General features: G+C 37.9%; 2 protein-coding genes across 2 annotated transcripts; one reads left to right on the forward strand and one right to left on the reverse strand.

Moving 5' to 3' along the window:
• Positions 1–7,653: 7,653 nt before the first annotated feature.
• Positions 7,654–11,045, reverse strand: LOC114651937 (uncharacterized). Its single transcript, XM_028802043.2, has 2 exons — positions 10,649–11,045; positions 7,654–9,402 (listed from the first exon to the last, which is right to left on the reverse strand). Exons 1-2 carry the CDS (start codon positions 10,899–10,901, stop codon positions 9,035–9,037), a joined length of 621 nt encoding a protein of 206 aa, XP_028657876.1. The 5' UTR covers positions 10,902–11,045; the 3' UTR covers positions 7,654–9,034.
• Positions 11,046–63,256: 52,211 nt separating this feature from the next.
• On the forward strand, positions 63,257–66,749 carry LOC114651944 (uncharacterized). The gene is made up of 2 exons (XM_028802056.2): positions 63,257–63,646; positions 64,906–66,749. Exons 1-2 carry the CDS (start codon positions 63,394–63,396, stop codon positions 65,271–65,273), a joined length of 621 nt encoding a protein of 206 aa, XP_028657889.2. The 5' UTR covers positions 63,257–63,393; the 3' UTR covers positions 65,274–66,749.
• Positions 66,750–72,089: the final 5,340 nt, after the last annotated feature.

Here is a 72,089-nt window from a genome sequence, read left to right on the forward strand (position 1 = left end):
TAGAAGAAACTGAATATGAGAAAAGTATTTCTCTCAACGGCCAGATTGGTGCTGTCTCTGCTGAGGAATTCGGTCAAGGCAATGCTCCCTCTTAGCTACTCATCCTCTTTGAGATGACAGCAGTGGCAGAACTCAAAATTGAAGTCTTTGAATTACAGAGTAGCCTTCTCAGACACTGTACAAAGGGGGTTCTCTTTTAGCACAACTTACTAAGATGGCTGCTCTGAGTGTAACACGAGGGATGAGGAGAGCAGGCTGAGACAGAGAGAAAGAGATAATAACAGAGCCTCTCCGTTTGATAATGTAAACTGAAAGGGGCAGAACATTGACTGGTATATAACAAGTGACATTTGGAAGCTCATCTAGGGACCTTTGGGGTGGGGCAAGTGAGATGGGACAGTGTGGATGATTGACAGAAACAGGGAGAGAGGAGTCGTCTGCTACTGTGTAAAGTGACACCCTTGCAGTAGCAGTTTAGAAGTTAAGCGCCTACTTAGTGCCCAGTCACATTACAAGAGTTTTCCAATGATTTTCATTCACAGACTCATTAACATTATTTTAGCAAGACAGAGGCAGTCACTGTGAGCTCCTGTGACCGACAGTCATGTAGGCTGACATTTCCACTGACTTCACTCCAGTGAGTCCAAACAGTCTCAGTCCAACTCATCCCTTAACTCAGTGGAATGGGCTCTGTGAGTGCAACAGTTAAAACCAATGAGCGCTCAGCTGAAAGTACAAAACATATAATGCAGCTACGAGAAGTAAGGAATGTGGGTATTTGGGTGTGGACCTTGAAAACAGAAAAGAGACTTGTATTTCTGAGGTCCTGTGTCTTACTCAGAATATGCAGCCTGCTCTGTTTCTGGACAATGATTGCCTGATCTAGTCAACTATGGTGTGTTATGGGTAAACATTTAACTGGGAAAATAGAAAGAAAATGATATTACAACTTTGATTGTTAATCTCTTATGTAAAGACCACCCTCTGAGAATTAGCCATGCTCAGTGTACTTTGCTTGAAATGATTGTGGCACGCGGCTGGGGGTGGTGCCCAGCTGGGACGCCCAGGAGGACAGGAGGAGGGCTCATTCCTCCTCCGGACCACGAGGGGGCGGCCGCCCTGGTTCCTTTGAGGGCCACGGGTGCAGGGCTTGGAAGCCCAACCCTGTAGGGGCCCATGGTCTCCGCCATGGGGCGCCCCCATGCCTGAAGGACCCGGAACCCCAATACTTCCGCCACACCAGGAAGTACTGGGGGGGAAGAAGATTGGGAACACCCGGAGGGCTTCCGGGAACACAGCCGGCACTTCCGCCACACAGGGGAGTGTCTAGGGAGTGTCGGGGATCACCTGGAGCCCATCCGGGCCCTTATAAAAGGGGCCGCCTCCCTGCAGAGAAGGACTGGAGTCGGGTGAGGAGTGGGCAAGGTTTTGGAGGCAGGAGAGAGGAGGCGGCCTGACGAGCAGGCAGAGAGAGTGTGAGAGCCTGGACTTTGGGGGAGATTGGTGCTTTGGCACTGGGTTGGTGCACTGTGACTGTAAATATAATGTACAATAAACGTGTGGTGGACTTGAATATGGTGTCCGTCTGTCTGTGTCCGGGCAGCTTATCACATGATCCTGCTATGTTTACTATATCTTTGATTTGTTCTGATCTTATACAATAAACTAAATCATCATTCCCCAAAAACATTTCTGTCCAGCAAAAGATGTAAGGGATTATATTGTCCATAATACTCAGGTTTACAGGGCGAGACACAAATCACAAAACAATTAACACTTACTTGCTCTTTTCTGGCTTGCCTCAGTAGATGTCACTGTCTGTCTATTTCCCATTCAGAAGATATGTCCACTTGCCCACATCCAGGTAGAGCCCCCCCACACCTCCATCTTGTTTCTCATTTCTGTTGCGGGGTCAGTAAGCACTCTCTTGCATAAGGCAGGTATAATCTAAAGCTATCAGTCACCTCCAAATAAACCCTAGAATCATCTTCTTCTTCATCAGGAAAGTCAAAGAGTATTAAAGTTCCTTCTAGCAGCTCTTGGTTTTGCTTTTCCCAGCTTTGCTATAACTGAGTTACCTGTATTTTTTAACCAGATCCTACCAGATCTTGGTTGTGCCCACCCACTTGTTCTACTCTAGTACCATGGAAGAACTCCACAAGCACATGATGATGGCCTTGGACATTTTATCATAGCAATAACACATGTAATTTCCTGGTTTTGGCCCGAATAAGCAAGTGAGCCTGCATTTTACTATACTTGAGTGTTTCACCAGCAATATTCCTACAATCAGGTCAGCTTCCAATGGTCCAGTTTTAGACCCTCCACTTTAATGTTTTACTAATATATTAGTTTTATCTTATCTAAATCCATATTTAACCCCTATAAGAAAACTACCAACACTCTGTGAAAAGTCATATTCATATGTAAGTTCAATTGCCCACGTTCTTACCTGAATGCTAAGACATTGCAGTAAAGGACAGGAGATCCTCATCAAAACCAAGAGATAGATAGAACAACATGGTGAAGGTCTAGTAGACATGTATCAAGCATTTTTGGCATATATTGTGAAATACACAGAACAGAAAACAGCAGTAATGATTAATAGTAAACATGCATTGAAAACGGGCGGCACGGTGGCGCAGTGGTAGCGCTGCTGCCTCGCAGTTAGGAGACCCGGGTTCGCTTCCTGGGTCCACCCTGCGTGGAGTTTGCATGTTCTCCCTGTGTCTGTGTGGGTTTCCTCCGGGCGCTCCGGTTTCCTCCCACAGTCCAAAGACATGCAGGTTAGGTGGATTGGCAATCCTAAATTGGCCCTAGTGCGTGCTTGGTGTGTTTGTGTGTGTCCTGCGGTGGGTTGGCACCCTGCCCGGGATTGGTTCCCTGCCTTGTGCCCTGTGTTGGCTGGAATTGGCTCCTGCAGACCCCCGTGACCCTGTGTTCGGATTCAGCGGGTTGGAAAATGGATGGATGGATGGATGCATTGAAAACAGCATAACAATGTCCTAATTAAAAAACATTTCTATGACAAACTATATGTCCTGGGGACCACCTTTCAGGATCTGAGGATGTAAGGAGTACCATCTCGGGATTAGGAGGGGTGATTATACGAGACTTTAACTGTATCTTTTCCTTTCTCTGCAGCATTGAACAGACACCTAAGCGGGATGTCTAGCCATGACCACAAAGCCCAGAGAAGGCCCCACCCCATCCAGCATTGGCAATATTCAGCTGTTTCTGAAAGTTAGAGTCGCATTCTGAGTAGATGAACAAGAAGGACAGAGCTCCAACACTATTTCTTACTACAGCAAAAAGCTGCCTATTTACATTTGTTACTTGGGCCATAAAGGCCATCTTCTTGATTTAACTAAATGGGGTGACCAGTTGGTACCTCAGCTATTTCCCAGAGTGTGCATGTCTACTTCCAGGCCATGGTATACGGTTTACAATACAGTAAAGAAGAATAACACATTTGATATAATTAAAGTGTGATGAAGTTATTGATGAACACACTGGCCTTTTGCTCTTTCTCATACTTAAAATGTGTGGGACTGGTAGTACATAAAATACCACAACTAATTCAGAGCTATACTGTTATGTTAAATGTAGAATGTAATAGTATAATTCAATTTCTCTCAGCTTACACCCAAAAACACTTTATAAGGAATTTAATCTTCCTTTTGAATATTTAAATGTAATTTCAGTGCACTTTGTTGCTGCTGCTACTTTCCAAATTTCTCTATAGATGTTATGTCAAGTTTTTTAAAGATTAATTTAGATAGCTTAGTTAAAAACATGTTTCAATGTGCATTCATTTGAATAATGTAGTTATAAGAAAGAAGTTTAGATACAGGAAATAGGATTAAAATACAAAACTGATTCACACGTCATTAAGAAAGGACTAACAGTCTAGATTATGTTAAGAAGGTACTGAACGATGAATGGACATAATTAGAGTTAAGCCTTTCCGGTTTTCGTTTTCAGCCTTGCTCCTTTTCTATGAGAAGTTCTTGTTGCTAGGAAACAACTCTCCTGGAACATTTTGAGCACCTGTAGCTGGAAACTACATTGCTAATTGTTCATTTAAGCAATCTATTTTTAGTCATCCTTTGCTGGATTTCCGTGCCGTTTATAATTTGCCAGGCACTTGAATGTTCTTCATTGTTATTTCTTTTACCTTAAGTGTTTGCAACCTTTGTGGTTGCCTCTCTTTAATGAAAATTTCATTCTAATTTTTGTACTGAAGCCAGCTTATTCAGAAAATATATGGTTGTTCTTAGATTGATTGCTTGTTTTTAATTTTGAGTTCAGACAGAAAGCAGTGCTTTCAATTAAATTCACTAATTCAGTAGTTCACTTAGTACCTCAGGATCAGTTGAGGACAAGACTCAAGGATATTTGATCAAAGAACATGTCTACGGAAGTGATCAACATTAGATTTTTGTATTTTTTTCCAATAATCCCATTAACATGCCTTCCAATGAGGAAGCAGAGCCTGGGGACTCAGAGGTGGGCTCCCCCATCTCTGGGACTGAGGTCACCGAGGTGGTCAAAAAACTCCTTGGTGGCAGGGACCCGGGGGTGGATGAGATATGCCCAGAGTTCCTCAAGGCTCTGGATGTTGTAGGACTGTCTTGGTTGACACGCCTCTGCAACATCGCATGGACATCAGGGACAGTGCCTCTGGATTGGCAGACCGGGGTGGTAGTCCCCCTCTTTAAGAAGGGGGATCGGAGGGTGTGTTCCAACTACAGAGGGATCACACTCCTCAGCCTCCCTGAAAAAGTCTATTCAGGGGTCCTGGAGAGGAGGGTCCGTCGGATAGTCGAGCCTCGGATTCGGGAGGAACAGTGTGGTTTTCGTCCTGGTCGCGGAACAGTGGACCAGCTCTATACCCTTAGCAGGGTCCTGGAGGGTGCATGGGAGTTTGGTCAACCAATCTACATGTGTTTTGTGGACTTGAAAAAGGCATTCGACCGTGTCCCTCGGGGAATCCTGTGGGGGGTACTCCGAGAGTATGGGGTACCGGCCCCCCTGATAAGGGCTGTTCAGTCCCTGTACGATCGGTGCCAGAGCTTGGTCCGCATTGCCGGCAGTAAGTCGAACCCGTTTCCAGTGAGAGTTGGACTCCGCCAGGGCTGCCCTTTGTCACCGATTCTGTTCATAATTTTTATGGACAGAATTTCTAGGCGCAGCCAGGGCGTTGAGGGGGTCCGGTTTGGTGGGCTCAGGATTGGGTCACTGCTTTTTGCAGATGATGTTGTCCTGTTTGCCTCATTCAGGCCATGATCTTCAGCTCTCTCTGGATCGGTTCGCAGCTGAGTGTGAAGCGGCTGAGATGAGAATCAGCACCTCCAAATCCGAGACCATGGTCCTCAGCCGGAAAAGGGTAGAGTGCCCTCTCAGGGTTGGTAGCGAGATCCTGCCCCAAGTGGAGGAGTTCAAGTATCTCGGGGTCTTGTTCACGAGTGAGGGAAGAATGGAGCGTGAGATCGACAGGCGGATCGGTGCTGCATCCGCTTTAATGCGGGCGCTGCATCGGTCTGTCGTGGTGAAAAAGGAGCTGAGCCGCAAGGCGAAGCTCTCAATTTACCAGTCGATCTATGTTCGCGAATACAAGCGGCTGAAATGAGTTTCCTCCGCAGGGTGTCTGGGCTTTCCCTTAAAGATAGGGTGAGAAGCTCAGTCATCCGGGAGGGGCTCAGAGTAGAGCCGCTGCTCCTCCGCATCGAGAGGAGTCAGATGAGGTGACTCGGGCATCTGATCAGGATGCCTCCTGGACGCCTCCCTGGTGAGGTGTTCCGGGCACGTCTAACCGGGAGGAGGCCCCGGGGAAGACCCAGGACACGTTGGAGGGACTATGTCTCTCGACTGGCCTGGGAACGCCTTGGGATTCTCCCCGAAGAGCTAGAAGAAGTGGCCGGGGAGAGGGAAGTCTGGGCCTCTCTGCTCAAGCTGCTGCCCCCGCGACCCGACCTCGGATAAGCAGGAGAGAATGGATGGATGGATGGATTTTTTTCCAATATCCGAATGACTATAAACGAACACTGTATCAAGTGATGTATTACATTTACACTCATACCTACCATTTTAGCTGTTCAAAGCAGTTGACTGTACATAAAACCTAATGAAAATGTTATATTTGGAAAGTATTCTGTAAAATTAATGTGCTAGTATATAATTATCTGCTTTATTTTTATATTTTCCTATTATATCATCTAGAACTGGGCAATGGAAAGGTATAAGAATCAATGCTGTTGCCTAAGCAGTTTCAGCATCCTAGTTTCAAATCATTGCCTAGTCTCCGGGAGTGAATGTGTTTGTATGAGACTTTTCTTGTCATATCTCAAAGACATGAAGATTAACTTAGATGGCCACTTGAAAGTAGCCTTGTATCAGTGAGTATGGGTGTGTGTATAAGTGTGCTCTGTGACAGAGTGGCACTTCCTCCATGATTAGTTCCTGCCTTGTGGCCAGTGCTCCCTATATATGCTCTGATACCCTGTAAGGCAAAACTGCAGAAGTGGGTTCAGAAAATGAATGACTGATCACTCAGAACACATAAGGAGATCTTAAAGAAATGTATAAAATATACCTAGTTGATGATCAATTACCCTTTCTGGTAATGCAAAATCACAGAACTTTACCCATTTTGACCTTTTCTTCATTCACTGTAAAAGAAACAAGCTAAGTTACACTAATGAACACTTGCCTTTTTTGCCAGTTAAATTTATGTTATAATATTTTTTTTATATTTTTTTATTATTTTTTTTGACTACAGTAATGTTATATCAACCATATGGCACCCAGAAACTGCTTTGGTTCTACTACTATGTTTATTAGAGTCCACTTAAAATGGACTTTCTACCTCAAACCACATTTATTAAAATTTCATTCCCACATTGGTAATTTTCTACTTTATCTTCCAACATGTTTAATTAACTACCTACTTAAAGAAGTGTTCTTATCAAAAATAAAAATTAAGTTCAGAACATAAAGATATTAAAATAATTTATGTATGCAGGCATACATCAATTAAAAGCCTTTCTATGTCAAATCTACACACTGTTTTCTATGAACATAGTGCTTTGACTTTCACCTAAAAATTGAAGAGCACCTTCACATCTACTTGACAAGGTCACAAAAATTAAACACAGAAAAACAAAGGAAGAAGACTTTCTAAAATCTGTGAGATGACATATTTACTGCTGATACTAATGCCATCATGAATTCATTTTTATCACTTTGTGTTTTTAGAACTTTGTTTAAATCCATATTGAATTCTCAGCATCAATAGGTTTCTTGACAGATTCTGTAAGTTTAATCATTGCTTTATGTAAAACATTTCAATATAATTTCAGATTTTTTTTTTGCTAGTTTATGATTTTTCAGTTAGCAAGAAGTTAAATTCTAATTTCTATAATCACAATCTCTCAATAGACATTGATAATGTAACCTGGCAAATAGTTAGAAAAGATGGCATGAAAAAAGACAAGGATAGAAGACAAAATTAATTTTATTATAATTGGCACTTCATTGATTATAAAAACAATGCATTAGTTATCACACATTTACAATGTCTTTATGTTTAAATAATCACTATTATAACTGTACATGTATAAAATGTCATTTTGTATAAAAACTATATTTAACATTTCTTAAAATATGCTTTCTATCAATCAGTGCTCTTATTTTACTCTCAGGTATAGACATCTTGATGAAGGTTAATGCTCTTATAACTCGTAGATTTTTAAACATGCATAAATCTTTACAAACTAGAAAGTACCTAAGTTATTACTCAGATTGAAATAATCTATCCAGTTTACCCTTTAAAGTGTAAGATCTGTGTAACTGATTTATCATTTAATGTCCATGTATTCAGGATTTGTAAGTTTGTGTTTCTATATTCATGTTCACCAGTTCACAGTGAGCAGAGTCTGCATTTTAAAATTTAATATTGCTTCAGAGCAAAAGTTAATTTAAAATGTTCTTTATTATATAATTATTTGCTTTGGAATTGAGAAGATATACTATACAATGATAAATACAACATATAATAAACATACTTATTTTTTTAGATAGTGTTTTAGATTTGTTTCAGAATAACTGATTTTAGCAGACAGTTATCTTTAAAATTACACTTTGTTTTGAGAAGAGCAAAGAAAGAAAACAATCATGCAAACTAACATATAAAGATAAAATTACATTCAATGCAGCTCACTGTTTCGATCTTTTTGAAGGAAAAATTGTTAAACCTACATATTTTCCTGAGTTGCACATATGTCCAAATTTTGTATAAAATCTTTACAACTACTTTGACAATGTCTCCATTCTTATTTGAAAATGCATGTAAATGTGCATAATTTACTGGCCATCACTCAACTGGCATAATGGTAATGAGCTTATTTTGAGGATCACTCTTTATATTGAGTGTTATCATCCATTCCTTTATACATTACTGTGAAGGCAAAGAAAATAAACCAGCATGGATTACGATAAATGGTTAATGTGTTACCTTCCCTGTAATCTATTTTTAACCTTGGTATTAGGATGTGTGTGTGAATCTGTTGAACAGGCTCAATGGCTTGCTATGGCTCCCTGATGAAAACATTACAGAAAGTGGATCAATCTGTGGATGGAGTTTGCCATGTTAAACCATGCAATTACATTTCTGCTTCCTATAGTTAATTCAAAACAGCTCATGTTTGTACAGCAGATAGGTAAGCTAATACACGAAAAAAAATGTATGGGGACAACTGAAGATTTTGAAAAATATAATAACAATTGTATTTTTATAAATAGAGGAACATAAATAAAACATTAAACATGTTGCTTTAATCCTTGATACCATTCATTACCCATTCACAAATAAAGCAAAAGAAAATGAATATGCAGTAAATGAAAATGTAAGAAAGTATATTATGAAAACGCAGTCTAAACATACATACATATATACATACATACATACATATAACTCTAAAGGTTGCAGTGCATTTCTATATTTGTCTGCTGTGGCATGAAATATAAGAGGCATTTATTGAATGGAATGATGTTGTTTTTTCCAAATTGTACCAAGAAATGGTTGGCATTTGAGACCATCCATTACTGAACTAAAAGCTGGATGTCCATTCAGCAGTGGCTCCACACATATCTCAACCATATTCTCTGTGACCATTATGAACTGAGTCATATCAAAGCGGAGACCACATTCACTACCAAAAATTGACTGGCTCTGTTCTGATTCCAATAGGCTTTTTCTGGAAGACCCCAAAGTCTGTAGGTGGACAACGGAATCTGGCTGCAGTTTTCCCTTTTGCAAAGGTAGAAGAACATAAGCTTTGTGGAGACGTTTTCCTTTCACACACAGCAGGTGTCGAAGCCAACAGAATCTGTCATCTTTCCCTGTAGAGTAAGAAGCATTTCTAGTTCATATAGTGTAAAATCAAGAATATTATGGGAAAAGGGTTCCCCTATGACTAAAACAAACCCAGATAATGAAGTCTGCAAAGTAGAAGACTTTCAAAGTAGTCAAGAGACATGGAAACTTAGAAGTACTGTGCAATATAGAAATCTATCCTGGTATTAACTACTCCAGTAATTTCACATTCTGATGTATAAAACAATTATTGAGAAAAATCATTTTCAACTAAATTTTTGTATTCAAAAATGATTGCAAAAACTCAGTGTTGTGGATCAGGCAAAGGTCAAAATGACCTTTCAATAAACAGAAATGTAACATTAAATGGTTAAAAATTATTCAAAGGTCTCTTGCAGTTACAGTTGGCCACATTGATAAAGACAGACAATTAGACAGACAAACAGACAACACACTTAAGAAGTATTCTTATAGGAGGTTGTCATCATAGCAGTGAATTAAATACTTAAAGAATTACATTTTGATACAAGAAAACTTTATAAATAATAGTCTAATCCCTTCACAAAGCATTCATTTATGAAAGCTGGCAACAATCTCAAGTTCTCAGACTCCAAGTGAATTTGCCTCAAATTGTTTTATATATACCAAAAATGCCTCAAACATTTCTCCAGTCAGTTTAGACAAAATTGAAACTAGTTGGCTTAAAGTATATTAAGCACACGATTTGTTGTTTTATATTCACCTGAATTATAAATATACATCTTACATTGTGAAAATACCAAATGATTTCCTTTAAATTAAGTAACATATAATGCACTGCTCTGCAAAATTATTGATTTTATGGTATTCTCCTTAATTTAGATTTTTTTCTATTGTAAGGTTTCGTGTTCTACATTATGCAAGAACCTATACATATGAAAACAATAAAATAATTAACATTGCTCAAAATGAACTCTGTTTGAATGTTAACTATTATATTAATTATATAATGCCCTTTACTTCATTATCAAAATTATTAAAATCATTTAATCAAATATTTTATTAAATGGAATGTACAAACTGCTGGCACATGAAATTATTTCCTTGCAAAAGATACAGTTTTCTCTAGGGAAGTTCAACTACACAATCAGACGGACCAGCCAACGCACTTGTCCATGCTTTTATTTTGTTAAAACTTTGCAGGTCATTGATTTGGGAAGTATAATTTAGCTGTGACAAACTGTCAGAAAGCTGTTTTTTTCACTCTTGAACAGTAAAAAGACATTAACTCACCTGGAGCAGTCGCATGGAGGAGCAAAGTCATCGTTCGGTTTCCACTAGTCAGTGACATCCATGCCTGCATTGTACAGCTCAACATGCATCTGTTAGATTTATCAAGAGTTTTCGGGAACTCGGACAGCAGTTTTTCTGTATTCTGACACAGCTTGTCATTGCCTAATGTCAATAAAACTCTATGGAAGTTGAAGAGCAAAACCAAAAGAAGACAAGTAAACATCCGAGAAAGCAAGTGATCCAACATCCTCATGCAATGAGAAAATTCAAAAGAAAGATCTGTTTAGCTAATCACTCATGTATTCATTAACATCCATTTTCTTGAAGAAAATATGACCACATAAAGGCATCAGCCTCCTGCTGAGTAGCAGGCGTAGCTAAAATATGCTTGGGTGCTCATTGCCAACAGTGATCTAAGCATAGCTATTTAGCTCTCAGGTTACAATGAGTTTTAAGATTAAGCCTCTTTTCCAAGTATTTATCTGCTTAGAAATCCGGATATTATTTCAGAAACAGAGGAAGATTCAGGACAAATTGAGATTAGCTTGAATGGTTATAGACAGATGAACATGTAATATAAAATGTTTTAACAGAAGCCCATACTCATATTGTTTGCAAGAGAAAACAATCATTTGACATAACACTAGGTTAACGGATGCTCAATTATCACTTGCAGTGAACAGAAAAAGGCAACTGAACTGCATGCTATAAAATTCTATATGAACAAGTTACCATAGCTTTGTGTATAGATTTTTTTTTCTTTTTCTTGGGGAAGGAAAGAATACCACTAAGGAAAAAGTGCATACTATTGGGCATGTATGAAAATAGTTTAAGATATCTACAGAGTACTGGTGGCCACTAGGCGGTGGACTAAGTATAATTTTTATTTTACTGAGTCAAAGTCTATACTTTCATCATGCAAACACAATGACAGCAAAGTTATGTTAAAGATGATTTTGCAATGCATCTTCACTTTACCGGACAGAAATAACCAAGATTAGCATGACATCTTATCTTATTTCCCAGGGTGGGAACACTAACTTCAACAACTCCAATAGTCAAGTTGAAAAAAGCAGTCAAGCAAAAAAACGTGTATTCCATCAAAACAAAACAGAAATGCCGAAATCGTAGTCAACAGCCAGAAAAAATACATAGGTCGTAAAAGCTGATTTATGTGAGAAACTATTGCTCTGCATTCTCTTTAGAAAACAGAGTTTTTTGGAAAAAGTATTCAGCGCTCAGAGAAAAGGCAAAAAAGAAATCAGCCCGAAAAGTGTTAAAGGCAGAAAATTCTAAGTGGCGTGTCATGATTGAAGATGCTGGCTCGTCCAGGTTTTTGAGGTTGTACAGAAGGCTCTCTAAACTGTCTATGCTGATGCTTTACATTCTTTCTTCTGTCAAAAAGATAAAATATCTTGTAAATAGTAATAAATCTTTTGTTATTAGTATTATTTCATATAGTGTCATGTGTTTGGGAGGGGGTGGTGTCAGGGTCCTTCAAGGTTTGATTTCATTCTGCACATGGCTAATTACGCATGCAGAGGGCACGCACCTCCTTCTCTTATATTGACGTGGAACTTGAAGATCGACCAGCACATTTAGCAACAACCAGAGATAACTCGTTATTTATGCTGAATGTGTTTCATAAAAAGACAATTTGAGAACCTGCATTATTTACTTATCTGTTAAGCTCCTTAAATTGAGTTCACCTACTATACACAGTATTAGTGTACCTTTATGGCATAATATTTTATAGCATTAATTTTTATGGAAAATGTAAAAATCTGGTATGAGTACTGATGATATAGCAGTTCAACAACTGTCTTGACACCTTTGGTTTGCATGAAGTCTGCATGTTCTGTTTAAATGTGCATCAGTTTTCTCTGCTAACCCCGAGTTTCTCCCAGTGTTCAAATCTGCAGTGTGTCAGCCAGTAGACTAGTGATTCTAACTGTGAATGCAATGGTGTGCTCTTCATAGTTAAAACAACTGCACAACCATGCCTCCATGAGATCGAAGAAGAAAGAATGTAGTGAGAGATGCACAGGCTTTGTAACCAGTCTGTAATGCAAATGATCAGCATTATATACCAGAGAGGCGGTTTCATCCAATGTTGGCTGTTACAGCTCCAGGGAATGTCGTGGTAGCCTCACAAAGCATTATGGGACTCTGAACAAAAAATGATGAACAAGGGTGAACGTGAACACAGCAAATTCACTGCAAATAATGCTTTGGTGAAATTCGCTGACCAATACTACTGATTAATTAGAATACAAAGCAAACAAAACTATGGGAAGCACAATGTTTCCGTTGTTGTTTAAAGAGTGTCAATTCTTCATTAACTTATTGCTTCACTAATGGAGTCCTGCCCATTGAGTATCAGTCATACCAGGATTTTTAGTACAAAAAAGTTATTGGAGCTACCTCCTTTATTTACGCAATCATTGCACAACTGACTTGTTACCATTTGTGTAATTTGTTAAGGTACTGTGCTTTCAGAAAGTACCCAGACCCATTCACTTTCTGCACACTTTACTGTGCTGTAGATTTAATTTTTAATAGTTAATTTGACAATTTTTGCTCATCAATGTACACTCAATTACTCATAGTGATAAAGCAAGAACACATTTCCAGAATTGTTTGCAAATTTATTAAAAACCTGAAATCTTTCATTCATGTAGGCATTCAGACCCTGAATTCAGTACTTTGTAGATTCCCCTTTGCCATTAATTACGGCTTTGAGTCTTCTTTGAAAAGACGTGTCTATGAGCTTTGCACACCATGATTTGGACACTTTTTCTCATTCTTCTTGGCAGCTTCTCTCAAGCAGTGTTAGGTTGTATAGGAAGCACCTGTAAACTGAAATCTTCACGTCTCTTCACACATGTTTTATTTAGTTTTAGTTTGGGCTTTGGCTGGGCCAGTCAAGTGTAGTCAAAGATATGTACCAAAGCCACTCAATAATCTTCTTGGCTGTATGCTTCTGGTCATTGTTGAGATGAAAGACGAACTGTCACCTCATTTAGACATTGCATGCACTCTGGAGTAGTTTTTTTGTTTTTCAAGGATTTCTCTGTTTTTGGCTGTACTGCATTCATCCTTCCCACAATTATGCCCATTCTTGCTGTCACTTATAAGCAGTTCCATAGCATGATGTTACCACCACCATACTTTACCAAAGGGATGATATTAGGCAGGTGATGAATAGTGCTTCAGCTTTGTCAGAAATAGTGCTTGGAGTTCTGTACAATGTCCCATTGGACCAGAGAATCTTTTTCCTCATGTCCTTGGAATCCTTTAAATGCCTTTTCTCAAGAGTGATTCCTATCTAGCATCCTTCTGACAGTACCTCCAATCTTAGTACAGGACGTCTGAGGCTCTGTTAAAGTGACCATTGAGTTCTTGGTCACCTCCCCGATCCAAGGCCCTTGTTGCCCAGTTTGGCTGAGGGGCCAACTCTAGGAAGAGTCTTGGTGGTTCCAAACTTCTTCCATTTCAATTATTGAGGCCACAGTGCTCCTGGGAACATGTAAAGCTTTAGAACTTTAGAAATGGTTTTATATCCTTGCCCTGATCTATACATCGCCACAATTTTATTACAGAGGACTACAAAGAGTTCTTTGGACATCATGCCCTGGTTTTTGTCTTGACATGGAGTGCGAATTGTAAGACCTTATATATAAAGGAGTGAGCCTTTCTAAATAACGCCCAATCAATTCAGTTTGCCACAGGTGGACTCCGATCAAGTTCTAGACTTATCTGAATAATCATTAAATGAAACAGGATGCACCTGACTACAATTTATATAAATCCATCCATCCATTTTCTAACCCGTTGAATCCGAACACAGGGTCACGGGGTACTGCTGGAGCTAATCCCAGCCAACACAGGGCACAAGGCAGGAACCAATCCTGGGCAGGGTGCCAACCCACCGCAGGACACACACAAACACACCCACACACCAAGCACACACTAGGGACAATTTAGAAGGAAACCGGAGTGCCCGGAGGAAACCCACGCAGACACGGGGAGAACATGCAAACTGCACGCAGGGAGGACCCGGGAAGCGAACCCAGGTCCCCAGGTCTCCCAACTGCGAGGCAGCAGCACTACCCACTGCGCCACTGTGCCGCCCTAATTTATATAAATGAACGATTTAAATTTTTTTGAATTTTAATAATTTGCAAACTTTTCTGAAAACATGTTCTCACTTTGTCATTATGGCTTATTGAGTGTACATTGATGGGCAAAAATTGTAAATTTAACCATTTAAAATTAAATCTACAACATAGTAAAGTGTGCCAAGAGTGAAGGGGTCTAAATACTTTCTGAATCCACTGTCTATGCTTTATACATGAATTGAAAGCAACAGAAGTGTTTATTATTTTTTGTGTGCAGCTGGAAAGCACATGTAAGAAGACAGATCTTTTATTTAATCTAACCTGGAAACTGAAGACTTTTATTGCAAACAAAACAGAGGTCAAGAAACAGGAGGGATCAAAATCAGAAAAGAAGCAGAAAAATCAATCATTAAAGTTTAAAACATCAAGCAGAAATAAAGAGTCTGGAGATACAAGCACATTTCTGGCTACTTAAAAATCCTTTGTCTGGATCACTATCACTAATGGAGATTTGCTTATCTTCAATCCAAAATTTGGATGCTGGCATCTCTGTACACCTATTATGTGAAAGAAACAGCCACCGCAAATCTCATTCTTGGAATAAAGTACTATGAGAATGTAGTGAATTAAAAAATGGTACCTTGATGACTGCACCAAAAAATTAATAAAAAATAATAATTTTTCAACTTAAGCAAAAATCAAACTAAAAAAAGTATTCCTTAAAAACAAAAAACTCTGAAATCATGACAGACTTCATGTGCTGACAGCGGGTATAATTAATAATTAGAATCAGAAGAAGGTCAAAAAGTAAGCTAATGTCAAAACTGAGTAGCCAGGGAGCTGGGTAACAAAGTCCAGGATGTGTAAAAGAACAAAGCAAAAGGGTCAAAAGTCAGATTACTACACATAACTCAAGCCATAATGAAAGATGTAAATCATAATCAGGGACAGAAGAGAGTTCATAACAAAACAGCTTTTAAATAAATCACACAAATAGAGCATTAAGTAAAACAAAGACAACAAAATGGTGGCACTCATAACAAAAATTGCACCATGAGAAAATTATATTTGTTTTTAAAATGCTGAAAAATACATCTATTCCAAAGATAAATGTAATGGCTAGATTCCCTAACTTCTCAAAATACAAATAGTGTTTCAAATATTGATAGAGGTAAAAGAAATACTATAAAAATGAAAAATAAAAGCCACAGCATGCCACTTCAATAGACTTTCCAGTAGACATACTAGTGCAGACGTTTTCTTTGTAGAAAAATAAGACACCATGTAGACCATATTGAATGTCAGGAAGTAAATACATTTCCAGTTAAAAATAACAATCTCTTCCCCTGATCTTCTTCTTTTGGCTGCTCCCATTAGGGGTCGCCACAGCGCATCATCTTCTTCCATATCTTTCTGTCCTCTGCATCTTGTTCTGTTACACCCATCACCTGCATGTCTCCTCTCACCACATCCATAAATCTTCTGTTAGGCCTTCCTCTTTTTATTTTGCCTGGCAGCTCTATCCTTAGCATCCTTCTCCTAATATACCCAGCATCTCTCCTATGCACATGTCCAAACCAACACAATCTCGCCTCTCTGACCTTGTCACCCAACCGTCCAACATTGAGCTGACCCTCTAACGTACTCATTTCTAATCCTATCCATCCTTGTCACACCCAATGAAAATCTTAGCATCTTTAACTCTGCTACCTCCAGCTCTGTCTCCTGCTTTCTGGTCAGTGCCACCATCTCCAACCCATATAACATAGCTGGTCTCACTACCGTCCTGTAGACCTTCCCTTTCACTACTGCTGATATCCGTCTGTCACAAATCATTCCTGACACTCTTCTCCACTCATTCCACCCTGCCTGCACTCTCTTTTTCACCTCTCTTCCACAATCCCCATTACTCTGTACTGTTGATCCCAACCAAGTATTTAAACTCATCCACCTTTGCCAATACTACTCCTTACATCCTCACAATTCCACTGACCTCCCTCTCATTTACACACATGTATTCTGTCTTGTTCCTACTGACCTTCATTCCTCTCCTCTTTAGAACATATCTCCACCTCTCCAGGGTCTCCTCAACCTGCTCCCTACTATCGCTACAGATCACAATGTCATCAGCAAACATCATAGTCCACGGGGACTCCTGTCTAATCTCGTCTGTCAACCTGTCCATCACCATTGGTGGATGATGGGGGGGGGGGGGGGCAGATTATACCGTGAACAAGTCCCATGTGCTCTTGACACAGACACAAAACAAACAAAAGACTGCAAATGCAACAGATGATGGGAGAAGGTGGATGAATTGCAACACAAAAACCACTAACTATTGTATCAAAATGTAATGTGTCTTTAATAATAAATAATAATACATTTTATTTATATTGCGTCTTATGGTGCTTTGGTAAACAGAAATTTTAAAAGTAAAGGCTTAAATGAATGTATGTAAAAAAAATATGTACATAGTTTTCAATTGTTTACTTGTTGCTTCAGAGTGATACATAGTGTTTGCATTTGTGTGTACTGTATATAGAAACCTGTATATTGTTTTTTTAAAAAATAAAATAAAAATACAATTGCAAATCTAAAACATGTTTTGATAGACTGTTTAGGTGAGAGAGACTAAATGTTTCCAAAATGCGATACCAAAAATGTCCAAAGAGGAGAATACTTTGTGCCACACAATATAACGTTACAGTGCTATGGGATGTGACATCTAAACTTGGTACAATAATAGCTGACAGGCTCAGGGCTGCGAAGAAAATTGATTCCAGGGTTGTTCATCATAAAATGTCTTAGTTATGTACAGTAAAATACAAATTTTTGGAGAGACGTCTCTAAAGCACCAATTTTTTAATGATTTATTTAGTTGATATTAGTGTGTAACAAAAGTTTTTATCCATATAAATACTTTCTTTTTAAAATCTGGAGTGTTATACTCACTGCTTTACAGCCATTTGCAGTTCCTTTATTACATAAGCAGAATAATAGCTCTTCATTTTTGCATATATAATAATAATAATTCAAATACCTTAGGACAGAAGGGGTTAATGAAACCCTAACCCGCCTGGTACCAGGCCAACAAGGGTTCAAAAAAATGTTTAAAAACATCTTTCACTGCATCATACAGCCAAATTATGCCACATACAGGCACGGGTATCTACTACACACTCATACTGTAGTGATCACATTGTTACAGTATGTACTGTTCACTTTTAATATGGCATGAAATCATACGTCATCAAAAAAAATTTAAACCAGCCTCATAGTTTTTCTGTTCAAGGAATACCGTACAAGTGGTATACATCAATTGAATGGTCTCAAGCAGTAGATTTCAACTGATGCATTGAACCACGTCTACGACCAAGCAAACAGTAACCGCATTCCAAAAGCTGGAAAAACCATCACACCTCATGCCTATATTTTTGTGTTGTCTCATATATAACTCAACAAAGCAACAGCAAAAATATACAAGTAACATATCAACACTTATGGCTGGTTCTCCTAAGTAAACCGAGCCCTCACACATCTGTGTACAATGAAAGAGTCTAGAGAAAAACAACATATTGTATAAACACAGCTGCCACTATGGGCTTGAACCACCTGACTGTGTGGCTGTTGCTCACTGATTCTTACCATCACAAAACAAGACTATTGAATAGCTAAGACTGTGTTATTTCCTGGGATACCAAAAATGGCCATGTTTGAAAAATGGGCTTGCCCTGACTTTGCATAATGGCGCACTGAGCTCAAAGTATGAGCATGAATTTTTGTGTATTGTCGCTTTTAACTTCAGAAAGCAAAAGCAAATATACACGTTATATATCAAACTTCACAGCAGCTTCTGCTGAATAAAAGTATCCCAAGCGATAGCAAGATATTCACCATTAAAAAGCAGGTGGGTATTCCAGGCTGGCACCAGCATTCTGGTGGTTCCGGTCAGGTGGCTCTGGCTCAGGGGGTCATGCCATTGCAAAATTTATACCCTTTTATAATTGAGACTGATATGTTTCCAACAATAAATAACATGCTCACGTCTGAGAAAAGGATAGTACCAACAATAAGAAAAACAAAATGAGTTTTTTCCTTTTGGGTTTGTGTGTGCGCATAATCAGAAAATTACAGTAATGTGTCATTTATATTAATAAGACTTAGAGATATTTCTATTTTCACCATAGCTTGAAACTCCTAACTCTCTTTTGTCATTTTCTTTTTTTTTTTTTATTAATTTTATTGTAATCATTCCTTACAAATAGATCAATTTTTACAAAAAATAGGATTGAAAAACAAATCAAACCCCACCCCTGAGAAGGACAGCATGGACAAAGGAGTAATACTTAAGGCTTGCAAACATATCTAAATTGTTGAGTTTAATAGGGCAAAAAAGATAAATGGAGAAGGAAAGGAAATGTGGAAATAATTATTTCTTCTTATTCTAAAATATTATTGATTAGATCCTGCCAGGTTTTGAAAAAATTCTGTACTGATCCTCTAACTAAGATTTGATTTTTTCCAATTTCAAATAATATAAAACATCGATTTCCCACTGACTTATAAGAGGAGAGTTAGGATTCTTCCAATTTAACAAAATAAGTCTCCGTGCCAAAAGTGTAGTGAATGCAATCACCGTTTGCTTGTCCTTCTCCACTTCAAATCCATCTGAAAGAACACCAAACACAGCTATTAATGGGTTAGGAGGGATTGTGACACCAAGGCTGTCTGAAGGGCACTTAAAAATTTTGGTCCAAAATGATGTTAATTTGGTGCATGCCCAAAACATGTGACCCAATGAGGCAGGAGCTTGGTTGCAGCGTTCGCAGGTTGGATCCTGCCCTGGAAACATTTTGGACAGTTTTAAGCGAGACAGATGACCTCGATATATAATTTTGAGCTGAATAATTCTATGCTTTGCGCATATGGAGCTCGAGTGAATTCTCTGCATTGCTACCTTCCACTCCTTTTCTGATATATTAAGAGATCTTTTTCCCATTGTCCTCTTGGAAGGGATTCTAATAAAATTTTATATATTGCAGAAATGGTGTCTAAGTCCTCGAAATTGAGCAGTATCCTTTCCAGCATGGTGGAGGGTACGAGATGAGGAAAATCGGGCAGGTTCTGTTTAACAAAGTTTCTAATTTGAAGATAGTGAAAGAAATGTGTAGCTGGAAGGTTAAATTTGGAATGTAATTGTTCAAAGGAAACAAAGATATTGTCTATATAAAGATCTCTGAGTAATTTAATCCCAAATCTTTTCCAGATATTAAAAACTAGATATGTTTTTGCGAGGGTTGAAAGAGGTGGTTCTCCCGCAGAGGTGCCACAGATAAAAGATTTTCCATCTTAAATTGCTTTCTAAATTGGTTCCATGTTCTGAGTGAGTGAAGCACAATTGGGTTATTAGTATATTTGCGATAACTTGCATTTATTGGAGCGCAGAGCAGGGAATATAAAGAAGTACTGCAGGACTTTACTTCTATTGCGGACCAAGCCTGTGTATGTTCATTTATTTGTGTCCAGGTTTTTATGGCTTGTATGTTTGCTGCCCAGTAATAAAACTGAAAATTAGGTAGAGCCATGCCAGCTTCTGCCTGAGGTCTTTGTAGGGTCGCTGTTCGGAAACATGAATGTTTTGAGTTCCAAAATAAATGAGGTTATGGTTGAATCTAATTGCTTAAAAAATGATTTATTGATATATATTGGAATGTTTTGAAATAAAATAGAAGCTTAGGAAGGATATTCATCTTAACAACGTTAATTCTTCCGGCTAGAGTGAGATAAAGGGTTGACCATCTATGCAAGTCTTGCTTAATTTTTTTCCATACAGACGGCGAAATGTTTACTTGTGATATTTACCCCTAGGTATTTAAACTGATCTGCTATGGTAAAAGGTAGGGTGTCCAATCTAATATTATATGCTTGTGAATTCACTGGAAAGAGTATACTTTTATTCAGATTAATTCTGAGACCAGATATCTTTTGAAATTCTGTAAGTGCTTTTAAAACTGCAGGCACAGTGTTTTCTGGGTCTGATATATATAAAACCATATCTTCTGCATATAGAGAAATTTTCTGTTCCAGTCCTTCTCTGATAATCCCCTTTATCTGATAAGAATTTCAACAGTGAACTGCCAGTGGTTCAATTGTGATTGCGAACAGCAGTGGTGACAAGGGGCATCCTTGTCTGGTGTCACGTTCTAGTTTAAAGTAGTCTGAACAAATGTTGTTAATACGAACTGAAGCTTCTGGATTGGTATACAGTAGTTTGATCCATGCATAAATATTTCGGTCAAACCCAAATTTCTCCAATGCAGTAAAAAGGTAGTTCCATTCAATCATATCAAATGCTTTTTCTGCATCCAATGATAATATCATCTCTGGGGTGTTTGACTTTGCTGGTGAATATATTACATTAAACAGGCGTCGAAGAATTGAAGATGTATCGGCCTTTAATAAATCCAGTTTGATCCTGTGATATTACCGAAGGCAGCACTTTCTCCATCCTTCTAGCTATAATTTTTGAGAGTATCTTAACATCATTATTCAGAAGTGAAATTGGTCTGTATGATGCACATTGTAACAAGTCCTTATTTTGTTTAGGAAAGATGGTGATTAATGCTTGACGAAAGGTTTGAGGTAGAATTTGATTGTCTCTAGCTTCTGTAAATGTTGCCAATAAGAGTGGAGCTAGCTGAGTGGAGAATTTCTTATAAAATTCTACAGGGTAGCCATCAGGGCCTGCTGATTTCCCGCCTTGAAGTGACTTTATAGCATCTAGTAATTCTGATAGGGTCAGAGGTTTATCCAGTTCCTCAGCACTAAAAGTATCTATTTGTGGTATCTGTAATGAATCCAGAAATGCATTAGATTGTGTGTTGTCTTCTTTAAACTCAGTAGAATATAAGGTTTTATAGTAGTCTCTAAATGTGTGCATTATATTTTTATGGTCAATGATTTCATCTCCATTCGTGTTGGTGATTACTGGGATTGCATTGCGAACTTCTTGCTTGTGGATTTGTTGAGCTAAAAGCTTATTAGCTTTCTCTCCGTGTTCATAGTAATGATGTCTTGATTTATAAATAAGTTGTTCAGTTTCTTTAATTGTCAAGATGTTGAGTTCTGTATGCAGAGCCCGCCTTTTCCTATGAAGGGCCTCACTTGGACGCCTGGCTTGTTCTTCATCTATTCTAGTAATTTCGCTTCTTAGCTCTGACACTTTCTTAGTTTCTAATTTATTTCTGTGGGAAAGATATGAAATAATCTGTCCTCTTAAGAAGGCCTTTAGAGTTTCCCAGAGTGTTCCTGCAGAAACCTCTGAGGGTACGTTTGTCTCTATGAAGAAGCTGATTTGTTTGGATATAAATTCTGTACACTTCTCATCTGCTAATAGAAGTGGGTTAAGACGCCATCTGCGAGGTGAATGTGAGGGGCATAATGATTTTAGCTCCAACATTAGAGGTGCATGGTCAGAGATAACAATTCTGTTATATTTGCAAGATTTAATCGTAGGCAAGAAATTATTATCTATAAAGAAATAATTAATTCTTGAGTAGCTATGATGCACTGGTGAGTAGAACGAATATGTTCTTGAGTTTGGGTTTAGAAACCTCCAGGGGTCTGATAAGTTGTGGTTGGTTACAAACTGTGTAATTGTCTTTGCTGTGTTAGATTTCGTCCCCCCTGTGACAGGAGTCCTATCTAAGAGTGGATTTAAAACACAATTAAAGTCCCCAGCCATTATAATTTTATGAGTGTTCACATTGGGAATGGATGCAAATAGAGTTTGCATGAATTCATATCATCGACATTGGGTGCATAAACATTTATTAAAATCATTTTACAGTTAAATAAGTTGCCCATGACCATCACATATCTCCCTTCAGGATCCGATACTACATCTGATGCTACAAATGGGACTGTTCTATGTATGAGAATTCCCACCCCTCTAGTTTTCTTTGTAAAGCTAGAATGGAACATTTGGCGAGTCCAGTCTTTTTGCAGCCAGAACTGATCCTTGCTTAGTAAGTGGGTCTCCTGTAAAAATACTATTTTAGCGTTTAAGCCTGTTAGGTGAGAGCATACTTTCTTTCTCTTTAATTTGTGATGCAGGCCTTTAACATTCCAGCTCACAAAATTAACTGTCCTATCATGGAGACATTGATTCTGAATTTTTAATGTAATTTTATAGTCTTAACAGGTAGCGAGGCAGTTTTAATCTTAATTTCCAATTTCCCCACGAGTTATTGCCATGCAGCCTATTGTTGCGTTGAAGATTAGATATAGCCTGCTCTCTTTCTCTCCCCCCCTTATCCCCCCACCCCCCCATTTTGCCTACCCACATGAGGTTAGACCCCACTTCACAATGTCCCAGTCCTCCGACATACCAAGAGACAGAGCACATCCAAAACAAAACAAGCCCCCACTGCAGCAGCGTTTAAGAATCAAAATGTAGAGATATCTATTGCAGCTAAAGTCTAAATACTATCTGCCAAAAATATAATCATTAACAGTCTTTAAGCTTAAAATATAATCTTCAGCAATTTTAACATATTAAGATAATAAAATAATGAACCCTGGGAATAGTGTTAAAAAGTGGTCTAGGATAAGCATAGTAAATCCTAATGCTATAATAGAAATAACAATAAACCAAGGGTATGATGTTAAACTTTTGTCATTTTCTAATTAATTCACCTACTTTCCTGTGGAGTTTGCTCCCTTAATTGAATCCTATTTTGACTTTAGGCATTTGAATAAGATTTCCAAATTTGATGCATACTCGATGCCGCGTGTCGACAAGCTGTTGGAGAAGCTTGGACAGGCCTCTTATATTTCCACCCTGGACCTGACAAAGGGATATTGGCAAATGCCTTTGGAGGAGTCTGCTGCGAGAAGACCATGTTCGCCATTCTGGATGGGCTGTTTGAATTTACAGCACTTCCTTTTGATCTCCATAGCACTCTGTTGACCTTTCAGCGGATGATGAACCAGCTCCTACTTCCCCATTCCACATACAAGGGAGCGCACCTTGACAATGTTGTAATTTTCAGTATTGACTGGGAATCTCATCTCATTTGTCTTCAGGTGGTGCTTGACAGTTTATGACTGGCGGGGTTGATGGCAAACCCTAAGAAGTGCAGGCTGGGTATGTTGGAAACCCATTATTTGGGATATTCCATGCGGAAGGGTTTGCTCAAGCCTCAGATGGACAAGGTGGGGGAGGTGTTCACATGCACAGAGGCAGATTCGTGCCATCCTTGGACTACAGGTGTTTCATTCCCAATTTTGCACATCGGGCCGCCTCTCTAACTGACTTGACAAAGGGCAGAAAGAATCGTAGTGTTGTCTGGACCAACGCCCGTGACAGAACTTTCTTGGACCTAAAAGCCATTTTATCCTCGTGCCCGGTTCTGCACAATCAAAACTTTTTGAAGGAATTTATTCTGGAAACAGATGCAAGTGCTTTCGGTTTAGGAGTGGTGCTCTCTCAATGTTTTGAGGGGGAAGGACACCGTATCATGTTTTTAAGAAGAAACCTTCTATCCAGTGAGCGTAATTATTTGATTTCTGAAAAAGGAGTGTTTAGAGATTAAGTGGGCGGTGGAGGCCCTTAGTTACTACCTCTGCGGATGGTGGTTTACCCTGGTGACTGACAAACAGAAGGATAGGAACGCTCAGCTCACTCGGTGGTCTATTAGCTTGTAGGCTTTTGCTTTTGATGATTGCCACTGACCCGGAGCTGCACACACCAATGCTGACGTTGTCTCCCGCCCGACTTGGACAGTCACTTTGCCCACACCAGATTTGAGGTTTCTGAACTCTTTCAGGAACCCCCCCCCCCCCAATGGGACAACACACCAAAGTACGACTGCCGCGTCTGTGGAGGACTGCTTGTCTATCGCCAAGGCAACCACAGGTTTCGCAGCACAGCAGTACAGTACCACAAAACCAGCTCGAGCTATCAAGATCACGTTATAAGCGCCTGTCACTGATGGAGTGATGCAAGGAACATTATAAATGCAGGGAACAGTATAACTTGGCCATTGACCTGGGGGGTATTTTCCGTATGTCGCTTAAATCATCCGAGATCAGATGCCTCATCTTGGATGAGTTAATACCAGTGAAACTAATCCAGGATAGGTCGGATTTTGAAACGCAGCCGTGTAGTAGATTAGTCTAGCTGGATCTAATCATCCGAGATGAATGCATGCGCCTGCGCTGAGTGAAAAGCCCATATATATTGAGTCTAGAAAACATGATCAGCAAGTCTTTGATAGGCTGTAACAAAATGACGAAAGAACAGGTGCATTTTTTTTTTCACACAAGTGGAGCAAGACCTTTTATTCAAAGGACAAGAAGAATTTCAAGATTTAATATGCAATATGCACAAGGGGTAACACAGCAAAAGCAGCCCAAACCAGAAAAGATGGCTGGCAAAAAGTGGCCGACAAATTAAACACGTGTGCATTGTACTTACTGAATGCAGCATTTCATTTCCTATGTGTCAGATTAATTATTATTTAATATGTCATAATTCCAGATCAAACGTGAGCACAAGGAGAACACAGGAACAGGTTAAAGTGAAGTACAAGAATATACTTCAAACTGGTAAATATTGGTATATATCTAATTTAAAGAATTGTTGACATAAAGAATCATATATAATGTAAAGAACATTAATTTTAAAGCTAATCAGAAGGCAGACAAGCAAAAAACAGGTGGAGGTGCACGCGGCCCAGACCTAACCCATACAGAAGAGTTGGCTCTCCAGCAAAATGCCCATCGCCCTGTTTCTGAGGGCTCCTCCTCAGAACCAGTGGCAGGATGCAGTGGTCACTTCATTTCAGGTAAAGTATGGTCATTGCATATATTTGTCCTCAATGTGTACCATTCGTAGGTTCCATATAGCCCTCTTTTTTTTGGGGGGGGGGTCAGTTGCAGGGAATGTCATATCCCTAGAACCTGTGTCTGACCAATGAGATATTGACAAAGGTCAAATATTTGATGAAGACACTGTGTCTGATTATTCATCAGGAGGAGAGGTACATTTTCCAAATAATGTTTGATCAAACTCCACTGTGATCAGTACCATGTGCCCCAATCACATTTGGAAACCCTGGGTAATGAGAATGTTAGGCTGATTGTGAGATTCTTTATGGATCTGTGGATGTTTTTGCCTGTGTATTACCTACCTGCAATGGCATGAAACGCCTCTTTTATTGTCTGCACACGCAGGTGTCCAGGAAACACTATGAAAACCCGAAGGAAATATTTCAGAGCCAAACAGACTTTACAAATTGCCTGGCAAACTGCACTTTTAGATAGATTTTCCGCATCCCCTACAGTATATAAAAAAATTGCCGCTTGCAAAAAACCTCAAAGCAATGCATACTGTCTGTGTTATTGTGAGAGCCCGACTTCGCGGAGTTTGACTTCGAATAAAAGGTCCTAATAAATTTTTTTTTTATATTTTTATTTTATTAATTTTCATTGTAACCATTCCATACAAACAGATCCATTTATAACCCAACAAATTTGAAAACAAATCAAACCCCACCCATGAGAAGGAGAGCTTAGCTAAAGGAAAATTTCTTTAAGCTTTTTAATAAGGCAACATTAGACAAAAGAAGGGGAGAAGTAAATATCTATATAAATAAGAGATGGAGAAGGGAGTTAAATACAATAATAGTTAATTCTCTTATTCTAAAATAATATTGATTAAATCCTGCCAAGTTTTGAAAAAATTTTGTACAGATCCTCTAACTGAAAATTTGATTTTTTCCAATTTCATATAATATAAAACATCAGTTTCCCACTGACTTATAAGAGGAGAATTAGGATTCTTCCAATTTAACAAAATAAGTCTGCGTGCCAAGAGTGTAGTGAATGCAATAGCCATTTGCTTGTCCTTCTCCAATTCAAGTCCATCTGGAAGGACACCAAACACAGCTGTTAGTGGGTTAGGAGGGATTGTGATACTAAGGCTGTCTGAGAGGCACTTAAAAATTTTTGTCCAAAATGATGTTAGTTTGGTGCAGGCCCAGAACATGTGACCCAGTGAGGCAGGAGCTTGGTTGCAGCGCTCGCAGGTTGGATCCTGGCCTGGAAACATTTTGGACAGTTTTAAGCGAGACAGATGAGCTCGATATATAATTTTTAGTTGAATAATTCTATGCTTTGCGCATATAGAACTCGAGTGAATTCTCTGCTTTGCTACCTTCCACTCCTTTTCTGATATATTGATTAAGAGATCTTCTTCCCAATGTCCTCTTGGATCTTTGAAAGGTAGGGACTCTAATAAGATTTTATATATTGCGGAAATAGTGTTTGTTTCCTCGGAATTGAGCAGTATTTTTTCCAGCATTGTGGAGGGTGCAAGGTGGGGGAAATCGGGCAATTTCTGTTTAACAAAATTTCTAATTTGAAGATAGTAAAAGAAATGTGTAGCTGGGAGGTTAAATTTTGAACGTAATTGTTCAAAAGATGTAAATATGTTGTCTATATAAAGATCTCTGAGCATTTTAATCCCAAAACTTTTCCAGGTATTAAAAACTGGATATACTTGCGAAGGTTGAAAGAGGTGGTTCCCTTGCAAAGGTGCCACTGATAAAAGATTTTCCATCTTAAAATGCTTCCTAATTTGGTTCCATATTCTGAGTGAGTAAAGCACAATTGGGTTATTAGTATATTTGCGATAACTTTCATTTATTGGAGAGCAAAGCAGGGAATATAAAGAAGTACTACAGGATTTTACTTCTATTGCAGACCAAGCCTGTGTATGTGCATTTATTTGTGTCCAGGTTTTTATGGCTAGTATGTTTGCTGCCCAGTAATAAAACTGAAAATTAGGTAAAGCCATGCCACCTTCTGCCTGAGGTCTTTGTAGGGTCGCTCTTCGGATACGTGGGTGTTTTGAGTTCCAAATGAATGAGGTTATTATTGAATCTAACTGTTTAAAAAACGATTTATTGATATATATTGAAATGTTTTGAAATAAAAAGAGAAGTTTAGGAAGGATATTCATCTTAACAATGTTAATTCTTCCGGCTAGAGTGAGATGAAGGGTTGACCATTTATGCAAGTCTTGCTTAATTTTTTCCATACAGACGCCAAAATTTTGTTGATAAAGAGCTTTATGTTTACTTGTGATATTTACCCCTAGGTATTTAAACTGATCTGCTATGGTAAAAGGTAGGGTGTCTAATTTAATATTATATGCTTGTGAGTTCACTGGAAAGAGTATACTTTTATTCAGATTAATTCTAAGACCAGATATCTTTTGAAATTCTGTTAGTGCTGTTAAAACAGCAGGGACAGTGTTTTCTGGGTCCGATATATATAAGACCATATCATCTGCATATAGAGAAATTTTCTGTTCCAGTCCTTCTCTGACAATCCCCTTTATCTGATGAGAATTTCGGCAGTGAACCGCCAGTGGTTCAATAGCGATTGCAAACAACAGTGGCGACAAGGGACATCCTTGTCTGGTACCACGTTCTAGTTTAAAGTAGTCTGAGCAAATTTTATTAATACAAACTGAAGCTTCTGGACTGGTATACAGTAGTTTAATCCAAGCACAAATATTCGGGCCAAACCCAAATTTCTCCAATGCAGTGAAAAGGTAATTCCATTCGATCATGTCAAATGCCTTTTCTGCGTCTAATGATAGTAATATCTCTGGGGTGTTTGATTTTGCTGGTGAATATATAACATTAAACAAGCGTCGGAGATTTGAAGATAGATGTCGGCCTTTAATAAATCCAGTTTGGTCTTGTGATATTACCGAGGGCAGCACTTTCTCCATCCTTCTAGCTAGGATTTTTGAGAGTATCTTAACATCATTATTCAGGAGTGAAATTGGTCTATATGATGCACATTGTAACAAGTCCTTATTTTGTTTAGGAAAGACGGTGATTAATGCTTGTCGAAATGTTTGAGGTAGTATTTGGTGGTCTTTAGCTTCTGTAAATGTTACCAATAAGAGTGGAGCTAGCTGAGTGGAGAATTTCTTATAAAACTCTACGGGGTAACCATCAGGGCCTGATGATTTCCCGCTTTGTAGTGACTTTATAGCGTCTAGTAATTCTGTTAGCGTTAGAGGTTTATCTAGTTCCTCAGCACTTAAAGCATCTATTTGTGGTATTTGTGAATTATCCAGAAATGCATTAGATTGCGTGTTGTCTTCTTTGGGCTCAGTGGAATATAAAGACTTATAGTAATCTCTAAATGTGTGCATTATTTTATTATGGTCGATGATTTCTTCTCCATTCTTGTTGGTGATTACTGGTATTGCATTGTGAACTTCTTGTTTATGAATTTGTTGAGCTAAAAGCTTATTATCTTTTTCTCCGTGTTCATAGTAATGCTGTCTAGACTTATAAATAAGTTGTTCAGTTTCTTTAGTTGTTAAGATGTTAAGTTCTGTATGCAGGGCCTGCCTTTTCCTGTGAAGAGCTTCACTTGGACGCCTGGCTTGTTCTTCATCTATTCTAGTAATTTCATTTCTTAGCTCTGACACTTTCTTGGTTTCTAATTTATTTCTATGGGAAAGATATGAAATAATCTGGCCTCTTAGGAAGGCCTTTAGAGTTTCCCAGAGTGTTCCTGCAGAAACCTCTGTAGACGTGTTTGTCTCTAGGAAGAAGCTGATTTGTTTGGATATAAATTCTGTGCAGTTCTCGTCTGCCAATAAAAGAGGGTTAAGACGCCATCTGCGAGGTGAGTACGAGGGGCTTATTGATTTTAGCTCCAAGACTAGAGGGGCATGGTCAGAGATAACAATTGTGTCATATTTGCATGATTTAATTGTAGGCAGGAAATTATTATCTATAAAAAAATAATCAATTCTTGAGTAGCTATAATGCACTGGTGAGTAGAACGAATATGTTCTTGAGTTTGGGTTAAGGAACCTCCAGGGGTCTGATAAGTTGTGATCATTTAAAAACTGTGTAATTATCTTTGCAGTATTAGATGTCGTCCCCCCTGTCACAGGAGTCCTATCTAAGAGTGGATTTAAAACACAATTAAAGTCCCCAGCCATTATAATTTTATGAGTGTTCACACTGGGAATGGATGCAAATAGATTTTGCATGAATTCCTTATCATCAACATTGGGTGCATAAACATTTATCAAAATCATTTTACTGTTATATAAGTTGCCCATGACCATCACATATCTCCCTTCAGGGTCCGACACTACCTCTGATGCTACAAATGGAACTGTTCTATGTATGAGAATTCCCACCCCTCTAGTTTTCTTTATAAAGCTAGAATGGAACATTTGGCCAGTCCAGTCTTTTTGTAATCTGAACTGATCCTTGGTTAGTAAGTGGGTCTCCTGTAGAAATACTATTTTAGCGTTTAAGCCTGTTAGGTGAGAGCATACTTTCTTTCTCTTTAATTCGTGATTCAGGCCTTTAACATTCCAGCTCACAAAGTTAACTGTCCCATCATGGAGACATTGATTCTGAGTTTTTAATGTCATTTTATAGTATTAATTGGTAATATGGCAGTTTTAATCTTAGTTTCAAGATTCCCCAGGAGTTGTTGCATGTTAGCCTGTTGCTGCATTGATATTTATAATTATAAGGATTATAAGAATAGATTGGATATAACCTGCTCTCCTTCTCTCCCCCCTTTATCCCCCCACTCCCCCATTTTGCCTCCCCACATGAGGCTAGACCCCACTTCGCGATGTTCCAGTCCTCTGACATACGAAGAGACAGAGCACGTCCAAAACAAAACAAACCCCACCCTGCAGCGGCGTTACAGAATTAAAACAGAGATATCTTTTACAGTTAAATCCTTAATACTATCTGCCGAAAATGTTCTCATTAACAATATTTAATCTTGAAATAATCTTCAGCGCTTTTAAGTTAAGATATTAAGATTAAAAAAAAAAAAAAAAAAAAACAACCCTGGGAGTGATTTTAAAAACTAGTCTAGGATAAACCTGGTAATTCATGCTGTAATAGTATAATGGTAATTGTATAAATAGTAGAACAAGCATTAAACCAAGGGTATGAAGTTAAACAGTCTACTTTAAGGTATAGTAAAATAAAATAAATAAATAAATAAATAAATAAATAAATAAAAAGAAAAAGAAAGAAATAAAAAAAATAAATAAATAAAACGAATCCTACTTTAATCACTTCCACATTTTCACACTCACGTCTATAACTCTATAACTCTGATTAAAACATAAACATATAACATATAAAGTCCAGATAAAAAAAAAAATTAAAAAAAAGAGAATAAGAGATGTATAATTATAATACCAGTCTCTTTAAACATGGATCCAGCGATCAGATCATAGGTCTTTCCCGTGCCTTGATAGAATACGGCTCTTTAATTTTAATTAACTTTCAAAAAAAGTGTCGGAAACAGCTTCTTTAATTCTTTTTCAGCTTCTTCTTTGCTGAAGAAAATATAATGTCCATCTTGAACTTCCACTTTCAGTTTGGCAGGATACAAGAGGCTGTATTTGATATCGGCTTCCCGTAGCATCCTTTTAATGTCGTTGTAGGATCTGCGTTTTGCAGCTGTTGATGGTGAGAAGTCGGGAAAAATACGAATAAGATTATTTTCGAATATAATCTCTTGCTTGTGTCTGAGAAGTGCCATCACATCAAGCTTACATCTTAGTCGTTCGAAGCGGACAATAAAAGACCTAGGTTTAAAGGCGCTTGGTATCTTTGTGCGATAAGCCGTGGCTATCTCATTGTCGAGTTTAAAGTCATCTCCAATTATTTTAGACAGTAATTCTACTGCAAATTTCACTGGGCTTGAGCTTTCTCGTTTCTCAGGTATACCCTCAATTCTTATATTATTTCTTCTGCACCCATCCTCCAGGGCTGCAAGTCTGTCTCCAAGTTTTTTGTATTCAGAGTTCGCAGCTGTGGCTTTTTCATCGGCGTTAGATGCCATTTGTTCCGCTGTTTCCACTCGAGCCGTGAGTCCCTGCTTAACGTCTTCCAGCTGGTCTGAAACGTCATTAATATGATCATCAAGCCTTTTCAGTTTGGAGTTAGTTTCTTCAATGTGTTCCACTAATTTCTCCAACATGCCTTTAAAGTTCACGTCGAAACGTTCAAATAGACGCGTTTCCTTATCTTTGTTATCCTTCTTGAGCTCAGTGGCCACCTTCTTAAGATCATTTGTGTTATCTTTCTTAAGCTCATTCATGGCCGTAACCATGGCAGTGGCCAGTGTAGTGTTCATCTCTTTCTGTGTAGCTATCTGTGTAGCGATCATCTCTTTCAGTTCGGACAGTTCGCTTCTGCTTTCGTGCTCCGCAAGTGAAAATGCAGCTCCTGTTACAGGCTCGCGATGAGTAGATGAGAGCACGTCCTGCAGAGCCCTTTCTAGTCTCGAATGATCCTCAGTAATCGGCGATCCCTCGCGACCTGTATCACTTGCGCCTTCGCTCCCATTTTCACTCTCGACTGGAGACGATACAATGGAGCGGGGCCCCAGGAATTCTGCGCACTCTTCTGCCTGTTCCATGTCAGTCTCCGTGATGCCATACCTTACACCTGCACTCAGGCCGGAAGTTTGTCCGGACTTCGATGCAGCTTTAAGTTTCTTTTCCGGTTCTTTCTGACTTTTCTTCTTGTTACTCATGCTTGTATATTGTAGTGGAAGTTCCTTGGTCGGGTTAAATACAGGATACCTCTAAATAATATGAAATACGTGGGAAAATAAAGCCGCTGCTAGCGGAGCTCTGCTTCAGACGTCCATCTCCTATAAACGGACCAAACCAAACTGGTCCTAATAAATTTTTGAGGTATAATATTCCCCCTCGTCTAAAGCGGTATCTTTCAAAAAGAATTTCCTTTGGGAGCAATAAAGGATCTTGCCGATCGCGCAAACCCCTCTCTATATGAAATTCTCTTCTTATAATTTGCGTACCGATATCAATTGGTCGCTCATTCATGAACAGTGAAGTCATGACTCAATGAATTCCATGCACGGACACTGATTAAGTGTGTGAGCTAATCCTTGTTTACATAGAACAAACCTGCTCCGAGCAGGTTTGATGGATTAGGATGTGTTGCTATGACAACACTTCCAGCAAGAGATTCAAAAAAACGATAGATCCAGGATAATGCCAAATAGTCAACAATTACATCTGGCTAAACGAGTAATCCACGTACGAAAAATACCCCCTGGTCCCGATTATGTCTGTTTGCTGGGTCTGTGTATAGGACAGTGATAGCTTCCACTGCAATGAATAACCCTGCTGTTCCTGTTTCAAGTTTAATATAAAGCTGGTTTTGCTAAAGTACTGAGACTCAGCCTCATGTTTTGGGGTGCAAGACAGTGACTCACGGGTCACAGTATAACAATATTTTAGCAAAAAAGCATATGTTTTGCATGTATTTATCATAACAACTGGATAACTGACATATGAATAATGTGACACAAGTAATGTGAGATTTTTTGTCATTGATGTTTGCCACTGTCCAACACATCACAGTTGTCTTCTAATATGTTATTTTTTTTTCTGTTCATTCTGCATGAAAATATGAGATTAAAAAATATTTTGGAAACCCCTACAATGTACAATAGTTAAATAACGTATAAAAAAACAATTCTTTTGGGTTGAGTATTCTTTTAATAATTAATGGACCTCTCTAACTCCTGTAACCACTGTTTAAGATGCTCTCACTACCAAATGCTTTCTTCCCTTTGCTACCAACTCAATTTAAGTTGCCTGCTCAATGTGTTTTTATGTCTTACTGTAACTGTAATCGTAACTATCAGTTGGTTCTCAGTTGCTAATTGCATTTTTAAATTTATGGTCTTATTTAAAACATCACTTCTTCAACATTCTATTTTTACACTCATGTCCATATGCTACTGCTGTTAGTATTATAAATGCCTTACATGCTCAAATCCAATGTGTTTTCTGTTAAAACTATTTATTTGTACTATTTGGAAATGAGAAATGGGAAAAAAACTGTAACACTCAGAAGTGAAGAAAAGAAAATGTTGCTACTTGATCCTACTTTGTTAGTGAAAAGCAATGATGAATGATGGAAGGTCACTTTTGTGATCTGCTTGTCAAACTTCTAAAGCTCGGATAAAATGTTTAGGTGTTGTAATTAATTATACTTTATGGAGTTTGAATAAAAGATGCAAATGACCAGAAACCATTTCCCACAAGGCCTACTGTAATAAAATGCAGTATTACGTATTAACTTATCAACTCTTGAACTAATTCTCATAACTACACAATGTTTTCATTTTAAGGTGATGTCATATTATGGAACTTTGAGTTGTGGAGTACTGCGGTGGGCTGGCGCCCTGCCCGGTATTTGTTTCCTGCCTTGCGCCCTGTGTTGGCTGGTATTGGCTCCGGCAGACCCCCGTGACCATGTAGTTAGGATATAGTGGGTTGGATAATGGATGGATGGATGGATGGAGTTGTGGAGTATGTCATAGTTGTGGAGCATACTCGCTGATCTCGTCACCCGACAATGTCAATTTGAGGCTGTGACATTAGGTGACTTTTCCAGCGATATTCGTCACAGCCTTCATTTAAATAATCTTAATGAGCCGAAGGCAATCAAAGTCAATAAAATTTAAATGTTTTAAATTGTTAAATAAAATTGTTTCATGATGTTACTCTAGAAAACGCCACAGAGTATAGCTAAGGTGCCAGATCCAGGAGGTTCTTGAGGGTCTGGAACTACCTTATTAACCCTATGAACCCTCTGACAGCCATCTCCATTATTGGCAAAGCACACCTCATGCAGACATACTTTGAGACTGTGTTGCCGGGGGCAGTCACACAGGGCTAGGTGTGGCAAATAGGGTCAGTATGGCATCTCCTCTAATAAAAAGCTTCACAGAGTGTGAGAATTGTTGTGAAGCAGAAAGGTTATGGTCAACAGCTTTCCTTGCCAACTTTCCCTCACTGCTTCAAAAGGCAAGCAAATCAGCATAATTTTGACCAATTATGTGGGCCACTGGAGTAATCAACATGGACTACACCATCAACATCTTTAACAAATTCACATAATCTATATCAAGCACTGGCTTGGACTTTATTTCTTTACTGTTATAGAATCATAATGTTTTGATTATAATTTGGAGTTTTGTCACATCTAAATGTATTTTTACACATCATTCTTCCTTTCAATTTTTTATAAACTGCTCAAAAAAATTAAAGGAACACTTTGAAAACACATCAGATCTCAATGGGAAAAAAAATCCTGCTGGATATCTATACTGATATGGACTGGGTTATGTGTTAGGAATGAAAGGATGCCACATTGTTTGATGGAAATAAAAATTATTAACCTACAGAGGGCTCAATTCAAAGACACCCCGAACATCAAAGTGAAAAAATGATGCGGCAGACTAGTCCATTTTGCTGAAATTTCATTGCAGCAACTCAAACTCAGTAGTTTGTGTGGCTCCCACGTGCTTGTATGCTTGCATGACAATGTTGGGGCATGCTCCTAATGAGACGACGGATGGTGTTCTGGGGGATGTCCTTCCAGATCTAGACCAGGGCATCATTGAGCTCCTGGACAGTCTGAGGTGCAATGTGGCAGTGTCGGATGGACCGAAACATAATGTCCCAGAGGTGTTCTATTGGATTTAGGTCAGGTGAGCGTGGAGGCCAGTCAATGGTATCAATTCCTTCATCCTCCAGGAACTGCCTGCATACTGTCACCACATGAGGCTGGGCATTGTCGTGCACCAGGAGGAACCCAGGACCCACTGCACCAGCATAGGGTCTGACAATGGGTCCAAGGATTTCATCCCGATACCTAATAGCAGTCAAGTTGCCATTGTCTATCCTGTATAGCTCTGTGCATCCCTCCATGGATATGCCTCCCCAGACCATCACTGACCCACCACCAAACCGGTCATGCTGAATGATGTTGCAGGCAACATAATGTTCTCCACAGCTTCTCCAGACCCTTTCACGCCTGTCACATGTGCTAATGGTGAACCTGCTCTCATCTGTGAAAAGCACAGGGTGCCAGTGGTGGAACTGACAATTCTGGTATTCTATGGTAAATGACAATCAAGCTCCACTGTGCTGGGCAGTGAGCACAGGGCCCACTAGAGGATGCCGGGCCCTCAGGCCACCCTCATGTAGTCTGTTTCTGATTGTTTGGTCAGAGACATTCACACCAGTGGCCTGCTGGAGGTCATTTTGTAGGGCTGTGGCAGTCCTCATCCTGTTCCTCCTTGCCCAAAGGAGCAGATACTTGTCCTGCTGATGGGTTTAGGAGCTTCTACGGCCCTGCCCAGCTCTCCTGGAATCTCCTCCATGCCCTTGAGACTGTGATGGGAGACACAGCAAACCTGGCAATGACACGTATTGATGTGCCATCCTGGAGAAGTTGGACTACCTGTGCAGCCTCTGTAGGGTGCAGGTATCGCCTCATGTTACCAGTAGTGACACTGATTGTAGCCAAATGCAAAACTAGTGAAAAAACAGTCAGAAAAGATGAGGAGGGAAAAATGTCAGTGGCCTCCACCTGTTAAACCATTCCTGTTTTGGGGGTCGTCTCATTGTTGCCCCTCTAGTGCACCTGTTATTAATTTCATTAACACCAAAGCAGCTGAAACTGATTAACAACCCCCTCTGCTACTTAACTGACCAGATCACTATCCCAGATGTTTAATTGACTTGATGCTATGCTCTGAATAAAAAGTGTTCCTTTCATTTTTTGAGTAGTTTATATTTATTATTATATCAATGATTTTGTGCCAGAATTTTGCTTTGTGGATGGTGCTATTTAGTGCTTTACTGATGTGGCAGTAGCCATATTGTTTAGAGAGTACAGTGTTGCTATCACATGAACAGTAGTGTCGCTACCTGTGACAACATTTGGTTGCCTTATTTAAGATGGGCCAAGAGGATCACTACTCTCCATGGGACATCAGGTTCAGAGTTTGAGGTTTCAAACTGTTTTCAAGACCTTGCAGAGATGGACAGTGACTCTGAAACGATAGGTGGGATGTGTTTGTTATCCTAATTTGCATTTGATTTCAAAAAGAAGTTTGTTAGGGGCCATTTGTCTATTTTTGTTTTTGATCTATACTAGAAATTTTGACAACAAACATTTTAATTTGTTTTGAAGAATGATAATCGATAGTTGCTCTTAAAAATCACAGCATCTTCCATTGTTTTGATTATTGTTTGAACTCTAGGTTATAGTGATATGTCAAATTTACAGCTTAATCATACTTAATTGTCCATAAGGAATGAATCCAGGTGACCCATAACTGATCATTATAGTATCTGCTTATCTCATGCAATATCATTATGCTGTTCTCCAATATACATAATTTACTCCATGGTGGCAACATTTCCTTCTATCTTTAATGTCAAAGGCATAATGCCCATAGAGTCAGTTTTGAAAGATGCTCAAGCTTGACAGAATGCAGCTGCCCAGCTCAGTCTTTACTGTGGTTATATGAATGGGACTATTCCAGATACATACTGAGTAGGTTAAATCAATTTCTCAGGGTGTATTTTACTGTAGCCTTCGAAATTCTGTGTTAATGTGATACTTTCATCATCTATTTTGAATTGGCTCTGAAACAAGACTATAATTCATTAAATACTAAAAATTTGTAATTCACATATTTTGGTACAAAGAAGGTCATCATGGTCACTTACAAAATCCACACCCTCAGACACCTCTTTCAGATTTAGGCTTAAAACTTTCTCATACCTTCTCGTAAATAAAGATGATTTGTTATTGAAAATAAAAGGTGCTTCATCTAATTCAAATGCACATTTAAACCAACACCAATCTTGTCTTACACTGTCTACATCACTGTCAAGTCTACTTAATCAGAAACTTCTGCTTCTATTACAAGAAGCTTTCAGCTCCAGAGCTGGTCAGTCCAGGCCTTGTCTTGCAAAGATATAATAAAAAAAATCAACCTTGTATTACCAGCATCTGTTTCTTTAGGCCTCAGTGCGGTATTAGGGAATACAAGTATATTTTTTTCTTCTTTTTTTTACATTTTTATTTAAGGTAAGAGTTAGTATGTCTTTATGTACTGCACGTTATACATTTAATATGCATAGACAATAGAATAAACTAGAAATTAAATAAAGACATTTCAAAAACATAATAGATTTAATGTATATAGTAATAAAATATAACTAATCAGGTTTCAAAACCGATGAAATAAAGTATGAAACTGAATGGAACAGAGTCATGATTATACTCTGTGCACAGAGCAGTCCCAGCTATACTTTTCTATAGCTGTCTAATATTTATAACACACAGCTCAGTGTTGTATCAATGCATTTAAAAGAGTGCTTTGAGTAATGAGAAAATCACTATATAAATGTAAAGAATTATTATTTTTATTATTATTACAGTCTTCCCCCTCTTTACAAGCATAATGCATTCCTGAAAAAATCATCACAAACTCTCTTAAATCAAAAACGTGTCATCATTAATTTCAATAGGAAAAAATGTTATGCATTCTTGAGTCACAAAATTATCACCCATTTTTACTGAAATAATATCAAAATCTAATAAAGTGAACACTATCACTTCAGTAGTTATTAGTAGTTATCAATAACATGGCTGTTTACTGGCTCACACTGAGCGCCATTGTAGCTACTGTATTAAGCATCTTACACTTACGTCAGCAAACAAAGCAAACTGAAGATACTCATTGACTTTATGCACAGTGTTTCTCTAATTAAAAAATAACAACAGTAGCTACACTGTAAAGACATGAAACAAATGCCATTAATGTCACAGAAAATACTGAGAATAAAAAGAGGCAGAGTTGTGGTGGCAGCATTGTTACTGTGGGCTAGTTTGGGATTGTAACCATGAGTGAAAGGGTGATGAAGAAGGAGAAGATTAAGAAGAAGCAGCGCCAAGTTCTTCAAATTCCACTGCTGGATCATTCATGCTTTCTTGTTCATTTACAAAAGAGGTTAGAACTCGAAGGCAAGTGCCCAAATGTGGCAGTGGCAAGAACAGCTGCAGGAAAGACTGATAAGATGCTGGTGTGTTCAGCATCTCCAGCATATCTTTTCTACAGCTGTCTAACACACACAATAGAAAATACCACACTGACTTTTGTAACTGTGAAGAAGAAGAACAAGAAAAAGATGTGTGGAATCTTGTAACCCCTTATCTCAAGGGATACCTTTAGAATTATATGAAAACAATATAGATACATAATGACATAATTGTGCTTGTGGCCTGGTCAGTAGCAAAACCTGCCATTTTGTTTTCAACATCACAGCAGAACCTCCAGAAAGGAGGGTTATGCTATCATGTTATAAGTCTAGAAGGAGAATGTGACCATGCCCTTTCTGGTGAACTGACCAACAAGATCTGCTGCTGCAGTGTTGGCAACGCCTGGGGAGAGAATTGTGACCGGTGCCCATGAGAGGGTATAGGCAAGTCTGCTGTAATATGGTTTTATAACTAAAAACTACCTTCAGATGTCAAAATTAACAATGTATCATAAATTGCACTCTGCTTTAACCTGCTGAAAGAACACGACAATGAGCACAGCTAGAATTCTTATTAGCACTGCAATAAATATTATAAACCTACACATGAGATTAAGTCAGTGAAATGTTTTGAGTTACATAAGTTGCTTTGCAATCTACAGGTAATTCTTTTACAAGTAAAGAAATGAACTCTAAATATAGCACACAGATGTGACAATGTTTCTGTTCTTTACTTGCCTGTGTTACTGGGATAGGCTCTGCCCTCTCACGATTCTGAATTGTATTACTTAAGTGTAATAGTGTTATGTAATGTTAATAGTTAAGTGAATATTAAGAAAATCAGTTGCTGGTTCACAGTAGCTACATTTGTATGGTAATAAATATGTTTACTCTAGATACTGAATTGAACTACATGCATAAACATTTGTGTTTTATTAATTACACTAAAGTACTGTTTTCAGATACTTTATAAAATGTATAGTTCATATACGGTAGTTTACAGGGTAATATGTATATAGTTTCTGTGTGTGTGTATACAGAACAAACAGTATATGCATAACGTGTATGTGAATGTTTATAAAAGTGTGACTATTTTGCAGTTACAGCACCACTGCCACCTTGTGGAAACCAAAACAATAATGACTTACTTGTTACCTTTCCACAGTTTAACACTTTCCTTGTGCTTTTAAATGAGATTAATGTTTGAGTAATAAAACTGACAACAGTAGATGTAAATGATTTACATTATGTAATATATACAGGTATTATATATTTCTGAATTCCTTATATGATGGTCCAATCTCATAACTGGATTTTATATAATACATTTTTATATTTCTAGAGTAACAATTTTGACTCTAACATTGGATTTGTTTTGTATAGCATTATTTAAAGTGAACACTATATATACCGTCATATAAAAAAGTTTGGGAACCCCTCTTAATTCTTTGGATTTTTGTTAATCATTGGCTGAGCTTTCAAAGTAGCAACTTCCTTTTAATATATGACATGCCTTATGGAAACAGTAGTATTTCAGCAGTGACATTAAGTTTATTGGATTAACAGAAAATATGCAATATGCATCATAACAAAATTAGACAGGTGCATAAATTTGGGCACCCCAACAGAGATATTACATCAATACTTAGTTAAGCCTCCTTTGGCAAATATAACAGCTTCTAGACGCCTCCTATAGCCTTTGATGAGTGTCTGTATTCTGGATGGAGGTATTTTTGACCATTCTCCCATACAAAATCTCTCCAGTTCAGTTAAATTTGATGGCTGCTGAGCATGGACAGCCTGCTTCAAATCATCCCATAGATTTTCGATGATATTCAAGTCAGGGGACTGTGACGGCCATTCCAGAACATTGTACTTCTCCCTCTGAATGCCTTTGTGAATTTTGAACTGTGTTTTGGGTCATTGTCTTGTTGGAATGTCCAAACCCTGCGTAATTTCACATTTGTGACTGATGCTTGAACATTATCCTGAAGAATTTGTTGATATTGGGTTGAATTCATCTGACCCTCGACTTTAACAAGGGCCCCAGGTCCCTGAACTAGCCACACAGCATGATGGAACCTCCACCAAATTTGACAGTAGGTAGCAGGTGTTTTTCTTGGAATGCGGTGTTGTTCTTCCACCATGCAAAGCACTTTTTGTTATCACCAAATAACTACATTTTTGTCTCATCAGTCCAAAGCACTTTGTTCCAAAATGAATCTGGCTTGTTTAAATGAGCATTTGCATACAACAAGCAACTCTGTTTGTGGCATGCATGCAGAAAGGGCTTCTTTCTCATCACCCTGCCATACAGATGTTCTTTGTGCAAATTGTGCTGAATAGTAGAACAATGTACAGATACACCATCTGCAGCAAGATGTTCTTGCAGGTCTTTGGAGGTGATCTGTGGGTTGTCTGTAACCATTCTCACAATCCTACGCATATGCCGCTCCTGTATTTTTCTTGGCCTGCCAGACCTGCTGGGGTTAACAGCAACTGTGCCTGTGGCCTTCCATTTCCTGATTACATTCCATACAGTTGAAACTGACAGTTTAAACCTCTGAAATAGCTTTTTGTGGCCTTCCCCTAAACCATGATACTGAACAATCTTTGTTTTCAGATCTTTTGTGAGTTGCTATGAGGATCCCATGCTGTTACTTTTCAGAGGAGAGTCAAAGGGAAGCACAACTTGCAATTGACCACCTTAAATACCTTTTCACATGATTGGACACACCTGTCTATGAAGTTCAAGGCTTAACGAGCTAATCCAACCAATTTGGTGTTGCAAGTAATCAGTATTGAGTAGTTATATGCATTCAAATTAGCAAAATTACTAGGGGACCCAAGTTTTTGCACAGCCAGTTTTCAAATTTGATTTAATTTCATACAACTAAATACTGCTTCACTAAAAATCTTTGTTCGGGAAAACACCCTAGTACTCAGATGTTCCTAGGAAATGAAAGACATACCACTGTTATCTTTTTTGTTGAAAGTAAATTATTATGCATGCTGAGAGGGGTTCCCAAACTGTTTCATATATATATAATATATATATATATATATATATATATATATATAGTGTTCACTTTAAATAATGCTATACAAAACAAATCCAATGTTAGTCAAAATATATATATAAACATCTATGCATGGCCCAGAAATGAGAGGTGGGGTCAGGGTAAGGGATCCACCTCCAAGGACTCATAAACTTGCTTAGCCGCTAATACACAAGCGAGGTGAGCACATCAGCAAAATGAAACTTCATACAGTTGCATATTTGCAGCTGGAGATCCACAAAGGGAGAAAATGAATCACGTATCATAAAGCACTTTTTATTCCTGAGCTTTCAGGGGAGCCTTCATCAGAGGATAATACTTAGACTTACAAGAATCAATGGCAATATATAGCAAAAATTATGTGGTGGGGGGGAATAGATATTTCAGGAATTTGTGGGAGCAATCTATTGAAATTAATACATGACAATAACTTTTCAAAAAAAGTGAAAATGCAAAAATGTTCAAGAATGTGGTTATTTATTAAACCTTTACAATAAACATAACCTACATGTTATGATGACAAATAAAAGACTAATATAAAAATATACTGTAATGAGCAACTGCTTTGCTTATTAACAATGTTGTCAGAATATGTTCTTGTTTACTTTAGGTTTTGCAATGTTTCTTTACTATAATATTATTTTTTTCATTTTCATAATATGTTTTTCTTATTTTATTCATTAGTGATGGTTATATCATCTTGTATATTTTTCACCTCTGCCTTTATAAATGCTATTGGAATTAAAACACTTTGTGAGGCGTGTTCATATTTGCAAATTAATCATGACTGCATTTAGATTCTTTTGCTTTCAGTGTATTATAATGAGGGTCCCTAGTGTTGCTACCATTTGCTATTTATTCTTTATGTATTTTATACTGGAATATTGCCCAAGTCTGCCTTTTCTTTTGATTTTCTTTGTACAGTATTTGTAGTACAACTCTTAACTGTTCAAATTTTAGCAGTCTTTGCATGCTATTTTTAGGTAAAGAATGAATAAAGTCCCTCTGTAATAATTCAGTGGATTCAAGATTATTTGTCAGTCCACCTAGCTTGGTATGATCTGCAGATTTAACAAGTTTGTTATTTATATTTCTATCCAAATCATTTACATATATTAAAAATGGCAGAGGCTCTAGCACTGACCTCTGAGGGACACCACTCTAAACTTCACCCAATTCTGATAAGTTTCCTCACACCATAACCTCTGCTTCCCATGCTTTTGCCAATTCTGCACCCATCTACACACTACAACCGGAACTCTAACTTCTTTTAGTTTCATGGTCAACCTCTCATGTGGCACCTTATCAAATGCATTCTGAAAGTCAAGATAAATCAAATCATATGTACAACTTTGATTGTATCATTTTCTTGCTTCCTCAAAGAATTCCATCATGTTAGTAAAACATTGTCTGAACCCATGCTGAATGTACAGTAAAACTCCTGTTCTTGCCATATGATTGCTCAATCCTTTCCTTAATAATTCCTTCCATTAATTTACCTGTGATGTATGTTAAGCTTACTCGCCTAGAGTTACTTGATCTGCCCAATCACCATTTAAATATAATGTTGATAATATTTGCCATTTTCTAGTCCTTTGGAATTTCTCTAGTGTGTAGCGACTTCCTAAAAATATGCACCAAGGGTTTATATACTGTATGTACTGACAAAATTCCTTAATAACTTAACAATAAAAATGTTTCTGATTCTGGTGATTTGTTTGATTTTAGCCTATTTAATCTGAGCAGCCCTGTACATTTTCCAAATCACCCTACTACTATAAAATAGTAGATAACTTAATGTAAATTATATAACATGGCAAATGGTTATTTTATTTAAGTTGAAGTTCAAATTTATTGTGATTTTGGATTTTGATTGTGTCAAGTTATACACTACTTAGTTTATTTTTGATTTTCAATTTTTTTCCCCTCAAGTTATGGCATGAGTAACTAGAGAAGGTAACAGTTCTCCTTCTCCTTACAGATGTGGATGAGTGTCAGGACCTGGCATACTGTAAAAATGGGTTGTGCATCAACATACCTGGCTCCTTCCTCTGCGCCTGTAACTGGCCTTATACCTTCAGTGCGGCACTCAAGCAGTGTGTCTATGATGGTGGGAACCAGAACTAGCAGAGCAGAAAAAAAAGAAAAGCCTTTTTTCTTCTTCTTTCTCTTACTACCTTTAGTGGACATAAATGATTTGCTCAGGCCACGCAATATACATCAGCTTTCGTGTACAGGCACAGACTCAAAAAACCAACAAACACAATTTTGTCTTGGAATTTTTTATGAATTAGGAGACAGTGGATTCAGCTTTTACACATACATTTCACTCGTAAATGTTAGTCTCAAGCCAACCTCTGATAAAATGTGGAACAACACTTCATAAATGTAATCTTCAATAATAATTAAACCATGTAGTTTTATAATATTTATATCAAATCAAATGTGCAAAAAGCACTTAACCACAGAAAGGAGTTGTCAGTGAAATCCACAGTGCATTGATTATGCTTGCAATTTCATCTCTGAGTCTGGAATCTACACAGTCTCTGTCCATGTCTGGATGGTAATGCTGTAATACTCTTCCACAAAGTTTGAAGTGCTGGTCAAAAGAGACCTCTTTGAATTTCTTCAATAGACAAAAGACTCAAAAAATGTCTCAGTGCCACAGAATTCTGTCAAGCATTCTTTAAAGAATGCATTTAGTAAACAAAAAACTGAAACATTTCATGTAGCCTGTTCAGTCACTCTCTCATCACAGCGCTAGGGTTTAACTGTCAGAGCAGGAGAGATGCACTTTAAAAATATTAAAATAAAGTAAAATCAAGACACCTTCATTAACAAACTTATCATGAAATAAAGAACAGGTACATTTAAAAACACAAATCATCCCACTCACATAGATGTTTCATTAATAAAAAATAAAATAAAACGTGTTGCCTATTCAGTCACTCTGAGCGAAAAAGTGAAAAAAAACATTAAAAATGTGACCATACACTACACTTCATTAAAATTTGAAACAAAATAAAACAAAATAAATACACAGTAACAAATACCAAAATCCATACAACATTCAAATATAATTCAAAGTATATTATAAACTTTTAAACAATCTTCATATATAACTTTAATCACAGAAGCCCCGGACGTACGCACCTCTCATCATAGCGCTCCTGTCTAACTGTCAGAGCACAAGACGCAGGCAAAGTCAAAATATGATTTGAACAAAAACAAGAAACTATCCAACCAGAAACCAAAAAAGAAAAAAGAAACCCTCCAACACTAAACCGAAAGGATTTGTGTCAGTAATATTAGTACTGAAGCTAACTCATTTATGTATTTTTAATGTGAAAGGAATGCGATAGATGTCACAATAAAATTTTAAAATATTTCAGTAACATTTAATGTTTCAATAAATATGAAACTATGTCTAGCCTGTTTGTGCATTATTTTAAGAATTATAATGATATGAACCCAGCCACAGGGGATGCACAAACCAGTGTGTTTGGGGAGGGTTACGTCAGGAAGGGCATCCGGTGTAAAAATTTTGCCAAATGAATAAGCGGACAACAATACAAATTTCCATACTGGATCAGTCGAGCCCCGGGTTAACAACGACCACCACCAGTACTGTTAGCCAACAGGGTGCTGGTGGAATTGGGCTACTGTTGGCCGAAGAAGAGGGGGGAGACGTGTCCAGAGGCAGGAGGAGAGGAGGAAAGTAAAGAGAGTGGAACTGAGGGTAGGAACTTTGAATGTTGGCAGTATGACTGGTAAGGGGAGAGAGTTAGCAGATATGACGGAGAGAAGGAAGGCTGATATATTGTGTGTGCAAAAGACTAAATGGAAGGGGAGTAAGGCCAGTTGGATCGGAGGTGGATTCAAATTGTTCTATCATGGTGTGGATGGGAGGAGAAAGGGGGTAAGAGTTATTCTGAAGGAACAGTATGTCAAGAGTGTTTTGGAGGTGAAAAGAGTGTCTGGCAGAGTAATGATTATGAAGCTGGAAATTGGAGGTGTGATGATGAATGTTGTTAGTGCATATGCACCGCAAGTTGGATGTGCAATGGGTGAGAAAGAAGATTTTTGGAGTGAGTTGGATGAAGTGATGAACAGTATACCCAAGGGACAGAAAGTGGTGATTGGAGCGGATTTCAATGGGTATGTTGGTGAAGGGAACAGTGGAGATGAGGAGGTGATGGGTAGGTATGGTGTCAAGGAGAGGAATGAAGAAGGTCAGAGGATAGTGGATTTTGCAAAAAGGATGGACATGGCTGTGGTGAATACGTATTTTAAGAAGAGTGGAGGAAGATGAACACAGGAAGATTACATCCTATGCAGAAGAGTTGATCTGAAGGAGATTGAAGACTGCATAATGGTGGCAGGGGAAAGTGTAGTTAAGCAGCATAGGATGGTGGTCTGTAGGATGACGTTGGAAACCAAGAAGAGGAAGAGAGTGAGGGCAGAGCCAAGGATCAAATGGTGGAAGTTGAAAAAGGAAGACTGCAAGGTTAAGTTTAGGGAGGAGGTAAGACAGGCACTGGGTGGCAGTGAAGACTTAGCAGACAGCTAGAAAACTACAGCAGATGTAGTAAGGGTGACAGCAAGAAGGGTGCTTGGTGTGACATCTGGAAAGAGGAAGGAGAAAAAGGAAACCTGGTGGTGGAATGAGGAAATACAGGAGAGTATACAGAGGAAGAGGATGGCAAAGAAGAAGTGGGATAGTCAGAGAGATGCAGAAAGTAGACAAGAGTACAAGGAGATAGGGCGCAAGGAGAAGAGAGAGGTGGCGAAGGCTAAAGAAAAGGTGTATGATGAGTTGTATGAGAGGTTGGACACTAAGGAGGGAGAAAAGGACCTGTACCGATTGGCTAGACAGAGGGACCGAGCTGGGAAAGATGTGCAGCAGGTTAGGGTGATAAAGGACAAAGATGGAAACGTACTCACAAGCGAGGAGAGTGTGTTGAGCAGATGGAAAGAGTACCTTGAGAGGCTGATGAATGAAGAGAACGAGAGAGAGAAGAAGTTGGATGATGTAGAGATAGTGAATCAGGAAAGGCAATGGATTAGCAAGGAGGAAGTAAGGACAGTTATGAAGAAGATGAAAAATGGAAAGGCCGTTGGTCCAGATGACATACCTATGGAAGTATGGAGGGGTTTAGGATAGATGGCAGTGGAGTTTTTAACCAGATTGTTTAATAGAATCTTGGAAAGTGAGAGGATGCCTGAGGAGTGGAGAAGAAGTGTACTGGTGCCGATATTTAAGAATAAGGGGGATGTGCAGGACTGCAGTAACTACAGGGGAATAAAAAAAGATTGTGTTGGTTTGGACATGTGCAGAGGAGAGATGCTGGTCATATTGGGAGAAGGATGCTAAGGATAGAGCTGCCAGGCAAGAGAAAAAGAGGAAGGCCTAAGAGAAGGTTTATGGATGTGGTGAGAGAGGACATGTAGATGATGTGTGTAACAGAACAAGATGCAGAGGACAGGAAGATATGGAAGAAGATGATCCACTGTGGAAACCCCTAACGGGAGCAGCCGAAAGAAGAAGAAGAAGAAGAAGAATGATAAAAAATTTGGAATAGGTATTTAATTACCTTAGATATTCCTTAACATTACAGATAAAAGGTATTTAAAGATTAAACATAATTATTTTGATTTTTTATTGAAATTCTTTATTTGTTTTATCTGTAATAAAGAGTGTAGCTGGATGCATTAAAAAAGCTTTGCATAAATGGCTTTTTGCATGTTCGCTATTTTGTTTCTTTCAACCCAGGTTAGCCTGCTTTTAATGGGTATGTAACATGTATGCAAACTTAATAAAGAGCTTAAAAAGTAAGTATGTTGCAAAAGGGCAGACAAGTTTGTAATGGGACAAATGACAATTTCGAGATTTAAAATTATTGAGTATCGGTGTAAGGTACGTGCAAAACTATGCATCTCTAGAAAAGATCCCATTTTTGTGCTAAAAATTAATACTATTAATGTGCTTTTAATTTAAAACATTTTCTTACATCAGTTTGTGATTTTGTTGCTTTTTTGTTTTGTTGTTTTGTCTTTAACATATTCAGTGCTATGTAATTTTATTTATTTATTTTTTTAAATATATTTATTAATTTTTATTGTAATCATTCATACAAATAGATCAATTTATAACCAAACAAAATTGAAGACAAATCAAACCCCACCCCTGAGAAGGAGAGCTTAGCCAAAGGAGAATTGCTTAGGGCTTTTTAATAAGGCAACAATAAACAAAAGAAAGGGAGAAACAAATATATAGGTAAATAAGAAATGGAGAAGGGAATTAAATGTGGTAATAGTTATTTCTCTTATTCTAAAAAAATATTGATTAGATCCTGCCAGGTTTTGAAAAAAATTTGTACAGATCCTTTAACTGAGAATTTGATTTTTTCCAATTTCAATTAATATAAAACATCGGTTTCATGTAATTTTAAATAGAATATTAAAAGAATTACAGAATAGTTATTCCAGATTTGAATTTGTAACAAGTCATTACTAATAAAATGTAGGTTAAAATGTGATCCTTAAAGTACTTTGAAAACTACTTAAAAATGAATTCACATCCCATCAGGTAAGGTACACATAACGAGTTTTTGTTAAATGGCAAAACCAGTGTATGGAAATCCACTTAATCCATTTCATGGTTGCAGGATCCAGAGCCTGTCACCGCATAACCGGACAGAAGGTTAGACACTCCTTGAGCACTAGTCCATCACAGGGCATGCACACACCAATACTGAGACCAATTTAGGGTTAACAGTTAACCTAACCTGCACTTTTTAGAGGGTATGGGCAGAAAAATGGAGCACCCAGAGGAAACCATGTAGACCTGGGGAGATCAGGCGGTATTGAGTGACAAGGGGCTTCAAATCCATACTACTGGATCCATGTGGCAGCAGCACTTAGCACTACGCCACAGTGTTGACTATCAGTATACTTTGTCTTGGTGAAAGCCCAATTGTACTGACATTCTTAGTTCATTTAAATTGTTACATACAATGTCTTCAGCAATCGCTTTGCAAAATATAGTAATTGTATAATCTTTATTATGTAATCTATCATTGTGATGTCAATTTAAGGCAAATGATTAAGTCAAAACTTTAAACTAGCAACTCAAGTTTGTCTACAGAACAAATTAAAAAACAAAATAATCCTGGAAAAGACTTTTATTCATTTCAGACAAAATAAGTACAAGTCTAAAGTGTAGCATTTAATAAAAACACAACATTAGTTCCTAGATCACTTAACTTTTTACTTGTGCACATTTGACCTTTTAAAGATTTATTTCATCCACTGGATAGCTTTTATATACCACTTATGGACACTAGAGGGAGCCTTCTAACAAGATTTAATTCCACGAGTTGTCTAGTGCTTCTGAAATAATTCAGCTTGTTTTCATTATTTAACTCATAGTTAACAGCATCAACAGTATGTAAAATGCCCTAGCCTGACCATGCCTGGATTTCTTTTTGTATGTACATTTAGTGTTTTTTCCTCTTGGTAAATAGGATTTACCACAGCTTTCCACAATAAAAGAATTGAATGTTAGGTCAAGTTAAGTCTCACTGTTTTAACCTGCAGAGATCTGTAAGACCCTGTAAGACTTGTATGTAATCAGTTGCACTGGAACTTTGAGGAGGGTGTCAAAGTGAGAAATACATTACCATTTGCCTAGAAATGAAGTAATGACCATTCCAGGAAATGTTTGTTTTAGGTTTGTATAAGGCTTTGTTTAGGTTCTTGGCCCCAGAATCATACATCTGATTGAACTGATGTAGTTACAGTATGTATTTTAGAAACATATTTTAAACCTGATTCAATTGTCAAAATAATGAAAACATAATAATAGAAACATTTTTTTTTGCCTTGAGTATTCACTAGGCACACTTTTCAAGGAGAAAGGTGGATAAAAATGAAAAATAAAACCTCAGATTATATAAAAGTGGAAACTTCAAAAACCATCTCAAATAGAAAAATCATTGCCACTTTTCCACTACCACGAGGAACCAGGGGAATAAAAGTCTAAGTTTAGATCCTGTTTTGTTTCTATTACTTTTTACTGACAGATTCCTGAAACCAGATATGTGAAAGATCACAGCTTGTTTAGTTCCTGCTGTTAACCCCATGCTGACTCAGGAACAACAGCGCAAGGTCATAGTAATGTCACAATCACTAATTGTCATCTGCACGAGCCATCATGCTGATGGCAAGCTTGTACTCAAAACATTAATGACCTGCACATAGGTTTTAAGAATTCCATTTGTTTCATTTAGTTTTGTCATATGATAGCATAGGCCATTGACCTACAGCATTCATCAAGGATTTAAAATTTAAATCCATAGCATAACACTAGTGTAATATCAGATTCTGGCAGAAATAAGAATCATGAAGAAGAAAATACAGATCATCAAAAAATTAAATTCAAACAAGTAGTTAAGAAAGTTGCTAAAGTAACAATTATATCCATATTTATTATATGGGTAATAAATATGTGAGTGTCCATCACTTGCACTTGCTTCTTCTTTATGCACTTCTTGATTTTGTTTTGTTATTTTGCACAGTGCAAAGAGATAGTATTGTTTACAGTGGTGAATATTGGAAAAGTGACTTCAAATTATAGTTTTTTTTGCTTTAAAAAGAAGCCACAAACATTAAACCTATGCAGAAATAATCCAAAAATAATGGTAATCAGAGAAAATGCAAATATGTACTTTATGTAGTCAAAATAAAAGCTGACTGTTTTCTGCACCATAAAATCTAATCATTTATTTTAGAGAAAGAGCTGGATGATGAATATTAATAATTTATACTGAATTTATTTGCAGAATAGATAGATAGATAGATAGATAGATAGATAGATAGATAGATAGATAGATAGATAGATAGATAGATAGATACTTTATTAATCCCAAGTGGAAATTCACAATAGTGAATAGTGCTGTTTTGTCTTTCTGTTAAATTTCAATATGCTTCCTTTGCTTATTTTTTCTGAAAATTGACCATACAGTGGAACCTCGGTTTGCGAGCATAATTCGTTCTGGAAACGTGCTCGTAGTCCAAAACACTCGTATATCAAAGTGAATTTCCCCATAAGAAATAATGGAAACTCAGATGATTTGTTCCACAACCTAAAACTATTCATATAAAATTGATTAATACAAAATATAAAGTAAAAATACATAAAACAAATTAACCTGCACTTTACCTTTGAAAAGAATCATGGCTGGTGTGAGTGAGTTTCTAAACTCTTGTGGGATTGCACCCAACGGGATGACATGCGGAAGAGCGTCCCAAAGCAATCGCAGTCTCCCAGCGCTGTAGCAGTTCGCCGTAAAAGCGAATCCGAAAAGATCGCGGACATGCTATAAGCGCCTGCCGTCGATGGGGGATACAAGGAACATTATAAATGCGCAGGGCCCTGCCTGACTGCTGTGTCTGTGTATAGGAGAGTGGCAGATCCCGCTACAATAAATAACCGCGTTGTTGCTGTGTCAAGCTGAATAAAGCTGGTATTGCTAAAGTACTGAGACTCAGCTTCGTGTTTTAGGGTGCAAGACGGGGACTCGCACGTCACAGCACACATGCGCGCGCGAGCACACACACAGTCACAATGCTAATGCTGCAGTAAACAGTATATGCTCGTACGGATGTTGACTATATGAGTGAGGCACGCCGACTCAGACGGAGAATAGGAGACGATTGCCCACATTCCCGAAGCGAGAGAGAGAGAAGAACCATCAGCTCAGTTGTGATCACATGACGCTCAGCATACAAAGCGTATACATACTATTCATACTGCAAGGCCTCGCTCGTTTATCAAGTCAAAATTTATTAAAAATTTTTGCTCGTCTTGCAAAACACTCGTAAACCAAGTTACTCGCAAACCGAGGTTCCACTGTATTTTTGTGAAACAAAACAGTTTTCTGAAACAAATTAGAAACAACCAGTCAGTCATCATCGAGACAGTATTCAGACTGTGACACAGTAGCATGAACTAGTGTGCCACCCAACTGAGAACTTAGAGGTTCAAATTTTTATATTAAGAAAAAACTTGATTTCAATGATGCAAATAGTAGGATATATATAAATGTGGATTGAAAAGTAGCTGGTGCCCCATGCAAAACAAAAGGAAGAACCCTGTATTGCCAGTGTCCACTGGGTGTACTAAAAGCTTTTTTTCTTTAGCAGAATCCGTTAAGGGAATTTGCCAATACACTTTTGTCATGTCAAGAGTAGTTAGGAATTGAGCGTTCCCCAGCCAATCGAGTAAATCATCCACTCGCGGCATGGGATACGCATCAAATTTAGAGACCTGATTAAGTCAACGAAAGTCATTACAGAACCTCCATGTCCCATCAGGTTTAGAAACCAAGACAATTGGACTAAACCAAGGGCTATAGCTTTCCTCAATAACCCCTAATTCCAGCATTCGTCTAATTTCCGACTCTACTTCCGCTTTCTTTGCTTCCGGGAGCCTATAGGGTCTCTCTCTGACAAGCACTCCAGGGTCAGTAATGATATCATGAACAATCAACGCAGTTCGTCCAGATATTTCACCCACAACTTTGGGTACAGACAAGATAGCCATCTTGAGATCTTGTCGTTGTTCAGACGTCAAATTGGAACCAAAATTAAGATGGGCACAGGACATAAAAAGTGAACTAGGCTGTCCGGAGGAGGGATCAGGATCCCTTTCCTTCCACGGTTTCAGCAAATTAATATGATAAACTCGCTCACTCGGTCAACGATTAGGTTGTTTAACCAAATAGTCAACGAGTCCTTTCCTTTCTTTAATTTCATAAGGGCCTTGCCAATGTGCTAACAACTTTGAATGCGAAGTTGGGACTAATACCATAACACGATCACCCGGGACAAATTCCCAAATGGTGGTGTTTCTGTTGTAATAACGTGACTGCGCTGCTTGTGCTTTCTCCAAATTCTCTTTTAGAATAGGTCTAATTTTCTCCAATCTATCGTGTAATTGCACAATATATTCAAGAATATTTGAAGTAGGGAGGACCTCCTCTTCCCATCCTTCTTTTAGCATATTCAAAAGCCCTCTGGGTTGTCTTCCATACAACAATTCAAAAGGAGAAAAAACCCGTAGAGGTCTGAGGAACTTCCCGATAAGCAAGCAAAACGAGAGGAAGCAACTGATCCCAGTTTCTTTCATCCTCGTTAACTACTTTTTGTAACATCTGTTTTAATGTTTGATTAAAACGTTCTACCAGCCCATTGTTTGGAGATGGTAGGCCGACGTTTTCAGATGTTTTATTCTGAGTAATTTAGCAACTTCCCTGAACGTTTCTGAAGTGAAGAGAGTCCCTTGGTCCGCTAAAACCTCTTTGGGGATCCCAACATGAGCGAATATCCTTACCAATTCCCGTGCAATATTTTTAGTATTAGCTGAGCGCAAAGGAACAGCCTCAGGGAATCGAGTGGCATAATCCACTAGGACTAAAATATATTTAAAGCCCTTTAATGAGGGTTCTAGGGGTCCTACGAGATCAATTCCAACTCGTTCAAAAGGGATGTCAATAAGGGGAAGGGGAACGAGAGGAGCTCTAGTCCTTCTTGGAATCTGGCGAAGCTGGCACTCGGGACAGGAAGTGCAAAATCGCCGGACCTCCTCATTAACTCCCGGCCAATAAAATCGGAGTTTTATTCTCTCCAGTGTTTTATTGGAGCCTAAATGGGCTCCTAGAAGGTGAGCATGGGCCAACTCACACACTTTTTGCCAAAAAGTGCGTGGAATTAACAGCAATGCTCGCACTTCACCCCCATGTTCTGCCACTCTATATAATAATTCATTTTTAATTACAAAGAACGGCATGGGTGGCATGGGATCTAGGTTTGTATAACCCTCGGTAGATACTACTGCATGCCTAGCGAATTTTAAGGAATCATCGTTCCATTCTTCTCTTTTAAAAGATGACAGTGTTAATAGGAATTGGGCAGTTAAATCTTGAATGGGATCTCGTTCTAGCTCAATGGGAGGGACTTGTGCCTTCACGTCCTCCACGTTAACTGCACTAGCTCCCGCAGAGGACGATGGGACATTGATTTCTTTGCATTGGGTACCCGTATGGGTCCGTACTACTGTGGGACACGGCGTGGAGGCAGTCAGAGCAGTATTCTCCATTACTAAGTCCAAATATTTCTTAGGTACAGTTACGTTGTTACTGCTGGTAATTTTATTCCAATCCCTTCTAATATGACTGGAAAAGGGGGATCCGGTAATACAGCCATGACCATACTTGTTAGTTTCTGATTCACAGATACCACACATCTGGCTGTTTTATAATACCGGATGTCCCCATGAATACATTTTAGACTAGTTTTTATTTTAGTCCACTGTTGCGGTAAAACGAATCGGGCAGCAACAATAGAAATGTTACTCCCGGAATCAAACATTGCCCTTACCTTCCTGCCATTTATAATAACTGCACCTGTATATGGAAGAAACAAAGGGTTAGTCACTGTGGCACAATACCTTTCTCCCTTTACTAATGAACAATCCATGGGCTCGTAGGTACAGTTTGGAGACAGATGTCCAATCTCCCCACACTTGAAACAGCGGGGAAGACCGGCTGGTCTGTCCCTTTTATGGATGGCAGGCTTGGGAGTTTGTCGGGTGGGCTCAGGGGCTACCCCACGCACCTGTTGGGTTCAATGAGAAAACCGTTCCGACCGCCCTGATTTACAGGCTGCCCAATGACGCTCTGCGATTTTTATCAAGGAATCCATATCCTCAAAATTATGCTTCCGGACTTGCTGGGTGATATGGTCAGGGAGGGCATGCACGAATGTCTCGCATGCTAGGAGCTTGGCCATCTTATGGGAGGTATTAATATCTGGTTTTAGCCAGCAACAAACTTTTCCCCAAGCTTCAAAGCCCCGGGTTCTTAATGGCCTCTCAAGATCGAATTGCCACTCCCTCCATTCTCTCGCCTGCTGTTCCGGAGCTACGCTGTAGTGCTTGAAGACCTCCAGTTTTAGAGCGTCGTAATCAGCAGCCTGCTCCTCAGTTAAGTCGTAATAAGCTCTCTGCGCCGTCCCCTTCAGATAGGGAGCCAGTTGGTACGCCCATTTCGACCTCAGCCATGCGTTCCGCTTAGCGGTACGCTCAAAAATCAAAAAATAAGTCTCAATATCATCCGATTCAGTCAGTGTAGTCAACTGAATCGGCTGTGACCGAGTGGCCTCCGTCCATACACCAGCGATGGAACGAGCCTCGGCTTCAGCCAATTGGGTCCGCGTTTCGCCCATCTGTATCTTTAGGGTACGGAGATCTCTCATAATGGTACTGAGTACTATATTGAGGTCCTGTTCTTCCGACATCTTATAAACGTTGAAAAACAATCCTGCCGGCTACGCCAATTGTGATATAGAAGTCTTGAAGAAAATAATTTTAACAAAAACAGATAAAGATTTGGGGACCATCCCCGTATATTGTCATCCAGACAATAAATAAAGAAACTGATTCAAATGACTTTGCAGTACATAGATCCCTTTACTGTAAACAAAATGGTGTTTTTATAACAGAATGAATGATGGGACAGGAAATGGTTAGACGGATGTGACGATTGGAGACAGGAAACGGAACCAACGTCATCAGGAGTCGACAGGAAGTGAAAGATTGTGGAACCGGAAGTGACGTTGTCGTGACTGACCGGAAGTGATATCATCGTGGCCATTTTGAACCCGGAAATGGAGGTCCTTATTTTTCTTCTGATTTTCTGTAGATGGAAAGAGATTCAGGTAAGTACCACATGATGACCCTCTGTCTCGCGATAATTCACTCACCTTTAGGCTCTTTGACTACCTCCAACTCGCACGTGTGTGACAATGTGTAAAACCATGTATAACAATTTAATACTGGGTATTATTCCATCACAGACTATAAAATATTGCACTGCCTCTAAAATGTGAATGTGAATTGTTAGAAATGTGCATTCCTGTTATGTTATACATTAAATGTTAGTTAGTTATAGATTTACCTAAGCTTAAACACACACGAGAATAAGATGGGAATTTTTTTTTTATTTATAAATTTTATTGATTTTATTGTAATCATTTCATACAAATAGATCAATTTTTACAAAAAATAGGACTGAGGACAAATCAACCCCCACCCCTGAGAAAGAGAGCATGGCCAACGGAGTAAAACCTAAAGCTAGTAAAAATAAATAAATTGATGAGTTTAATAGGTGGATAAAGATACAGTAAATGGAGAAGAAAAAGAAATGGGAAGAGAATCTGCTTCTTCAGTGCTTTAAGAGCTTATTCTAAAGTATTATTGATTAGATCCTGTCAGGTTTTGAAAAAGTTCTGCACAGATCCTCTAACTGAGAATTAGATTTTTTCCAATTTTAAATAATATAAAACATCAGTTACCCATTGACTTAAAAGAGGACAGTTAGGATTCTTCCAGTTTAGCAAAATAAGTCTGCGTGCCAATAATGCAGAAAAGGCAATCACAGTTTGTTTGTTCTTCTCCACTTTAAGCCCATCTGGGAGTACACCAAATACAGCTGTTAATGGGTTAGGAGGGATTGTGACACCAAGGCTGTCTGAAAGGCAATTAAAAATTTTTGTCCCAATTGATGTTAATTTGGTGCAGGCCCAAAACATGTGGCCCAGTGAGGCTGGAACTTGATTTCAGCGTTCGCAGGTTGGATCTTGCCCTGGAAACATTTTGGACAGTTTTAAGCGAGACAGATGTGCTCAATATATAATTTTGAGTTGAATAATTGTATGCTTTGCACATATGGAGCTCGAGTGAATTCTCTGCATTGCTACCTTCCACTCCTTTTCTGATATGTTGAGTGACTGATCCTTTCCCATTGTCCTTTTGGATCTTTGAAAGGGAGGGACTGTAAAATAATTTCATATATTGCAGAAATGGTGGTTCTCATGCAGAGGTGCCACAGATAAAAGATTCTCCATCTTAAAATGCTTTCTACATTAGTTCCATATTTTGAGTGAGTGAAGCACAATTGGGTTATTAGTGTATTGGCGATAACTTGCATTTATTGGGGCACAAAGCAGGGAATATAAAGAAGTACTGCAGGATTTTATTTCTATTGCGGACCAAGCCTGTGTATGTTCATTTATTTGTGTCCATGTCCAGGTTTTTATAGCTTGTATGTTTGCTGCCCAGTAATAAAACTGAAAGTTAGGTAGAGCCATGCCACCTTCTGCCTTAGGTCTTTGTAGGGTCGCTCTTTGGATACGTGGATGTTTTAAGTTCCAAATAAATGAGGTTATGGTTGAATCTAATTGCTTAAAAATTATTTATTGATGTATATTGGAATGTTTTGAAATAAAAAGAGAAGTTTAGGAAGGATATTCATCTTAACAACGTTAATTCTTCCAGCTAGAGTGAGAGGAAGAATTGACCATCTATGCAAGTCCTGCTTAATTTTTTCCATACAGAAACTTTTGTTGATAAAGAGCTTTATGTTTACTTGTGATATTTAAACTGATCTGCAATAATAATAGGGAAGGTGTCCAATCTAATATTGTATGCTTGAGAATTCACTGGAAAGAACACACTTTTATTCAAATTAATTCTGAGACCAGAGATCTTTTGAAATTCTGTTAGTGATGTTAAGACTGCAGGTACAGTGTTTTGTGGGTCTGATATATATATAGTACCATATCATCTGCATATAGAGAAATTTTCTGTTCAAGTCCTTCTCTGATAATCCCCTTTATCTGATAAGTATTTCGACAGTGAACTGCCAGTGGTTCAATGGCGATAGCAAATAGCAGTGGTGACAAGGGGCATCCTTGTCTGGTACCACGTTCTAGTTTAAAGTAGTCTGAACAAATGTTGTTAATACAAACTGAAGCTTCTGGATTGGTATACAGTAGTTTGATCCATGCACAAATATTTGGGCCAAACCCAAATTTCTCTAATGTAGTGAAAAGGTTGTTCCATTCAATCATATCAAAAGCTTTTTCTGCATCCAATAATAATAATATCTCTGGGGTGTTTGACTTTCAGGTGAATATATTACATTAAACAGGAGTCGAAGATTGGAAGATAAGTGTCTGCCTTTAATAAATCCAGTTTGACCTTGTGATATTACTGAAGGCAGCACTTTCTCGATCCTTCTAGCTAGGACTATGGAGAGTATCTTAACATCATTATTCAGAAGTGAAATTGGTCTGTATGATGCACATTGTAATACGTCCTTATTTTATTTAGGAAAGACGGTGATTAATGCTTGGCGAAAAGTTTGAGGTAGAATTTGGTGTCTCTAGCTTCTGTAAATGTTGCTAATAAGAGGGGAGAATTTCTTATAAAATTTGACAGGGTAGCCATCAGGGCCTGCTGCTTTCCCGCTCTGAAGTGACTTTATAGCATCTAGTAATTCTGATAGCACCAGAGGTTTATCCAGTTCCTCTGCACTAAAAGTATCTATTTGTTGTATCTGTGATGTATCTAGAAATACATTAGATTGTCTTGTCTTCTTTAAACTCAGTAGAATATAAGGATTTATAGTAGTCTCTAAATGTGTGCATTATATTTTTATGGTCGATGATTTTATCTCTGTTTGTGTTGGTGATTGCTGGGATTGCATTGTGAACTTCTTGCTTGTGGATTTGTTGAGCTAAGAGCTTATTAGCTTTCTCTCCGTGTTCATAGTAATTATGTCTAGAAGTGGGTCTCCTGTGAAAATACTATTTTAGCGTTTAGACCTGTTAGGAAAGAGAATACTTTCTTTCTCTTTAATTCGTGATTCAGGCCTTTAATTTCCAGCTCACAAAGTTAACTGTCCCATCATGGAGACATTGATTCTGAATTTTTGATGTCATTTTGTAGTCTTAACTGGAAGTGAGCCAGCTTTAACCTTAATTTCCAATTTTCCCACAAGTTATTGCCATGTAGCCTATTGTTACGTTGGTAATTATAATTATAAGGATTAAAAGGATAGATTAGATATAGCTTGCTCTCCTTCTCTCCCCCCTTATCCCCCTCCCCCATTTTGCCTCACAACGTGAGGCTGGACCCCACTTCACAAAGTTCCCAGTCCTCTGACATACCTAGAGACAGAGCACGTCCAAAACAGAACAAGCCCCCCAGCAGCGGTGTTTGAGGATTAAAAAGTGGAGATATCTATTGACGATAAAGTCTAAATACTATAAGCATAAAATAAAATCTTCAACAGTCTTGAAATATTCAGACAGTAAACCCAGGGAATGGTGTTAAAAAGTGGCCCTGGATAAGCATAGTAAACCCTAATGCAATAATAACAATAACAAAAAACCACGACTATGATGTTAAACAATCTCCTTTAGAGTAGTAAAAAAAAAAAAACTACTTTAATTTTTTCCACACATACGCATATAATTGTAATTAAAACATAAACAAAAAGTGGGCGAGAAGAGAAAAGGATGTATAATTATGGTACCCGTATCATTGCAAGCGGATCAGACAGCAGGTAATACCTTCTTGCCATTGCCATGACAGGATGCAACTCACTATCGTATTTCAAAAAAGTGTCTGGATCAGCTTTCTTAACTCCTTTTCTGCTTCCTCCGTGGTGCAGAAGATGTAATATTTGTCTTGAATATCCACATTCAGTTTGGCAGGATACAAGAGGCTGTGTCTGATATCGGCTTTCCATAACCGCTGTTTAATGTTGTAAAAAGCTGCACGTTTAGCAGCTGTTGAGGGTGAGAAATCAGGGAAAATTCGAATGTGGTTATTTTTAAATATAATCTCTTGTTTCTATCTGAGAAGTGCCATTACATTAAGCTTAAATCGTAGTCTCTCGAAGCGGACAATTAGAGTCATAGGTTTAGAGGTATTTGATCCATATATGCAATAAGATGCCACTATCTCAGTATCTGATTTAAAGTCCTCTCCAATTATTTTTGAAAATAATTCAGCTACGAGTTTCACTGGGTTTGGACTTTCACGATTCTCAGGTAGACCTTTGATTCTAATATTATTCCTTCTGCATTCATCTTCCAGAGCCTCATATCTATCTCCGAGTTTATTGCATTCGGAATTCGCGCTGTAGCTTTTCCACCGGCATTAGATGCCAATTGTTCCACTGTTTCAATTTGAGCCGTGAATGTCTGCTTAACGTCTTCCAGCTGATCGGCAAGTTCTCTCAGTTTAGCTGCATTTTCCTGAATGTGTTCCTTAATTTTTCTCAGCATATCTTTAAAGACTGCTTCAAAATGATTATATATACGTTTTTCCAAGTCTTTATATTCCTGCCGCATCTCTTGCAGCTCCAGCCGCAGCTTCTTGTTTGTCTTCTCGATTGTCTTGAGCAAGCCATTTATTTCTTTCTTCATATTTTTCTCAATGTCTTTCTGAATGTCTTTCTTGAGCTCACTTATGGCTGTGGCCGTGGCCAATGTTGCGATCATTTCCTTCAGTTTGGCCAAATCGTTTCGGCTTTCCTGCTCCGTGGGTGAAGTGGCAACCCCCGTTACAGCTGATGCTTCCGGCTTGCGAGGAGTAGATGAATGCGCGGACTGCAAGACCATCTCTAGTTTCAAGTGATCTTCTGGAATCGGCGAGCTATCGTGACCTGCATCACTTGCACCTTCGCTCCCATTTTTGCTCTTGACTGGAGATGATGCAGTGGAACAGGGTCCTGGGAAGTCGATGCTTTTACCTGCCTGTTCCAAGTCAGTCTCTGAAAGACCGTACCTTGCACTTGCACTTGGGCCTGATGCCTGTTTAGACTTGGGTGTAGTTTTAAGTTTCTTTTCTGTTTCTTTCTGACCCCCTTTCCTTGTTATTCATGTTTATATACTGCAGTAGAAACTCCTTTGGTTAGGTAAATACAGGATACCTTCAGGATAATAGGAAATAAGAGAAAAAATAAAGCCGCTGCAACGGAGCTCCACTTCAGACGTCCATCTCCCGTAACGGACGAGACCAACTCAAGTATTTAAACTCATTCACCTTTGTCAACTCTACTCCCTGCCTCCTCAACATTCCACAAACCTCCCTCTCATTTACACTCATGTATTCTGTCTTGTTCCCACAGACCTTCATTCCTCTCCTCTCCAGGGTCTCCTCAACCTGCTCCCTACTCTCACTACAAATCAGAATGCCATCAGCAAACATCATAGTCCAAGGGAACTCCTGTTTAATCTCATCTGTCAACCTGTCCACCTCTGATCCACCTGGCCTTACTCCTCTTCCATTTAGTCTCTTGCATGCACAATATATTAACCTTCCTTCTCTCCATCACATCAGCTAACTCTCTCCCCTTACCAGTCATACTGCCACCATTCAAAGTTCCTACCCTCAGTTCCACTCTTATTACCTTCCACCTCTCTTCTTTCCTCCGGAAATCTGTATTGCTGTCCGCATGTTGATCTGGCAACATTTTACACCAGATGCTCTTCCTGATGTAACTTTCCCCATTTATCCAGGTTTGGGACCGGCACGAAGAAACTCACTGGTTTGTGTATCCCATGTGGCTGGGTTTTTTTCTATGTATTTTGCATACGTGACCACACGGTAATACCCAAACTATTCCGAAGCAACATTTGCAGTGTTTTATGTTTTTTTGTATCTCACACCCTCATACACCTTTATTATAAGAACATCCCTTATCTACAATGGAGCGTTCGATCAAAAGAAAATATGAAGCTGGTTTTAAATTAAAAGTCATTGAAGGCGTGAAAGAAATTGATAACTGCGCTGCTGCAACAAAATGTAATATGTCTGAGAAACTGGTGCGAGATTGAAGGAAGCAAGAAGATGTAAAAAAAAAAAATTAAGTCATATTTTTAAACTGGCATATGAGTCGGTGTCTCATTTTATGATCTATTTTTTGGGTTTCAAGATCCGACTTATACACGAGTATATACGGTATTCCTTCAACAATGTTGTTGTCCACAGATGTCTTGACTTTCTGAATCTCCAACCATGGACAGGTGCTCTCCCAAACCTGAAGCAGAAGAAAAAAAACATTGTCCAGTAAAGGTCCTAGGCCTGCCAAATTCCAAAGGTCCCTTAAGCTCTCTGCGAATGGTACACATTTCAGACGTTGTTGGTGTTATATCTTGATATCTTCGATTATTCTTCTAAATACAACATGTCCCACAAGGTGATGAACAACAGGAAAACTTTATTTAACAAATCTGAAATAACCACAAACTCTTATATTTCTTTCTTACACACTTGTCTCCTTTCCTCGTACGAAACACTTCCTTCTTAACTCCACCTTCCTTTTTTATTACACATTCTTACATAACCTTCATATAAGGTATAACATGGTACCCCGTGACATTTTACATAATCCAGGTTAAGACATAACACGTGGTAGTGGTGGTGACTTTCTGTGTTAAGTTTGAGTGACATGAGGCAGCTCAAGTGGGTTCCTGAATCTGAGTAAGAGGGTGTAAACCATAGGACACATAGTTTTGAGCACAGTGCTGATAACATATCTAGCCCTTTGTTTTTCTGATCTGTTGTCTTTATTGATTACAGCATAAGGCAGCATGTATTAGAAACAGAGAAAGGCAGAACATGTCAGAAAGAGCTACTATACATGTGATGAGATCTGCATCCTGTAAACATAGACTTGATACACACTACAGCGCCTTTCGTGTAATGAGAAAAGCCACTGAATCTCCTTCTTTATTGTATTTGGCATTGCATATCCCGTCATAAAGGACAGGGCACCTGAATTCTACTGAGTTTGCCACTTCAGACATCTGACTTTTCTGTTTTTGCTTGACTGCTTTTTTCAAGCTGAGTTGCGACTATTGAAGTTGTTGACGTTTGTCTTCCTACACTTTGAAATAAGACAAAATATCATGCTAATCTTGATCATTCCTGTCTGGTGCAGTGAACAGTTTACACCATTAAGTATTTGTTATGCATTGCAAAATCAAGTTTAACAGAACTGTGCTAGTTGAGAGTGTTTGTGTGATGAAAGTATAGACTTTGATTCAGTTAAATACAAATGACACTTAGCGCACTGCCCAGTGCCACTGGAACCTCTGTAGATATCTTGAACTATTTTCATACATGCACAATAATATGCATTTTTTTTCTTAGTGGTATTCTGTCCTTCCTCTCAAAAAAGAAAACAAAATCTATACTCAAAACTATCCTATCTTTTTCATAATTTTCTACTATGCAATTTATTTGCCTTTTTCTGTTCACTGCAAATGATAATTGAGCATCCATTCACCTAGTGTTATGACAAATGATTGTTTCCTTTTGCAAACAATATGCGTATGTGCTTCTGTTAAAACATTTTATATGTTAATCACTGGCTATAGCCATTCAAGCTAATCTGAATTCATCCAGAAACTTTCTGGGTCTGAAATAATATCTGGATTTCCAAGCAGATAAATACTTGGAAAAAGACTTAATCTTAAAACTCATTGTAACCTGAGAGCTAAATAGCTATGCTTAGATCACTGTTGGCAAAGAGCACCCAAGCACATTTTAGCTACGCCTGCTACTCAGCAGGAGGCTGCTGTCTTTATGTGGTCATATTTTCTTCAAGAAAATGGATGTTAATCAATAGATGAGTGATTATCTAAACAGATCTTTCTTTTGGAACTTCACATTCCATGAGGATGTTGAATCACTTGCTATCTCGGATGTTTACTTGTCTTCTTTTGGTTTTGCTGTTCAACTTCGATAGAGTTTTATTGACATTAGGCAATGACCAGCTCTGCCAGAATACAGAAAAACTGCTGTCCGAGTTCCCGAAAACTGTCGATAAATCTAACAGATGCATGTTGAGCTGTACAATGCAGACATGGATGTCACTGGCTAGTGGAAACCGAACAATAACTTTGCTCCTCCATGCGACTGCTCCCGGTGAGTTAATGTCTCTTTACTGCTCAAGAGTGTAAAAAACAGCTTTCTGACAGTTTGTCACAATCAAATTATACTTCCCAAATCAATGACCTGCAAATTTTTAACAAAATAAAAGCATGGACAAGTGCGTTGGCTGGTCATTTCATTATGCAGTTAAACTTCGTTAGAGAAAGCTCTATTATTTATCGTTTGAATATTGTTTAATGTGCCACCAGATTAAATGATTTTAATAATTCTGATAATGAAGTAAGGGGCATTATATAATTAATATAATAGATAACATTCAAACATAGTTCATTTGAGCATTATGTTAATTTTTTTTTGTTTTCATGTGTTTGTATAATTTACTGTAGAATAATAAACCTTATATTTGAAAATAAACTCTAAATTATGGAGAATACCTTAAAATCAGTGATATTGCAGTGCAGTGCATTACGTGCAACTTAATTTTAAGGAAACCATTTGGTATTTTCACAATGTAATATGTATACTCATAATATAATTAAAGTGAATATTAAACAACAAACCCTTTAACCCTTTAATATAATTTAAACCAACTAGTTGCAATTTTGTCTAAATTGATTGGAAAAGTTTGAGACATTTACAGAATCTTTGAAATGATTTGAGGCAAATTCACTTGGAGTCTGAGAACTTGAGATTGTTGCTACCTTTCATAAATGAATACTTTGGGAAGTGATTAGTATATTATTTTGAAAGTTTTCTTATATCAAAATGTAATCCTTTAAGTATTTAATTTAAGGTTATGTTACTTAGGAATCTGCATAGTGTGCATCTATCTATCTATCTATCTATCTATCTATCTATCTATCTATCTATCTATCTATCTATCTATCTATCTATCTATCTATCTATATCAATGTGGCCAAGGTTAATTGGGAAAAGCCTTTGAATGATTAATCTACTAATATTATATTTCTGTTTATTGAAATTCATTCTGACCTCAGCCTGCTCCACAATATTTAGTTTTTGCAATCATTTTTGAATACAAAAATTTAGTTAAAAATTATTTTTCACAATAATTGTTTTATATCAGAATGTGAAATTACTGGTGTAGTCAATACCAGTTTGGATTTCCATATTATACAGTATCTCTAAGTTTCCATGTCTCTTGGCTACTTTGAAAGTCTTCTACTTTTCAGACTTCATTATCTGGGTTTGTTTTAGTCATAGGGGAACCCTTTTCCCATTATAGTATTGTTTTTACACTATATGAACTAGAAATGCTTCTTACTCTACAGGGAAGGATAACAGATTCTGTTGGCCTCGACACCTGCTGTGTGTAAAAGGAAAACGTCTCCACAAAGCTTATGTTCTTCTACCTTTGCAAGAGGGAAAACTGCAGCCAGATTCTGTTGTCCACCTACAGACTCTGGGGTCTTCCAAAAAAAGCCTATTGGAATCAGAACAGAGCCAGTCAATTTTTGGTAGTGAGTGTGGCCTCCTCTTTGATATTACTCAGTTCATCATGGTCACAGAGAATATGGTTGAGATATGTGTGGAGCCACTGCTGAATGGACATCCAGCTTTTAGTTCAGTAATGGATGGTCTCAAATGCCAACCATTTCTTGGTACAATTTGGAAAAAACAACATCATTCCATTCAATAAATGCCTCTTATATTTTATGCCACAGCAGACAAATATAGAAATGCACTGCAACTTTTAGAGTTATATATGTATGTATGTATGTATGTATGTCTGGACTGGGTTTTCATAATATACTTTTTTACATTTTCATTTACTGCATATTCATTTTCTTTAGCTTTATTTGTGAATGGGTAATGAATGGAATCAAGGACTAAAGCAACATATTTAATGTTTTATTTAAGTTCCTCTATTTATAAAAATACAATTGTTATTATATTTTTCAAAATCTTCAGTTGTCCCCATACATTGTTTTCCTGCATTAGCTTATCTATCTGCTGTACAAACATGAGCTGTTTTGAATTAACTATAGGAAGCAGAAATGTAATTGCATGGTTTAACATGGCATCACTCCATCCACAGATTGATCCACTTTCTGTAATGTTTTCATCAGGGAGCCATAGCAAGCCTGTCCAACAGATTCACACACACATCCTAATACCAAGGTTAAAAATAGATTACAGGGAAGGTAACACATTAACCATTTATCGTAATCCATGCTGGTTTATTTTCTTTGCCTTCACAGTAATGTATAAAGGAATGGATGATAACACTCAATATAAAGAGTGATCCTCAAAATAAGCTCATTACCATTATGCCAGTTGAGTGATGGCCAGTAAATTATGCACATTTACATGCATTTTCAAATAAGAATGGAGACATTGTCAAAGTAGTTGTAAAGATTTTATTCAAAATTTGGACATAAATGCAACTCAGGAAAATGTATAGGTTTACCGACAGTGAGCTGCATTGAAAGTAATTTTATCTTTATATGTTAGTTTGCAAGAATGTTTTCTTTCTTTGCTAGACAATTTGTAATTTTAAAGAAAACGGTCTGCCAAAATCAGTTATGCTGAAACAAATCTAAAACATTATTTAAGGAAATATTTGCTATGTGTATTATATTTATCATGTATAGTATAGCCTCTCCATTCCAAAAGAAATAATTATATAATCAAGAACATTTTAAATTAACTTTTGCTCTGAAACAGTATTAAAATGCAGACTCTCCTCACTGTCAACAGGTAAACATAAATACAGAAACACAAACTTACAAATATTGTGCACATGTGCACCAGTTACACCGATCTTACACTTAAAAGGATAAACTGGTTATATTATTTCAGTCTGAATAATAAATTAGGTACTTTCTAGTTTGTAAAGATTTATGCATGTTTAAAAATCCACGTGTTTTAAGAGCATTAAGCTTCGTTGAAATGTTTATTCCTGAGAGTAGAATAAGAGCACTGATGTGAAGAAAGCATATGTTTAATAATACAAAACATTTAACACAAAAAAATGTTAAATGTAGTTTTTATACAAAATAACATATTATACATGTACAGGTGTGATGGTGATTATTTAAAGACATTATAAATGTGTAATAATTAATGCATTGTTTCTATAATCAATGAAGTGCCAATTACAGTCAGTCAGTCATTTTCCAATTACAATAAAGTGTATATGTTGTATCCTTATGTTTTTTCATGACATCTTTTCTAACTATTTGCCAGGTTACATTATCAATGCCTATTGAGAGATTGTGACTATAGAAATCGGAATTTAACTTTTTGATAACTGAAAAATCATAAACTAGCAAAAGAAAAATCTGAAAATATAAAGAAATATTTTACATGAAGCAATAATTAAACTTACAGAATCTATCGAGAAACCTATTGATGTTGAGAATTCAATACAAATTTAAACAAAAATCTAAAAACACACAATAATAAAAATGAATTCTTGATGGCATTAGCATTAGCAGTAAATATGTCATCTCACGGATTTTAGAAAGTCTGCTTTCTTTGTTTTGCTGTCTTTTATATTTGTGACCTTGTCAAGTAGACCTAGAAAGTCAAACCACTATGTTCATAGAAAACAGTGTGTAGATTTGACATAGAAAGGTTTTTAATTTAGGTATACCTGTATATATACATGATTTTAACATCTATGTTCTGAACTTAATTTTTGTTTTTGATAAGAACACTTCTACAAGTAGGTAGTTAATGAAAGATGTTGGAGTGAAATTCTAATAAATGTGGTTTAAGGTAAAAAGTCCATTTTAAGTGGACTGTAATAAGCAGAGAAATAGAACCAAAATAGTTTCTGGGTGACAGATAGTTGTTGCTATTAGCATGACTGCAGTCAAATACCTGCAAAAAATATTGTGACATAAATTTAACTGGCAAAAAAGCAAGTGTTCATTAGTGTAACTTAGCTTGTTTCTTTTACTGTGAATGAAGAAAAGGTTAAAATGGGTAAAGGTCTGTGATTTTGCATTACCAGAAAGGGTAATTGATCATCAACTAGGTATATTTTATACATTTCTTTAAGATCTCCTTATGTGTTGTGAGTGATCAGTCATTCATTTTCTGAACCCACTTCTGCAGTTCGGCCTCACAGGGTGTCAGAGCCTATATAGGGAGCACTGGCCACAAGGCAGGAACTAATCGTGAAGGAAGTGCCACTCTGTCACAGAGCACACTTATACACACACCCATACTCACTGATACAAGGCTACTTTCAAGTGGCCATCTAAGTTAATCTTCATTTCTTTGAGATATGAGAAGAAAAGTCTCATACAAACACATTCACTCCCGGAGAATAGGCAGTGATTTGAAACTAGGACGCTGAAACTGCTTACGCAGCAGCATTAATTCTTATACCTTTCCATTGCCCAGTTCTAGATGTTATCATAGGAAAATATAAAAATAAAGCAGATAATTATATACTAGCACATTAATTTTACAGAATACTTTCCAAATATAGCATTTTCATTAAGTTTTACGTACACTAAAACTGCTCAGTTTGATCAGCTAAAATGGTAGGTATGAGTGTAAATGTAATACATTTGGAACTTGAAAAACATACAGAAATCTAACGTTGATCATCCGAAGACATGTTCTTTAATCAAATATACTTGAGTCTTGTCCTCAGATGATTCTGAGGTACTAAGTGAACTACTGGATTAGTGAATTTTATTGAAAGCATTGCTTTCTGTCTGAGCTCAAAATTAAAAACAAGAACAACCATATATTTTCTGAACAGGCTGGTTTGAGTACAAAAATTGGAATGAAATTTTCACTAAAGAGAGGCAACAACAAAGGTCGCAAACTCTTAAGGTAAAAGAAATAACAATGAAGAACATTCAAGTGCCTGGCAAATTATAAATGGCACGGAAATCCAGCAAAGGATGAGTAAAAATAGATTGCTTAAATGAACAATTAGCAATGCAATTTCCAGCTACAGGTGCTCAAAATGTTCCAGGAGAGTTGTTTCCTAGCAACAAGAACTTCTCATGGAAAAGGAGCAAGGCTGAAAACGAAAACCGGAAAGGCTTAACTCTAATTATGTCCATTCATCGTTCAGTGCCTTCTTAATGTAATCCAGACTTTTAGTTCTTCCTTAATGATGCTTGAATCAGTTTTTTTTTTCTACCACCTGTATATAAACTTCTTTACTATAACTAAATGATTCAATGAATACACAGTTAAACATGTTTATAACTAAGCTATCTAAGTTATTCTTTAAAAAATTTGACACATCTATGGAGAAATTTGAAAAGCAGAAGCAGCAACATGCACTAAAATTACTCATAAATATTCAAAAGGAAGATTCAATTCTTTGTGAAGTGTTTTTGAGTGTAAACTGAGAGGAATTGAAGTGCAATATCACATTCTATCTTTAAAATAACTGTATAGCTCTGAATTAGTTGTGGTGTTTTATTTACTACCTGTCCCACACATTTTAAGTATGACTTAGAGCAAAAGGCCAGTGTGTTCACCAATAACTTTATCACACTTTAATTATATGAAATGTATTGTTCACCTTTACTATATTGTAATGAGTGTACCATGACCTGAAAGTAGACACGCACACTCTGGGAAATAGCTGAGGTACCAACTGGTCACCCCATTTAGTTAAGCCAAAAAGATGTCCTTTAGTGCCCAAACAACAAATGTAAGTAGGCAGGTTTTTGCTGTGGTAAAGTAATAGTGTCAGAGCTCTGTCCTTCTTGTACATCTAGTCAGAATGCGATTCCTACTCCTAGAAACAGCTCCTTTTTATATTTCCAGGACTGGAAGGGAAGGGGCCTACTCTGGGCTTGGCTAGACATCCAGCTTAGCTGACTGTTCGATGCTGTAGAGAAAGGAGAAGATACAGTTAAAGTTATGTATACTCACTCCTCATCATCCCAAGGTGGTACTGCTTACATCAGCAGAGCCCAAAAGGTGGTCCCCAGTCAATATAATGTTTATGCAATTAGGACATCAGTAAGCTGTTTTCAATGCATGTTTATTATTAATCATTACTGTTGTTTTCTGCCCTGTGTATTTCACAATATATGCTAAAAATGCTCGATACCTACTATACCTTCACCATGCTGTGCTATCTATCTCTTGGTTTTGATGAGGATGTCCTAACCTTTACTGCAATGCTTAGCATTCAGGTAAGAACGTGGGCAATTCAACTTGCATGTGAATATGATTTTACACAGAGTTGGTAGTTTTCTTATAGGGGTTAAATATGGATTTAATTTGGTATGTTTTTATGAGCTAGATAAAAAAACTACTGTAAAAATATAAGGTCAGAAAGTGTGAGGGAAAATTACAGGTTTCTCTGACTTGGCATTACTGGAGTGTTAAAAATGTGAAGAAAAAACTAATACATTAGAAAAATGGAAAAGTGGAGTGTCTAAAATTGAATCGTTGGTAGCTGACCTGGTTGTATTGCTGGTGACACACTTAAGTATAGTAGATTACAGAGTAAACAAGAGTAACCCCATGTCACTTGCTTATTTGGGGCAAAACCAGGGAATTATATGTGTTATTCCTGTGATAAAACATTCAAGGCCGTCAGCATGTGCTTGTGGAGTTCTTCCAAGATATTAAAGGAGAACAGGTGGGTGGGCACAACCAAGAACTGGTAGCATGTGATCAAAAATATATAAGTAAATCAGTTATAGCCAAGTTTGGAGTAGCAAAATCAAGAGCTGCTAGAACGAACTTTAACATGCTGTCACTTCCCTGAAGAAGAAGATGATTCTGGGGTTTATTTAGAGGTGACTGATAGCTTGAGATTATACCTGCCTTATGCAAGAGAGTGCTTACTGACCCCGCAACAGAAATGAGAAACAAGAGGGAGGTGGGGGGCTCTACCTGACATCTACTTAGGCAAGCCAGAAAAAAGTTTCGCCCTGTAAACCCTGACTTTATTATGGATGATATAATCCCTTACATCTTTTGCTGGACAGACATTATTTTTGGGAGTGATGATTTTTTTTTATTATATAAGCTCAGAACAAATCAAAGATATGGTAAACATAGCAGGATCATTTCAAGCAAAGTACACTGTGCAAAAATTCTCAGAGGGTGTTCTTTAGATAAGAGATTAACAATCAAAGTTGTCATATCATACCCTTTCCATTTTCCCAGCTAAATGTTTACCTATACATGGTTGACTAGTTCAGGCAATCATTGCCCAGAAACAGAGCAGGCTGCATATTTGAAATATGACACAGGACCTCAGACATACAAGTCTCTTTTCTGTTTTCAAGGTCCAAAATACCCACATTCCGAACTTCTCATAGCTGCATTATATGTTTTGTACTTTCAGCAGAACACTCATTGGTTTTAACTGTTGCACTCACAGAGCCCATTCCACTGAGTTAAGGGATGAGTTGGACTGAGACTGTTTGAACTCACTGGACTGAATTCAATGGAAATTTCAGACTACATTACTGTTGGTCACAGGGGCTCACAGCGACTGCCTCTGTCTTGATAAAATAATGTTAATGAATCTGTGAATGAAAATCATTGGAAAACTCTTGTAATGTGACTGGGAGCTAAGCAGGCTTTTAACTTATAAACTGCTACTACAAGGGTGTTACTTTACACGGTAGCAGACACCTTCTCTCTCCCTGTTTCTGTCTCTCATCCACACTGTCCCCTCACACTTGCCCCACCCCAAGGGTCCCTAGATGAGCTTCCAAATGTCACTCGTTATATACCAGTCAATGTTCTGCACCTTTCAGCTTACATTATCAAATGGAGAGGCTCTGTTATTATCTCTTTCTCTTTGTCTCAGCATGCTCTGCTCATCCCTCGTGTTACACTCAGAGCAGCCATCTTAGTAAGTTGTGCTAAAAGAGAACCCCCTTTGTACAGTGTCTGAGAAGGCTACTCTGTAATTCAAAGACTTCAATTTTGAGTTCTGCCACTGCTGTCATCTCAAAGAGGATGAGTAGCTAAGAGGGAGCATTGCCTTGACCGAATCCCTCAGCAGAGACAGTCAGCGCCAATCTGGCCATTGAGAGAAATATGTTTCTCATATTCAGTTTTCTTCTAATAGTTAAGGTTGGAATAAGTGGAATGTGGTCAAAAGATGCCCACAGAGTTAAGGATTTGAAACTTATTTTTAATTAGTCTTCCAGTAATCCAAATAATCAAACAATTTCTTCAAATGTTGGGTATGCTGTTGTCTTTTTTGACGATTGTACAGGAATTTCAGAAAGTAAGATGACCTAATTCTCTCTAAATGCTCCTGAATATTGATTGTTTTAGAGTGCAGATTTTTCATATTTATCTGCAATTTTTTTTAGTCACTTATTGTGAGAATTGTGATATTTATAATCTCAGAACTACTGAAAATACTACTATTGCTTTACATTCATGGCAACAATTTTGTCAGCTTGTAACAAGCCCGTATCTGAAAAGGTAACGAAAACAATAAACTTTATTTAAATGCATGCTGTACAACCACATGCAGTGCCTATTTGCA

Source organism: Erpetoichthys calabaricus, chromosome 1 (genome assembly GCF_900747795.2).
Source record: "Erpetoichthys calabaricus chromosome 1, fErpCal1.3, whole genome shotgun sequence".
In the NCBI taxonomy this organism is placed as follows: domain Eukaryota; kingdom Metazoa; phylum Chordata; class Cladistia; order Polypteriformes; family Polypteridae; genus Erpetoichthys; species Erpetoichthys calabaricus.

What these genes read in the sequence shown, in the direction of transcription:
- LOC114651944 (XM_028802056.2), top strand. Translation starts at nt 63,394, where the DNA reads ATGAGGATGTTGAATCACTTGCTATCTCGGATGTTTACTTGTCTTCTT. An exon ending in CCTCCATGCGACTGCTCCCG is followed by an intron (nt 63,647 to 64,905) that starts GTGAGTTAATGT and finishes CTTACTCTACAG; the next exon opens with GGAAGGATAACAGATTCTGT.
- LOC114651937 (XM_028802043.2), bottom strand. Translation starts at nt 10,901, where the DNA reads ATGAGGATGTTGGATCACTTGCTTTCTCGGATGTTTACTTGTCTTCTT. An exon ending in CCTCCATGCGACTGCTCCAG is followed by an intron (nt 9,403 to 10,648) that starts GTGAGTTAATGT and finishes CTTACTCTACAG; the next exon opens with GGAAAGATGACAGATTCTGT.